General features: G+C 39.4%; 2 protein-coding genes across 8 annotated transcripts in view; one reads left to right on the plus strand and one right to left on the minus strand.

The window, feature by feature from the left end:
* The first annotated feature begins 2,724 nt into the window (after positions 1-2,724).
* SAMD3 (sterile alpha motif domain containing 3) lies at positions 2,725-55,640 on the plus strand. Of its 3 annotated transcripts, none has more exons than XM_078054745.1 (11): positions 2,725-2,868; positions 3,137-3,236; positions 3,917-4,106; positions 7,030-7,137; positions 25,085-25,270; positions 25,528-25,612; positions 31,556-31,723; positions 46,862-47,062; positions 54,094-54,265; positions 54,753-54,835; positions 55,073-55,640. In XM_078054745.1, exons 1-11 carry the CDS (start codon positions 2,794-2,796, stop codon positions 55,355-55,357), a joined length of 1,653 nt encoding a protein of 550 aa, XP_077910871.1. In that variant the 5' UTR covers positions 2,725-2,793; the 3' UTR covers positions 55,358-55,640. The 3 variants fall into 3 exon arrangements, with proteins under 3 accessions (XP_077910871.1, XP_035976739.2, XP_077910872.1); XM_036120846.2 differs by having other exon boundaries at positions 2,783-2,796; XM_078054746.1 differs by having other exon boundaries at positions 2,802-2,878.
* A 2,094-nt stretch (positions 55,641-57,734) lies between these two features.
* The window catches only part of L3MBTL3 (L3MBTL histone methyl-lysine binding protein 3), a 119,399-nt gene continuing 105,044 nt past the window's right edge, over positions 57,735-72,089 (minus strand). For all 5 annotated transcript variants that reach the window (XM_036120841.2, XM_036120843.2, XM_078054747.1 and 2 more), the window contains 3 exons: positions 64,976-65,145; positions 64,695-64,757; positions 57,735-59,564 (listed from right to left, as the gene is read on the minus strand). In XM_036120841.2, the coding sequence (XP_035976734.1) occupies positions 59,421-59,564; positions 64,695-64,757; positions 64,976-65,145 (377 nt within the window). In that variant the 3' untranslated portion in view covers positions 57,735-59,420. The remainder of the gene's footprint in view (positions 59,565-64,694; positions 64,758-64,975; positions 65,146-72,089) is intronic.

Below are 72,089 nucleotides of genomic sequence, written 5' to 3' on the forward strand. Positions count from 1 at the left end.
TTTTGATGACAAAGGTGGGCAAGGTATTCCAGTTGACTATTCCAGTTTTCATACTTTCTGGTCTGGTGATGGTTGGAATGAACGATGGCCCAAAGTGGATGAGATGATTCGCTTCATTGGAGTACAATGACATCATTGTTTCCTGCCGTAGCAAGGCTGCTCCAGACGGAATTGCCTGGACTTGGCTCCATGTGATCGCCATATACCTATTGTTTTGTACCTCCCCCTTCCTTCTTTTTCACCAACAGGATCTGTTTTTTTGCTAAATGGCATCTTCCTTCAAGTACAGCCACGGTAAGGAAGTAAGTAAGTAAGTAAGCCACGCATGAGGCGCTGATCCAGGAAAGGACTTAATGTCACCAGCAAGGTTTTTAAAAATCTTTCTGTTGCCTCAGCTTTGTGACCCTGGGAAAAGAAAAAGAAAAATGCAAACAGCAAGAAAAGTGAAAAAATGTTTTCATATTTTCTTTAAAAGTGTTTATTTGTGGTTGATGCTGTTATATGCCACATCACCCTTGAAGATTATAAACCACATTCATGGCAGCTGATACTATCTTCCTTTGGAGCTTTAACAAATTTATTAAATAAAACTTGCCATTAGGCTGCTTTAGCTGAAGTCTTATCTCTTCCTGGCTTTAATTAGATGTGATCCTTTAGTATTTACTACAAATTTATTAAAGTACAATCTAATCGAATAGTGAAAATGCTTTGGCTATGGTATTCACACCTAACGTTCTCTGGTTATTCTCCCTTTATTATCGTGCTTTAAAATATTTAGTGATCATACTTGGCCTCACATTTCAAAATTGCTTCAGATGTTTCTGAAACTGCTGGGTACGCAGTAAGGCTGCTGGATACATATTTTCTCATTTGACATATCTTCTGTTCCTTTATGAAGTATAAGGTCACAAATAATATATCCATTATTTATGTGAGAGGAAGATGCAAGGTTGTTACTTAAAGTTGTTACATTGTCTTGGAAGTGATATTATTTTATTTTCCTAAATATTCAGAAAAACAAATGGTCAAAAACTACACTTCTTTAATCTGATTATGTATGTATGAAGTTATAATTTGATAACTGTTTTGTTTTTTCCGGAAGTAGAATTAGGTAAATATCTGGGAATTTAAAAATATGAGGTTTCCAAGCACTTATTTTATTTTCAAATTTCCTTTTATCCATTGATGGCCACAGGGCAGTATCTTCTGCTCTGCATACCTTTTAATCTTGGAGTTTAGAGAACTGTGGATTTTTTTTTCTTTTCTTTTCTATTATTTTTTAAAAGCCTTACTCTTCACAAGGAAGCCAGAAGTGTGACAGGAAGGTGTGATTTTTAATTTACACCAGAGTCTCGCAAATAATGACTTTTCACACCGTGCTATTGCAGCTTAGCCTAAGGGAGGAGTTCTGTGGCTACTGTTGTCTTAGCAAATTAAATCTACTGCTGTAATTCAGTCAGATGTTCTTCTATATTTAACCCTTGTTTTCAGTTTGGCAGCTTGGTGTTTGTGAATGCATATGAGGATGTAGCTTATTACTTTGAAGTGGACTTGTTTTCTAGGAAATGAATTTTGAAGACCATTATCTTTTCAGATTGTTGCAGTATGAAAGGTAAACATGTTTTCCCTTCCTGCCCTGCTAACTGTGATGTTGGAAATTCTAACGGACTTAAGTCCACAAAAATGAAAAATACAATAATATTAATTTTGAGAACTTCTAGCAATAAAATTTAAATACACAATCTAATAAATATTTGTATCTTTCCTTATGGTTCCATTTCTCTGAGAGTAGCTTTGTGTGGTCTTTATAGAAGAGTCAGTGTCTTGATGTACAAGTAAATCTGCATCATTTAGATTAAAAGATGAAATAGAAAGTAATGCTAAAAGGTGAAAACGTTTTAAGTTTTTTCAGTTCCTCCCTGGTCCATTTAAAGTAATTTGGATTGAATTATAAAAAAATAGGGAATGAGCTGCTAAGAGAAATTTTAAAAATTACTAAAATTGATACACTTTTCTTTAAAGATTATATTTATTTATTTGTCAGAGAGAGAGAGAGAGAGAATGCACGAGTGCACAAGCAGGGGGGGTGGCAGGCAGAGGGTGAAGCAGGATCCGCTGAGCAAGGGGCCCCACGGGGGACTCGATGGGGGACCGATAGGGGACTCCATCCCAGGACCCTGGGATCATGACCTGAGCTGAAGGCAGATGCTTAACCAATTGAACCAGCAAGGGTCCCTGAAATTGACATAATTGTTAAAGTTTTCTAAGCAGTTGCAGAACAGCGGCGTGTAAAAATAACTGAATAGTTAAAGAACATATCTTGCAAACTTTATATACACATCCTTCACTTAACGATCATTAACATATTTAATTCTTTTCCTATTTTGAATTTGCCCAACTAAATTTTTTAAAGTTTTCAATCAACGTGCTTCTTTTTCCTTGTTATCTTACCAACCATAATGCTGTTTGATAAAGTTCTAGTACTGAATAGAATATATGAGTATTAATGGAAGAAAGGAAAGAAACATTCAGATTCTCCTGAGAAATCTGGCTCCTACTTCCTCCTCTTGTTAAACCGAAGTAATCAGAAGCGTGACAAGCTCTCTTTCCTAGCTGGGCGCTACAAGGGGTTAAACAGTCTTGGTTTACTAAGAATCTCTGTCAGGCTTTTATCTGATCCTTCCTCCCTTCCTCCCCTGCCCACCCCTTTTGTAAATGTCAACCACTTCCTGATGAGCCTAGTAGTGGTGAATTTCACACCTTTCTTTTCTTTGTGAAGAGACCTGGGTGTTAATGGTACAGGATTGGGTACCATTGTACAGCTTTGGCGGTCTGTTAGTAAAGCTGAGGGATGCCTATGGAAAAAAAGTAGGAGAAGGTGAAGAAATTCGAGAAATGAGAATAGGAAATAGGTTCAAACCGGTCTCATTTTTAAAAAGAGTATTTGTTTTATTAGCAACTTTTAGATGTGTATTCGGGAAAGAGTAATCTTAAAGAAGCTTTGTACTGAGAGTCTCCAAAGAGTCTGGCAAAGGGAGGAGCTGAGATTAGAGAGCTGACTGGGAAAAAATAAAAATAAAAGAACAACAATCAGAAAGAAAACTGAAGAATCCTTCTCTGACCTTTTATTCTACAGGTGTATTCACAGGACACAGCCATGGAAACCTGGTCAGTTGATCAGGTCTGCAGTTGGTTGGTGGAGAAAAACTTAGGAGAGCTAGTTCATAGGTTTCAAGGTGAGTTGTTTACACTTTGAAAAATATTAACAGAGCAGCCTAGATATTGAGTGTCCTCTGTTACTGATAATTAATTACTCTTGTTGCCTAATGCATGCGAATGTGGGTGTGGAATTGCTGCCTTGGGGAACTTCCCTTTCTTTATGGACTGTGGCAGAGTTTGCATTTGACCTAACATCCAGAGGGGGATGTGATATTCTAAAAAGAACTCAAATAAAGCAAAGTATTAAGAGCTAGTCCAAATACATCTTGGCTATTTGCATTTGAAACTGCTTTTGTCCTTAAAGAATGCAGCCTGTGTTCTGATCAGTGTTGGATTTACAAGTATTGGATATTGCCTGGGAGGTACTCTTAAGAATGATTTTCTGAGAAACCTTTTTTTCTTATAAAAACAATGCCTCTTACAGAGAATAATCAGAGTGGGGAGGCCCTCCGGGGAAGCAGAAAGTTTCATTGTGACTCCCTGTTCTGATACTTTCTTAGGAGCTGGTTGGGAATGATGCGGTGTCACAGTGTTCTTTCTTTGTCAAAAAGAGAGATAGTTTTATAACTTCAGAGGACAAGTTTAGATGATCCTTTTAACCCCAGAAATGACTTTGCCTGTTCAGAGTGCTGTGTGTGCGGTGCTTTACTGGGCAAACATGTAGAGACATCTTTTTTTTTTTTTTTCTTTTTCCCAGAGGAAGAAGTAAGTGGGGCCGCTCTTCTAGCACTTAATGATCGGATGGTTCAGCAACTGGTAAAGAAAATTGGGCACCAGGCTGTTCTGATGGATTTAATTAAAAAATATAAGCAGGAGAGTCAAAGACTGGAGTCCTTTGGAAGCCCTAGAGAAACAGCCCCTCTTGCTCAAGCAGGAGCAGACCCAGAGTAAGTCTGTTCCTGAATGGCCTTAGTTTTGATGCTGTGCTTTCTTGATGAGGACTATAGCATGACATGTGGGGGTTAAGACTCTTTGAAAACTGTGACCATTTTCAGCAAATTATATGCACAGTATTCCTAGTCTCTTCATTAAGGACACTTTTCCAAAGTTTTATGAACCAATCTACATCTTTTTTTTTTTTTTAAATGCACTGCTTTTTGAACATTGACTCCAATTGTTAGGGAAGTCCTATGAACTGGGAGTTCCTATATAGAAAGCTCTGTAGCGAGTGGTTTGAGTGTACATAGAACACGAGTGCAAATGGACTCCTGCAGCTTGGGTCTTTTTAAAATCAGGTTTTAGGAAGGGCATCTTTTACTGCTCCTTTGCTTTTTCCCCAAACTGTTTATTTATTTATGTATTTATTTATTTGCCAAGAATTTCTTATAGTAACTAATTTATATTCTCCTCTAGAGGCTTTTGCAGTATAATTTGCTAAAGAGTCTTGCCACAGTGAGTTTTCTAATTTCTCAGGGGTATTCTTACTGAATGCTATGATCACATCCCACAAAAATCATGTATAAAAATTTGTGGTGCCTTTGAGGTTTAGGGATGGTTTTGTTGTCGTTTTTTTTTTTTTTTTTAATCACTCACTTCTGCAATGGAAAGGAGTGATAGCAGGAATTACAAAATTAAAATGGTCACTTTACAAATCTATGCCCCAGGGATCATTTTAAGCATTCTGACTTGGTTTTTCCATATTTGAGACTTTTTGCCAAGTTTCTAGGGTTAAATAATTGCTGCACACCGATTATTCATTAATTTTTTAAAGTTAGATTATGATGTTTGATGAAATCCATTCTATGTCTTTAGTTTTTCAGATTAAACCTATGATAATATATATGGCTGTCTTGCTCTTTGATAAGCAATACAATGTTAGAGAGACTTGGCCTAAATAATTTAATTTCTAGAATATTTGGATATTTGGAACGTGGAGGGAGACAGGTGGTCTTGAAGGAGTGGTCCATGGTTGGCCTGAAGATTCTACCATCTGATTTATTTGAAGGATTTCTCCTAAACATTGTTTTGACATATCTATGTAAAATCACACTCTTCAATATGTGACTTTTGATGAAGTTCCCATTGCATGCTTTTACATCCTTTTCATCAAAGGGTGGGTGTGAACCTCAAATCGCGCTCGAAGTAATTTCCCAGCATTCTTGGATGAGTTGGACTTCTGAGTTGGAAGTTCCCTTCAGTTGACTGGAATCTTGATATTGCCTGAGGCACAGCTTGGAAGAAAACAGACAGCCTTGTTTCCACTGCAGATCAGTTTACAATGTTCTCCAGTAAATGAGAACTAGCTGGACTGCCAGGAAATCTGGGCTTCATTCCTGGTTCTACCACTGCCTTGGATTGATTATGTTAAATGTTGACATTCCTGTTGCTTCATCTGTAGTTTGTGAAAAGTAATACATTACCTAACTTCATGTTAATTCACACTGATGTTGGTTGTATCATAATCTTTGAGAAAATCTTTCCTCCTTCAAAGCAGTCTCGTTAAATATTAAACGTTGTCAACTTGGTTAAGAAAGCCATTTGCAAGTGTAGCCAAGACTTGGAACATTGGTAGTCCAGGGATTTATGAGTGGGGGCTTTTCACTCTACCCAGTAAGTAGCTTATTCATCTTAAGGATTGGTTGAATTAATCTGGTACAAAGCCACAGTTGCAGGTCGGGTTATTGGTTATACTTGGTTTAAGTGTTTATTGCCTATATTTGCTTATTGTCAAATATACTGTCATGTGACAAATATATTGTCACATGGGAGTCATGATAATGGAAAGAGGCATGAGAATATGTTACTTAATTAGACCCTTTCAGGAAGTGCTTACTAAAGATAGGAAACTGGGTGTAGTAGTAAGAACCCTGAAGCTAGGTATCAAAACACTTGATTTCAAACCTCTGTTCTGATGATAGCTACTCATCTAACCTTGGAGATTTGCTTGGCTTTTTTTAGTTTCAACTGCAAAATGAAGTAGGTAGACTAAATGATGCTTAAGACTCCTTCTAAAGCGTCGATAATGGCATTCCAGATCAGAGATTGCAGATGGGTTTCAACTTGAGTGCAGATTTCTTTTAAAGGCTAATGGTTGCCTAGTATGTTATTTTGAAAAGTATTTGTAGGCCACATCTGGACAGAATATTTGGCATCCTATTTGGACTTAAGCAAATCACAGAAATATGTAATAGGTAGGAGTATTTGCGGTTGCTTTTTGGTTGTTGTTCTTGTTGGAGCTGGTAGAGAAATCACAGGACAGAAAGTCAGAAGAGTGAGCTCAACTCCTGGCACTGCTACTGAAGAGCCTGAGGTTGTGAGCAACTTGCTTTTCCTTCTGGGCTTTGGTCGTACCACTCCTAAAGTGAGGGAGTTAGTGGACTCTGGTTCCAAGGGTATTAGATTCCAGAGATAATAAAAGTCCCCCCAAAATGGCAGGGAGTGGAGAAGGAATCTGATGTAGAGTTAATCACTTTGTTTTTTTGGCAGAATAGGGATATTAACCAATAGAATGCATTTTATTGGTTAATATCCCTATTGGTTAATATCCCTATCATCTAATAAAGATGCACCATCTCAAAGAGGAAAGGATTGCCGTAACACCATTTATAATATGACCGATCGGTGCAAACTGTATTGTGAACAGGCATCAGTCTACCTCCTGGCATATATGAACCACTGTGTGAGATTTGACTCCAGAATGTCCCTTTTTTTTCCAGTTCTCTTAGTCGTAACCTTAGCGTGGAGCTGGAAGGTAGACACAGATGATGGTGTCACTATGGGCTGTCTTCTACCCTCAGAGCTTACATGAGATTCAACAGTTGTGGCTTCTGTTGAAAAGCTCCTAACCCAGTTCTTCTTTCTTGGTGACAGGGATGAAGAGTCCCCTAGTCCTGCCAACCGTGGGAAGCAGACACCATCTTTCTATGCAGCCAAAAACCTTGATAATGGACTAATCGACCAAAGAGTACTGAAACAGAGGTGGGGTTGCTAACTTCTAAACGTTGTAAAGCCAAATGATAATATTTGTCTTTATTTTTTATGAGATTTCATGTGTTTGCATGCATTTCTAAAGTGGGAACCTTTTGTTTTGCTGGAAGGGAATCTTTTATCAAGTGATGAAGAGATTTGGTAAAAGATGAAGATGAAACTTGTGATCTTTATATTGGAAAAGTGAAATTTTGAGATGATATTGAGCATCTTTCAAGTCCATGTTAAGGAGAAAGGATTTCTCTGTTATAAACTGTCAGGGGTGATTGGCAGTATCCACAAAAATGGCATTTATTCAGTGAATAATGTCCCATAGAGTATGCCTTTTGTGGAGTCTTTGGTTTTGTTTTGAATTTTGTAGTTGTGGTCGTCTTAACTTGACTGTTCCTGATGGAGACACTGCTTTGGTAAACATTTCCTTGTATTCTACACTGGAATTTGCATGGTATGGTATTTCCATATATGGGCTACATTGGAACAAAGGGAAACTATAAACCTAGAGAACTAGACCCAGGAATATGAAAGTCAGACAAAGTCCTGAGGGCAATTGGTACAGACGTGGTACAGAGTCATGGCAGCCTTTCCCGGCCTGTGTGGTTCGTGCATCAGTCATGATGCTTATGGTTTTCAGTCACCCACCAAAAAATGTTTTTCGTTAAATGTACTGTCACTGAAAGGAGAGGCATCCACTCGCGCAGGAGAATAATCAAGCAATAGTGAAGCCGGGGGCGGGGTGCTTTATAGTTTTCATAAAACTTTCACATTATCATCTCATTTAGTCCACAGCAGTCCTGCAAGGTGGGCATTATTCTCTCTGTTTGGTAAATGAGTGAAACTGAGATTTAGAGAAGTCAAGAGGCTTCTCTCTAGTTTTCCCGAATGTGCCATTCTCACTGCAGGCAGGATCCACTGCCATCAGGGTAGGGTCTCAGGGGACCAAGGGCAGTAGCCTCAGGCCCCAGCAACCCCTCAAAGTCAGGAAAAACCTGCACCTTTGATCAGGAGTTCTTGCAAAGTAGGCTTCGGATCTGGGCTGTCCTCTCTGCCCTCTTTCCTTCTTCACCATCTTCCACCTTGCGCTCCCACCCCTGGGCACAAAGGCCCAGCTCCTGCAGATCTCTCGGTGTTAGAGCCCATCTTCCTCGATACCATTGCCTCCTGTTTAGAGAGGTGAACAAAAAGGTGGAAGGCAATGACCTAGGTGAGACTTAGTCCTGATGGTCTTCCTGGTCTGAACTATGGTTCAGGAGATGGAAATACATTTTGTTGGTGGCTTTATTCCCCTGCTTTCTGCACATGGGTGCTTGTTGATTTCAAGTGGTTTCCTTTGATAAGCCACGAGTTCTCAACTACTCCTTCCGTCAGCTTCAGCTTCCAAAAGCAACCAGTCCCTTATAATTGTTCAGGTGTGAATAGAGCGAAGAATAGTCCCCGTGGCCCGACTGTGAATCAGTATCCAAATCTGCACAGTGGGAATAATAACAATAATACTTTCTTCATGGTGCTTTTGTGGGGACCATTATCTAAAAATGGACAATGCCTGCCAAGTGCTGAGCACAGCGGAGGCCCGTAAAAGTGCTCAGCACACTGCTGTCACCGCTCCTGGAGTGCTATTCCAGGTAGTCGTCCCACTTTCCATAGGACTTTTCTCTCCCTGCTAGCTGTCAGTGGGAGATGAGGATGCTGCCTTCTATGGGTTCTGTAGGTCTTTTCTCTTTTCTAAGTCTTCTTCTTCTTCTTCTTCTTTTTTTTTTTAAGAGAGAGAGAGAGCCCTAGTGGGGGTGGGGGAGTGGGTAGGGGCAGAGGGAGAGAGAATCTTAAGCAGACCCTATGCTGAGTGCAAAGCCTGATGCGGGGCTCGATCTCACGATGCCGAGATCATGACCTGAGCCAAAATCAAGAGTCGGAAGCTTCACTGACTGAGCCACCCAGACATCCCTCTCTTTTCTAAGCCTTCTGATGACATTTCATCCTCATAACGGTTCTGTGATACCTGCAGGGAAGGATTATTATTGCCACTTTTTTTCATATGGCTGGTCAAAGGAACACCTCTGTGCCTTGTGGTATTTCTCATCCTTCATAGCGCTTGGCAAGGGGGGGGGAGAAAAAAACAGAACTGGCTTGGAAATGGAGAGAAATAGGAGGGTTTGGAAACCAGAGTCGATACTCCCATATCTTTCTCTGTAATCAGTAAGTCTCTCCTAATCTCTCTGACTGCCTGCTGCCCATCACTATCCACAAACACCTCAGAGTTAAATATGTCCAAAAAGTGACCTCATGTCCCTTGCCTTAGTATACACTTGAGTGTAAGAGACACAAATCCACTCAAACTAACGTAAGACAAGGGGAGTCTCTTGTAAGAATAACATTTCACAGCATGCCACAGCAAAGCCTGCAAGTTCCCTGGGCATGGAGGAAGCCGTCCCTCCCCTTATGGAGCCATGTGATGGCCATCTCCGTCTCTGTCCTGCTTTCCTTGTCAGCCTCCTTCTCTTGATTCTCCCTGTGAGATTGGATTTATCCTACTACTCGTGGTTGCCCTGCACTGTTCAGACTGGCTGACATATGACTACCTTGCCGTAGCACTGACTCCAAAGGAGATTCTCCCTGCAAACAGCTCAGGTCACCCCAGCCAACTGACTCAGTCTTCCAGTGTTGCTTTGTTGGGTATCTGAGGAGGAGAAACTGAGCGCTCCGGCATGGATCACATGTCCCCTCTTGGGCAACCAGCTGTGCTGTGGGCAGAGGCGGATTAAAGACAATGCACCTATTTTAAATATTTTCACTCTGGTCCTGCCCTTCATCCAGAGCCATGCCTGGGTGGGGACAGGGGGGCAGACAGAAGATTCCTTTCCCACATCCTGTCTCAGACAGCGGCTCTGTCATCCAGCTGTGTGATTTAAACTCACTGGAGCCACCCTGCATCCCTTCGTCCTTCCTGCTGCCCTTCTGTCTTGGGTGCTATTGCTTCAATAGGTGTCGATGCGGGGCCTGTTGCAAGGCTTTTGTGTCTGTGCTGTCCCCTTCCTTCCCTACCTGCTCATCCTTGAAGATTCGGCTCCAAATCTCTCTTTTACAAGCCCCTCCGTTTTATTATTCCAGGCTCGGCAAAGAGCCCTTCTTCTATGTGTAGTATCCTCTATGTATCTCTTGCCTTACTTTTAAAAGGAGGCAATGGAATTGATCACTTTAACCTCTTTATTCCCTCATTAGCTGGAAAACACCTGCGCAAAACCACGCCCTTTTTGTCATTGTAAACACGGCCCTGGCACAGTCCTCACAGTCCTTGGCACACAGAGTCTAAGGAGGAATTTTTAAATTGAACTGAGGATGCATCATCCAATAAAAGACTGAATATCTCCATGGGGTGGGATAAATATTTGAATAGCATCAATTTCTTTTTAGATCTCTGGATACAATTCGTGTTAAGTATGCTGACTTTGTAACAAGTTAAACTCCAGAGTTAATACGTCACTCACTCGGGACAGGCTAGAAAGCTTATGGTGTTTGGCTACAAGGCTTTCATGAAGTCATCTGCTCTCGAGAGAAGGGGAGAGATCGTGGAGCAAGTGTCCACTTCAGGCTCACACACCTGCTCTGGAATCTTGACTCCTCCATTTGCTTGCCAGGTGGTCTCTGCACAACACAGGATGGGAAGACCCTCCTGCATATGTAGTTCTTGACGCCCAAATGGGACGGCACATTCAAGTGCGTGGCACCCATTATCACACCATACAAGGTGGCTGTCGTTATTCTTGTGATATTTTTTCTATGGTCCCTAAAAAGACTATGTGCTTTCCACCTAGATTATTTGCAAACAAGAAGAAAAAGAAGGCTCTAGAGGCAAGCTGATCACCTGATCTTGGCCCTTGAAAAGTCTCTAGTGGAGATATGTGTGTCCCAGTGGATGAATTTTGTGAGCCAGGGAAACACTAGGGTACTGTGATACATTGCAGGTGTCTTTGGGGATAGGTGATACCATGCACTTGACTGAATTGCTTAAATGCCCTTCCTTGATTATGAGGACCCATCTTCAACATGCGCTGGTGACCCTTTGGAAAGAGATTTTTTTTTTTTTTGCAGTGTGGTCCCTTGTTTTTCATTTATACGATTTGCTTCCCTTTTAGCGCTTAATAAGGCATGAAATCAAAGACGTAGAGGTTTCCTAAATGTTACTTAGAAACACTTTGCTTAAACTTTTAAGTATATGTGTGCAGATGTTTTGCTTCTCCCTTTGGGCATAATTATAGATTAGTCATGGTTTCATGCATATTTAGAAATTATTTTAATGATTTATGTCATTGGTCTACATTTCCTTGGAGATGCAGAATGATCTCACTCTTCTGCCTGTGCTCAGTAAGGCAAACATCAGTGGGTCTCCACTTGATCGTCCGCATGATCACACACGCAGCCAGATGAGGGGCACCGCGGTCGTCTGCGCATCTTATCCAGCGCATAACAGGGGGAGGTTCAGTGAAATGCACCAAAGACAATACACGTGATAAATTGTCACAGGTCAGTAGAGTAAGAATCCCTCAGAGGGAAATGCAGGAGCCCACCATCTCCCCCCACAAGGTGTCTAGAATATCTATACCTAAAGGATCTGAGCTTTGGAAGTGTTACATTGTAACTCTAGTCCTTAATTGGAGATTTCCCAGTGTACACCAACACGGTAAATACTATGAGGAGTCCTACAGTGAGAAAACCCATTTGACTTTGTTCAAACCCAAATTCTTTCACTGTGTAAAATCTATTAACAGGGGCACCTGGGTGGCTCAGTCGTTAAGCTTCTGCCTTCGGCTCAGGTCATGATCCCAGGGTGCTGGGATCGAGCCCTACATCGGGCTCCCTGTTCGGCGGGAAGCCTGCTTCTCCCTCTCCCACTCCCCCTGCTTGTTTTCCCTCTCTCACTGTGTCTCTCTCTGTCAAAATAAATAAATAAAATCTTTTTAAAAAATTAAAATAAAATGAAGTCTATTAACATTACAAAACACACCCCAAGAAATACTGACTTAAAGATTTCTTACCCAAGCCAGGATGCATTCATTCCTTTCATACATAAATGTTTACTGAATGCTGATTCTGGGCCAGGCCCTGATGTCGACACTGAGGATATAGTAGCGAATGAAGCAGACCAAACCTCCTGCCCCGCCCCCTGTTCCAAAGGGGGAGAAAAATAGCAAATAAATGTGACACTCCATTATAACATATTTAAGTGTTATAACGATCATTAATGCAAAGGAAAAAGGAGGGGGGATAGAGAGTGAGTGGCACCCGTGTGTGTGTGTGTGTGTGTGTGTGTGCGTGTGAGCGTTCAGGAGGGTTCTATTTCAGATGGTATTTTCAGGGAAGTCTTTTGACTTTGACTAGGTGACGCTTGAGCACAGACCCAGACGAAATGAGGAATACTGGCTCACTAAGCTAGAACTGAAATTTCCTTCAGGGGAGGATATCTGTGGGCCCCGCCAAGCAGGAACTGCAGAATCAGGGGAAATTGGGCTGAGACACTTGATAAATGTTTCTCTAACTCTTACACATTCCCATTAAATCTAATATGCAGTCTTCAGAGATCTAAAGTAAGCTTGAGTTCTAAACTGTTCTCCCCCTTTTTGTTCAGTGCAAAAGTTCCTGAATACACACACCATGAGCTCTCGGTGTGATTCAGATTGTGGGGGAGGGGGGTGGGGGGCACTTTAGTCCTCGCCCAGGGGACCTCCGCGTCTCATAGACAAGACTGGCATGTCAGCTGACAACTGCCGTATGGGAAAGAGAGGTAGAAGCAGGAGGGCGCAGGGGAGGGAAAGAAGTAAGACTTTCAAAGAAGCCAGGATGGAGAAAGCCTCTGGGGGGATACTTCACAAAAACTGAGTGAGGATTTTCAAAGATGATTAGAAATTCAGCTAAAGGAAAACAGGGCAGGAAAGGAAAAGGACATCCACAGCAAGGCAAACAGCCCGTGCCGACGTACGAACACCTGAAACAGTATCGGGGATTCTGTGAAGTATTTTGGGAAAGTGACAGGTAGAGGTGGAGAAAATGGAATTATGGGAGGTGGTAAGAGGTAAGGAGGCTCTGTGCTATGGGCCTGAGCAGAGCAACTGCACCTCAGGTTCACCGGCAGGATTTAAACAAAAGACACAAGTGCCCTAGACCAGTGCTTCTCAAGCTCTTCTGTACTTGAAAATCACCTGGGAGTCTTGTTAAAATGCGGGTTCTGATTTCATAGGTCAGGGGTGGGGCCTGAGATTAAGCATGTCTAACAAGTTCCCAGGGAATGCCAAAGCTAGGGCTACCCTTGAGTAGCAAGGCACGAGGCCAGTAAGAGTTTCTGGTGATATACAATAGACTAAGTGTCTGTGTCCCTCCAAATTTCATATGTTGAAACTTTAATCCCAGTGTGATGGTATTTGGAAAGGTATTGGGAGGTAATTAGGTCATGAGGGTGGAGCCCTAATGGGATGGGATTGGTGCCATTGTAAGAAGAGGCCAGAGAACTTGCTGGTTCTCCCTCCACCATGTGAGGACATGACAGGAGAACAGGCTTCTGCAAACCAGGAAGAGGGCGCTTACCAAGACCCCAGCTGTGCAGGCACCCCGATCTCAGACTGCCAGCCCCCAGAGCTGTGAGAAATCAAAGTTTGTTGTTTCAGCTACCCAGTGTAATTTGTTATAGCAGTTCAAACTAAGACAGGGTGGGACCTGTGGGCCTGTGCATCAGTATTATTTATTTATTTATTTATTTGAGAGAGAGAGAGAGAGAGGAGCAGAGGGAGAGCATCTTCAGGCAGACTCCCCGCTGAGCCCGGAGCCCGACCCAGGGCTCAATCCCACGACCCAGAGATCATGACCTGAGCCAAAACCAAGAGTTGGATGCTCAACCTACTGAACCACTTAGGTGCCCCCTGTGCATCAGTATTTTTTAAAGTTCCACTCACAATTCTAGTACATAATGAGAATCGAGAACCATTGCTATAGATTACAGAGAGTTTTTGTCATTTATTGGGATAGCGACGCAGGGAATGGATTGAAGAAAAAAATGAGAGGAGGAAGATGCTAGACTAAAGTTTAAGCAATAGATGATGAAGGTATAAACTAAGACAGTGGTAATGGTGAAAATGATATTTAAAAATAAAATCAAGAGGACTTGATGATTAATTAATGCAGGACATTTACAGCAAGGCAAGGGAAGAGTCTCGCTAGGTGGTTAAGTTTTCTCTCGTATTTTAGGCTTGAGCAACTAGGTGATGGTGGTGCCCTCATCTTAAATAAGAAAACAAATACCAGAATAGCACTGTGAGAGACATGTCTAACAGTCTATTCAATAGAATTCAGTGGGATGAAAAAAAGAGGTTCTGATAAGCCCAGGACTGCTTCTCACTACTTTTTATCTTATTTTTCTTTTCTTTTCTTTTTTTCTTTTCTTTTCACTTTTTTAAAATTATTCTCCTCACTACTTTACATATTAACATTACATATAAGTAAACACCAGACAGGAGTCAGTTTGAACACCAGTTCACTAATACAACCTGTAAAGGAGAGGGACTACCATTTTTGTTCAGAAGTCTGTTTTTCTACATTCCGCAGTGAACCACTGAATGCCCTTACCTACTGTGATAGTCAGTGATAAATCAGGTTACCTGAATCCTTAAAAACGCAAAACTGTGATTTTTATGAAGCTATATAGAGGAGGATCTGGCAAACCCCAGCCCAGGTGAGCAGGGTTGGGGAGAGACCAAGTCACTAAAGGTCTTGCCCTGTAAGGCACATAAAACCAGCACTCTGGACCAGATTTGAGAAGTGAATTTTGTACCCCAATCTGCACCCCCCCAAAGATGCTCTGAGGACATATACTGTTCTCTGTGAGGTCAGGATCCAAAAGTCTAGTAGTATGAAGGTGGATTTTTTTTTTTTTTAAAGCTGCCTTAGATCCATTCAATCCTGAATGATCAGATTTTGATACTTCTAAAGTACAAATAGTAGTATTGAACCATTTTGCGACAACAGAGTAGGTAATGTCTCATTATTTTTGCTTATGTATGCATGAGGAACAAAAACAAAAAAGAGGGACTTGGGCATGATAGTTCTGTGAGACCTATCTATGAGTTCTTGTGACTGTCATGAAAGGCTAGAAGTTTCTGGATTTTTGTATGTGTGTCAGTACCAAGAGGAATTGAGCAATGGGAAGACATAAAATATTTATTTATTTTAGGCTTCTTTTTGTGATTAGTCAGAGCCCCAAAGGCTGCTGGGTCTCTGAATCTCACACTGGCAGCCAAAGACAGGGAGAATTTGAGAGGAGTCTGTCTGTCTGTGCCACAGTACATGCCTGATGCCATTCACATCTCTACCCCCTTTTTATGTCTGATTATGTGTTCACACATGCACTTCAGAAACTAAATTCCTCTGGAAGCCCGACAGTTTAAATGGCAGATGTGAAAGCCCGCAGCTATGAAACATAAATTAAAAGCAAACATCAAAATGCTGAGAATGTGGAGCAAACATTTTCTGAATTAGCGGTGGGGACCGTCAGTTCCAGCAAGAGAAGAGCATATTTCCTTCACGGTCCAGGCGCGTCTTGCAGTGACATTGTTCACTGTTTCCAGAGGAGGTACCTCACCTTGTTCATTCTCTTCACTGAGCTTTTCCATGTATCTCTTCACTCAGCTTTTCCAAACTTCTTGTTCACCTTGTTTTCTTAGCAGTCTTGCTGAGCTAAAGTCTTGCTGATCTAAAGTAAAGCAGGCGATCACCAGAGCACTGGTATGTGACACAGAGCAATGTTTCTGTGTCACTTGTAGTTAGGTAAAGTGTGATCACTCTTTTGAAGAGACATATTATAACATCCTTTCCTTTTTTAGGCTAAGATGACAGCGAGTTCTTTAAACAGATGTCTAAGGCTTCAATAGCTTCCTTCCTCTTCTTCTACGTTCCCAAAACCTCTCAGCCTTTAGATGATGCTGTGGTCACATGCTATTCAGCTTTGGAGTTGAACATGTAAAGCTGGGCATGCCAATCGATAACATTGTCAGTGTATAAAATCTGTGAGCTTGGGTGTGGAGAAGAATAAAATGAAAATAAGATCTCAAAAGAAAGTGGCTGGTGAGACACAACCTTTCAGTCCAGTCCCTGGAGAACATAGTATTTGTCATCACTTTCTTTCCAATGATGGGAAGACTACCCCTGGTGGTACTTCAGATATGAAGGCCAAGTCCTGTAGCCAGAATGGACATTCCTCACAGAGAAGTGCCCCATTTGTCCCTTGTTCTTCTTCCTGGAGAACCAGAAAGCCATACTATTTTATAAGATTAAAAAACATCAAGGTTCCTGAAGGTAGCAGGTGATCGCTAAGCAGGTGCCCTTGGAGAAAGGTGCCATTTGGCTCTGAAGTTTAAAAAAGCAGGGATGATTCATGAAATGACTGTGGCTCCAAAAGTCAACCAGGATTCAGGTGAAAGTGATGCAAACTCTGCCCCTGGTTCTGGAGAGAAGCCTCATGGGATACAGCTGAGGACGGGTGAGACACTGAGATAAACTCCTATGGGAGGCTTTTTTTGGGGGAGGAGGAGTGTGTTTGATCATTTGGTAATTCTCCACAGCTGCAGTGTAATTCTTATATACCTTTTGTGTCTACAGAGGACTCTGCTCCAATCCCAGATCTGCCTCTCTAGGATTGGGGTCCCACTGGTTTTCGTATCTCAAACATAAGGACTTACGTGGCCCTTCTTCTTGCTGGCACATTGGCTTGATGCCTTGCTGGCCAGTGGTTCCTTTGAGAGTGGGCGATTTTTAACGTAACGGAACTCTCCTTTTGGAAAGATACCAATTTTATGTGTGAAAACACAAGTGCATGGAACAGAAGACCGCCTTTATCTGTCATAGAATATTACATTGAATATTTTAGAACTCTCTCAAATGTTCCTAAATCTTTTACAACATTTTTGTTACAAACTGTTCCACTCCACAAATTCACAGGGAAATCAGAGCAGATAAGGAGGCAAGACTTAGTTGAAGCCCATGGGACCAACAGTGGCCTAGGCCATGTGGGGGTGCAGACAAGGAAGACCACCTGAAAGCCAGAAGAGTGGAGGAGAGTCCACCTGAAGAGAGAGCTTAAGATGAGCCCAGAAGAATGAAGGGAAACTTAAGGCTTTCTGGGTGAGAGAGAGAGAATGGCTGACACGTGTGTAGTGTGTTCTGGAGATACAGAAAGCAAGATTTTTGGCTGGATCTGAGCATTCACATTGGATAGTAGCTGATGATAAGATAGCACAAAATTGGACCATAGTATGAATGATCCTAATTATGATGATGATGAATTCAAATTTGGGATGTTCAGAAGTTATACACCATGAATTTTATTTTTGTTCACAGATTCTAAAAACCCTATCACCTGCTTTATTTGTGGAGATGTACAAAGGGAGAATGAGAAAATTTCCTTGAAGACCAGAGTCAACTAAACTGGAAGCAACAGTTTTGGACTCTTAATATGTTTTAATTCATAAAAAAACACTGAAGCTTTCTGGTCTGGAGGTTCAAGAGTTTATATTCTCCCTGAAGCAAGGGGAGAATCTGCTTTCAGGGGGATAAAATAACTGCCAACAATCAATAGCTCTAAATGGGGTTTTATTGCACGGAATAGTTCCAGGTGTTTCCTTCCAAACATACACTTTTACATTCAAATATATTAATAAATCATGGTTATTTTCCTCTTCTTGGAGAATTCCAGGAACCCAAAGGGCTAATAATTCAAGGATGGGCCTGGTTCAGACTTTCCCTTAGAAATAGGCAATAGTAACTCTATTCTCAGGGAGACCAGATACTGAAGATGCTATTGGTCAAAGAGATGAACATAGTACACTGGGTCCCCGATGGCCTGTCTACTGTGTTCAATGCTTAGTATCTGCTTGCTGGGGACAGAAGAATCCTGAATCACCCATGTCACTCAAAAGTATGGGTTACACTGTAAGGAAACAGGAAGAGTATCATGCCTATAACAATTGGGAAAAGGGTGAAGTTTGCATGGTGAATCACAAAAGGCAAAACATCCAGCATGGTCAGGTGTTGAAGACAAAGTTTCAGCTTTCCCATATACTTGGTCTTTAAACTATGAGACTTTTAGATTTGCAGCTAAATTTCCACATTGGCTTCTGTCTAATCCCAGCAATCTTTCAGTACCTGAGGTATTTTTAATTCTTTTACAGACAGGGAATAGTCCCCCAAAATGCTGGATTCTTGGGTATTTGGACTGCATGTGGCTCATACATGATGTCCAGTTATCAGATCACATAAGCCCAGAGACAGCTGACCTTCTCTATAGACTCCAGTCACTGTGACAGTTGTCAGTCACAGACAGATAACCTGTGAGTGGTCCTTCAGAATAAACTGCTTCAAAAGACAAGAGTTGAAGTGATAGTCCAAGTGTTTATCATATTAGGGCAAAATTTGTTATATGATTAGGACAAATGTAGGAGGCCAGCAATAGCCCACTCTCCATGTGATATGCTTCTTTTCCAGCTCTATTTTAGGTTTGAATATCTTGTTTGTCTTCTCTCTGGAGATAGTTTTCTTATGGATATTCCTCCTGGGCATCCATTTTCTTATCATGACAGGGCAACTGGGTGCTAGGAAGAGCTTCTCTGTAGGAACCTGGGAGCCTGGCAAGCTACAGAGAGATGTTACTTTTGAATAGCATCGTTGACAGCTTTTTTAACACGTCTAGACCTCAGATATCCAGGTCTGAGTTGGCATAGTTTGCTATGGTCATTCAATTAGACCAGGAGCCATGGGCCTAGAACCTGAGTTGCTTCTTTCTCTTAGGCATGGTTACTATGTCAAGCAAGACTGGTGTAGTATACTGGGTCCCCGGGCTATGTCTTGGGTCAAGGAGTAAACTGGAAGCCATTAACCAGTTCTAGCTGGCTGCTGTACTGACATGATGATATCAGTGTTTAAATAAAATGAGATAGAAGATCAAGAGGAGAAGATTTTATGACTGTCTATGGGGATAAAACATGACAACATGGAATTTAAAAAATGCACTATTACCATATTGTTTTTCAATCTCTTTTCTCCTTATTTTTTAGATTGGATTATTTCTATTGCTCTGCCTTCAAGCTCACTGACTCTTCTCTATATAATGTCAATTCTACTGTTAATCCTATCTAGTACATTGTTTAATTTCAAATTTTGTGATGTCCTATTATTTTCATCACTCTAGCATATTTTCCTTTAAGTCACTGAACATTGTTATACTAGTGGTCTTAAAGTCCTCATAGACATCTAGATCATCTCAGCATCACACTCTATTAATTGTTTTTACTCTTGAGAAAGGGTCACACTTTTCTGGGTCTTTTGTTTGTTTATATTACATAATTTTGGATTGTATCTTAGATATCGTGAATGTCACAATGTGGAGACTCTTGATTCTGTACTATTCACTAGAAGAGTGTTGATTGTTGGTTAGTTTGTTTTAGCAAAGCAACAAAATTGGTTGGACTCGACCTGAAAACTGTCTCGGGGATCAGCTCAAATTCAAGTTTAGTTCTCTTGTTCTTAGTTGGGCTATGAACATGTGTAGTTCTAGATCAGCCAAAGATTTGGACAGTTTATACACAGAATTCGTAGTTCCCTCTTATTAGCTATCTCCTTTTGAGGATTCTCTTCCTCTTTCTGGAGAGAAGGTTGCCGAAACCCTGTCCACTAATTCAGTAGTCCAGAAAGACTGCAGGTTTTTAGTAGAGTCTTGAGCAGCACTGCCCGAGGCCTGCCTTCAGACCAAAAGTCATAAAAAGGAAACTCCTTCCGTCTTCCTTTTCTTCCAAGTGTAGATTCTCTTCAGAATCTGCCTGCTTTTTTTCTACTTTCTGGTGTTTTCCGATAATTTTTGTTTGCTTATTTGTTTATTTTTGTATTTTGTCCAGTGCTAATAGTTATTATTCATAGGATAGTTTGTCCAGTGTGAGCTGATTAGGCCATATATAAGAGATAATATATAGAGGAATTTTCATGACACCCAGATGTGAAGAATTAAGACATTTAGGTATTAAGTCTGAGTTGCTAAAGAGATACAATGAAAGAGATACAATGAAAGACACATAGAAATTGGAATGGTGTCTTAGTCAGCTCAGCTGCCGTAATAAAATAGACTGGGTGTTTAAACAACAAATTTATTTCTTACATTCTGGAGGCTGGAAAGCCCAAGATCAAAGTGCCAGCCAATTTGGTTTCTGTTGAGAGCTTTCTTCCTGGCTTGCAAATGGCCAATATGATGGAGAAAGAGTGTGCTCTCTGATGCCTCTTCTTATAAGGACACAAATTCTATATATCAGGGGGCTCATTTTACCTTAATTATTTTTATAAAGGTCCTATCTTCTACTACAGCCCCATTGGGGATTAGGGCTCCAACATATGAATGTTGTTGGGGGAGACACAATTTAGTCTATAGCAAATGGAAAACTGGCTTTGAAATGAAAAGATTATACATTATTTTAGACGTGTTGAGTATGAAATGAATAATATACAAATTGCTGGAGATGGAGGCTGAGGCATAGAAAAGAGATGATTTTTTTTTTTTTTTTAATTTTATTTTATTTGAGAGAGAGAGAGAGTGAAAGAGAGAGCACAAGAAGGGGTAGAGTCAGAGGGAGAAGCAGACTCCCCACCGAGCAGGGAGCCTGATGCGGGACTCGATCCCGGGAGTCCAGGATCATGACCCGAGCCGAAGGCAGCCGCCCAACAAACTGAGCCACCCAGGCACCCCTAGAAAAGAGAAGATTATTGATGATTTATAAACCTTCAACATATAGCTTCAACATGTAGAGTTGAGGCCATGGGGGTTGGATGAGCTGTATGAGGAAGAAAGCGTAGATCAAAACTGAGGATTAAGAGGGAAAAGACCAAGCCATGTGCAAACTCTCATAGAAGATAAAGGATGAATAAGTCAGCAAATAAAACAAATTAGTTCTTGGAGAGATAGAAAGAAAGGAGGAAAGTAAAATAGTGTGTAGGAAATTGGGGGAAAGAGAGAAAGAGAAAGAATGAGAAAGAAAAGGGGGCTGTGCAAAAGTGGTCAATTGTGCTATATGTGGTCAGAAAGGTCTTGAAAAAGGCCAGTGTTAAAAGGCCCTGGATTTGTAAATTAGGAAACTGTTATTGACTTTTGAGGAGGCTGTCTTACAAAGTGATTGGAAAGATATTAATGTGCAAGAGATTAAGGAAAGGCAGGATGGGAGTGACATGAAGGACATATTTGGAGCCTAGATGGTGAGTTGGATAACTGGCTAGCAAATGCAGTGAGGAGCCACTGAATGTTGAGAACAAATTGAATTCAGCCATTCGCAGATAACCACTCCTTTCAGCTGACCATGTTCATCCTTTCATCAGTCATTGTGCATTAACTCTACTAAAGCAAAATTATCTATGCTGGAGATAAAAGAAATAGTCTCTGCTCCCGTGTAACACATAGGTGTCTTCTGCTCACTGCCAAGGCTCAACCTCTGCCTTCTGTGCATTGAAATCTTTCCTTAGAGAGCTAGAGCTCAACCTGACCTGTTCTTTTTTTTTTATATCTTTTTTTTATTTTATTATGTTATGTTAATCACCATACATTACATCATTAGTTTTTGATGTAGTGTTCCATGATTCATTGTTTGCGTAAAACACCCAGTGCTCCATTCAGTACGTGCCCTCTTTAATACCCATCACCAGGCTAACCCATCCCCCCACCCCCTCCCCTCTAGAACCCTCAGTTTGTTTCTCAGAGTCCGTAGTCTCTCCCCTTAATTTTTCCCTTCCTACTATCTTCTTCTTTTTTTAACATATAATGTATTATTTGTTTCAGAGGTACAGGTCTGTGATTCAACAGTCTTACACAATTCCTGTGAATTGAGTAAAACCTGACCTATTCTTAACAGAGCCATCTTCCTTACCCAAGGTGAGCTCCCTACTGTCTGCAAAATTCGATGATTTTTCACTCTAATTGAAGTAGTGAGCAATGGGTGTTGTACACAACTGATGAATCCCTAAATTCTACCTCTGAACTAATAATACAGTATATGTTAATTAAATTGAATTTAAATTAAAAACTTTAAAAATTAAAAAAATAAATATAAGGGGCGCCTGAGTGGCTCAGTCGGTTAAGCGTCTGCCTTCGGCTCAGGTCATGATCCCAGGGTCCTGAGATCGAGCCCCGCATCGGGCTCCCTGCTCAGCGGGAAGCCTGCTTCTCCCTCTCCCACTCTTCCTGCTTGTGTTCCCTCTCTCGCTGTGTCTCTCTCTGTCAAATAAATAAACAAAATCTTAAAATAAAATAAAATAAAATAAAATAAACATGTTTTAAAAAAATAATAAAAAAATAAAAAAATAAATATAAAAAATGTTATACAACGTTTCAGAATCAATGAGCTTTTTCATGAGAACCTCATGAAAAAATTTTAAATTAGTGCATATTGCAATAATAACTATGTCATTTATCAGATGTATCAACTTTATTATAAGTTTTTATATTACACATATAAACTCTACATATAAACTGAGTATTTAGTTCCGTAGACTTTGATTCAGTTAGACTGGGATCAGTCCTAGCCATTAATATTGTCTTAAAAGCTTTCCAGTTGATTTTATTGGATACCCAGGATTGAGAGCCATTGGATCAGCATTTTGTTGTTTTGTGGTATTTTGTTGAAGAGCATTGGCACTGAGGTGGGAACAGAAATATTAGTGTCCTCTCAGTTTGGGATTGCTTTTTGCTCCCTGCTCTTGCTATAGGGTGACTTCTATTGGTGTTCTGCTCAACTGTACCTCACTAAAGATAAGATGAATAATCTTAACCTCACAGTAAAGATTTTTTTTTTGATCCAAAGCCAATACCATTTTATGGATGGTAAATGATTGTGCGTGCAATTATCTGCTTCCAAATTAGAGTGTATTTTTAATTTCTGATGAGTCCCTTTACTTGTGTAATATTTGTTTGGACTTGTATTAGTTAGCATAACTTGTATTCTCCTCACTTCCAGAATACCTTGTTAAATTGCTTTAATGTAAAGAAAAAAGTCTGATGCCTCTGATTTTGCCTGATGATGCTGTTAAAGGGAAGATGGAATATCTAGCTTTGATAGAGCTTGGTATGTGTCTAGCTACATTTAGGGAGTTTGACAAAAAGTAATGCTGTAGAGTTCTACCCTTATTTTGAGGAGAAGTGACATATAGGAAAATCTATAGAACAAGAAGGTAAAAACTGTACGAAGCCCTATCTGATGGCATGGAAATACTGAAGTTACCCATTGATGCAGTACTAAATAAGAGATAGCAACCTCAAAATCTTAAAGGTGTCATGCAGCTAATTTAGCCACTAGAAACTTCTGGGGAAAAGGAGATAAAATGTTCTGAAACCAATTTAACACCTGCGCAGTTATAGCACCTTTTAAAAACATTGGCAAAGCACAAAATACAGCAAACAAAACCTGCCTTACTTTACACCCTTGGTCTGAGTGAGTAAAGGATAGATCACGGGTGAAAGAAACAAGTTAATGCAATAGGAAAGGAAATTGGGATTGTAGAAGACGAATTGGCATACGGTAGACTCCCAGTAACTATTGGCTGAAAGATTAAAGAAATGAGAGAAACATACTGGAAATAGTTTGGGCTGAAGCACAAATTTCATCTGGGAATTGCCTGTTGCTGCATTGGATCAAGCATTATATTATCTGTGTGCTTCTTCTAGCCAGGACATATTTTCCCCACTGATATAGGACTGCCAAAGGGGGAATAAAAGAGGGAGCTTATGAAAAGAGAGGAGAGTGCTTTCTCTTCTTTTCTTTAGTCTCTATGTTTCATTACGCCTCATGTACTCTTATAATATATGACCTCAAATTCCAAAGGAAGCCTGGCCTTTCAAAACTCATCAGAATTTTGTTTGGACCATGAAGGATTCCATGGGTGTGCCAGAAAATAGACCTACTTCGGCTAATTCAGGAAAACCTTCTGTTCTTTGTCTTCTACTTGGCTCACCTCTACTCCTTCGCTTCCATTCCAAGGCAAGCCGATTGCCTCTGGTAACTTGTTAGGAAATTTTACTAGAGATTCTTCTTTTTACACACTTCATGATCAGTTACTAACTTCAAGGTTTTCAAGTGGTTCTCATATTTAATTCTATAAATAGCTTTATTGCGGTATCATTTAGATAACATAAAATTCATCTATTTAAAACAGACAGCTCAGCTAATTTTAGCCAATTTATACAGGTGCACAGCCACCATCACAGTCCATTTTGGGATGCTTCCATCCCCCTGAATAACTCCCTTGCACCCCTTTGCAGTCAGTCCCCGTCCTGATCTCCAGCCCCAGGCAAACACTGATCAGCTTGATTTGCTTTCTGTGGCTATAGTTTTCTCTAGTCTTTTTTAGAAACTTCATCTGAATATAAGTATCTGATATGTACTTTTAATTAAGAAACTCAGTTTACCTTATTAAAATGGCCAGTTTATATTTCACTATAAACAGTAACAGAGTAAATCAGTTAGAAGAATTTTCTTAATCAGGTGCAGAGACTTTAATTGTATGCCTCATTTGCTTGGCTGAGTTGCAACTTACTCTCTTTTAGTTGGATATCTTGTTCAGTTTTGAGCTATGCATTACATATTACCTCTTCAAGATGTATGAATCAATCTTCTTTCCAACTTTAGGCTTTATTCCACAATTTTATTAAGACATGTTTTCCAGAACTACAAATATTTATGTGTGTGCAAAGTGAAAAAAAACAGAGATACCTAATCAGCCCTCAAACATTTGCGGATAGATGAATGGATGCAAGATGGATTGATGAATTCCATATTTAGCCCTCAGGAAAGTGGTTTATATTGTAAGTTCTCAGATGTAGAGAATTCACAAGTTGCTTCTATTTGAAATAGAATTTCACTATCTGTGTGTTTTTATTTAACAGAAGGAATATGAAACATGTTCTAGCAAGGAATAAAGCATTGCAATGGACTAAGTCCTATGTTTTACCAGAGTTTCCCTATGATGTCAAATGCATGTTAGCAGAACAGAAGTGTCCCGATCACAGCATGAGGATAAGGATCATTGAGTTTCTCCAGGCCGACATGACTAAGTATCTGGAAGGCTCACTGTGAGTAATAACAGGGCGGACTTGCTGCTTTGGGAGAGGGTCTGTTTTCAGAGTAGAGTAGAACTCATTTGGAACCAATGTGCTTCAGATTTTGGATGACGTATTGGTAATAAGCCCAACACTGCCCAATATTTGAATATCTACATTGGTATGTAGGAGGATCTGAAGAACAGTGAGTATAACTTGGACTCAACTTATAGGAAAGAATGTGGGCTGCTGCTTGAAGTGAAAACTGTCCTCCTTGTCGCACTCACCAGGTACCCCAGCACCCAGCAGTACAATGACGTGGTCACCGCCTTGCTGCAGGCCCACCCTTTCCTGGACGAGGATGGCTGTGGCTTTGTAAGTGACCACGTGGCGCCATACCATTCATCCCAACCCATCTTAAAATAATAGCATTGTATTGTCCACTAATCTTATGCCCCATTCCCCTTCTCTCAGTCTCTCTCTATCCATCTATGTCTGTTTCTCTTTCGCTGTCTTCTTGGACTCATTGTCTCTGTCTGGTCTCTCTGATTCTGTTCCGTTAGCTCTATCTCATTCTGTCAGTTCCTGTTTTTTTTCTTAACTTTGGTCTCTCTCTCTCCACTCCTCCTCCTTTTCCCTCTCTTTGCAAGATTGAGAGGAAGGTACAGAGATCTCTCATGTGCCCCCTGCCCCCACATGCATAGCCTCCCCCATTATGAATATCCCACACCAGAGTGGGACATTTGCTACAATGGGTGAACCTATATCGATACATCATTATTACCCAAAGTCCATAGTTTACATTAGGATTCATGCTTGTGGCTGTACGTTCTATGGGTTTGAACAAATGTATAATGACATGTATCCATCATTATTGTATCTTACAGAGTATTTTCACTGACCCAAAAATCCCCTGCGTCCCACCTATTCATCCCTTCCCCATCTCCTTCCTTTGTCTTCTTTGTCTGTCTGTCATCATCTTTCTGTCTCTCCCTCAAAGCAGTTTGGAAGCCTATGTGTACTGTTGAATCTCCAGGCAGGGTCTTTAGGGAGATGTAATACACAGAAGGAGAAGGACATGACCGCACCTATGTCAGTGCTATCATCACTGGAGTGTTGCTTGCCTTCCTTCCTTCTTTCCTTCTTTCTGTATTTTCTGTGTGGATAGAATCAGAATTTTCTTAGTGGGAGAGGGCCATATATATTCTTATTTACCACCCAGCCTCACGAAAGGAATTGTATTCTGTGTCTGGAACTAGTAACTATTGAAGCCCAGAATGGAATTTAGGTATTTTTGCTTATAGTCTGACATCATTCCTAAAATATGCTGCTGCATATAAAAAGCACACTGTAAAATAAACCACATTTTCTCTAAAAAAAAAAAACACACTATATAAAAAACCCTTAAAAACTACAAAAATAAACAAACCTAGAGTCCAAACATTGATAAACACACTGATATGCCTGACAAAATTGATTCTAAAAATGCCTTCTACACTCAAGATATACTATCTGCCAACTAATCATTGTTACTGTGTATAGAGACAGTTGCATTTTAAAAAAGAATTTAAATTTGCTCTTTGAATAAATTATATATTCACAAAGTTCAAAACTCTGAAGCTACAATAAGATATAAATGGAAAAGTCTCCCTCCCACCTCTGTCCCCCAGCTACCTAATCTTCCTCCCCAGAAGTAACTAATGTTATTAGAGATTCTTTCTAGAGAATCTTTGCATACATATAAGCAAATACATATTTATCCAATTACATTTTGACCTTTAGTTTCATGGTTATGAAAGTGAGACAAATAGAAAGTAATGAATAATGCTTACTTTGATCTTGTGTGCATTTTACCCACTTCTATCCCCAGAGGCATTAATGAAAGATGGCTAACTGAAAGAAACCTGAAAAATTGCTTAGCATGTTATGGCCCATGTTTGTACACATAGAATGGAAGGGGAAACTCTGGTGCATAGTAGAGAATGTTCATATGTGCATGCACGTGTGTGTGTGTGTATGTGAGAGAGAGAGAGAGAGAGCACGCACAAGTGATCAAGCTCTTTCTTCGTCATTTTTAGGGCTAATTTTATTCTCGACTTCTTATTTTGAAAATTTTCACGTCTACACAGAAGTTGAAAGAATGCTGCAGTGACCACCCATATATCCTTTACCTCAGTCAAGGTTTCTCCATGTTGGCAGTACTTAGAATTCAGGCTGGATGAGTCTTTGTGGTGGCGGCTGTACCCACACTGTAGGATAGTTAGCAGCATTCCTGTCACTCTCTAGGTGTGAGTAGCCCCCACCCACTCACCCAAAGCATGAGAACCACCGTGTCTCCAAACATTGGCACGCGCATTCTGGGAAGAGGGAAAAATCCTGATACTTAAGAATCACTGATCTAGATTCACTAGGTATTAATATTTTGTCACATTTGTTTTTCCTGGTTCATATTTATCTCTTTGTTTTGGCTGAGCATTTGGAAACAAAAAATAGGTTTCAGATGCCATTCCTAAATACCTCGGCAGATATCTTGTAAGGACAAGGATGATGTCCTCTATAAGCACAATACCATTTTTATACCTAAGAAAATGAGCAATAATTGCATAATTTCATATGCAGTAACTGCATAAAGACATATAGAACCCATATTCCCATTTCTCCAATTATTCCAAAAATGATTTTGTCTTTTCTATGTTCCTATCAGACAGTTAATAAGGAGAGCAGGGAGAGGCTGGGAAATGTCCTAATAGTTGATGGCTGTAATCTTTCCCACCAGATCAGCAGGTTTAGAAGGACTTCAGAGCTGTAGGAAACATGAGGGAAAAATGCATTTGCATTCATTCATATTTTAGAGCTAAGAAAAATGTAAGCCATCCATTCTTTGTGTGCTGTTGTAAAACAGCGGTGGCTGAGGGCAAACCCGCAAGGCTGTGGGAGGTGAGGGAGCGTCTCTGACTCATACATACTCATCATCAGAGTTGAAGCTGTCCGCCAGCCTCAGCCCACAGCAGTCCTCTGCAGGGCCGTGGAAGGTTTCATGAACAGCACTTTCATTTACAAATCACTTCTGTGAGTAGCAATCATGTCGGTCTCCCAAAACCCCAGGGCAGTTGACAGGACTGAGCTTGTTGTTCCATTTTATAGCTGAAGAAACTAAGACTGAAGAGTTACTTGCTGATTTCTTGGCTAAGACACACTAGGCCTAGACCCTGGGTCCTCCCAACATAGATCCTTCTTCTGAAGGGTAGGGAATAACTCTTCTAGAGACTTAAGCCAGGGAAGATGGAATGGCAGAATCTAACTGCCAGACATGGTACTCATGTGATCTCGGTGGCATTCCCATTTGCCCATGAGGAATTAGAGCTTAGAAGAGGTGCCCAAAGTCACCCCAGTCTTGGGCCTCTTCAAGCACATGGCATGACAAGGAAGTGGAGGGGCTGAGAAGCAGCCTTGAGGCTCAGGTTTTAAGAGGCATTGGGCACATGATGATGAACATTTTTTCAGACACATGAAGAAATGTTCATCATCATTAGCCATCAGAGAAATTCAAATCAAAACCACATTGAGATACCACCTTACACCAGTTAAAATGGCAAAAATGGATAGGGAAAGAAACAACAAATGTTGGCGAGGTTGTAGAGAAAGGGGAACCCTCTTACACTGTTGGTGGGAATGCAAATTGGTACAGCCTCTTTGGAAAACAGTGTGGAGGTTCCTCAAAAAATTAAAAATAGTTACCTATGACCCAGCAATTGCACTCCTGGGTATTTACCCCAAAGACACAGATGTAGTGAAAAGAAGGGCCATATGCACCCCAATGTTCATAGCAGCAATGTCCACAGTAGCCAAACTGTGGAAGGAGCCGAGATGCCCTTCAACAGACGAATGGATAAAGAAGATGTGGTCCATATATACAATGGAATATTACTCAGCCATCAGAAGGGATGAATACCCAACTTTTACATCAACATGGATGGGACTGGAGGAGATTATGCTAAGTGAAATAAGTCTAGCAGAGAAAGTCAATTATCATATGGTTTCACTTATTTGTGGAACATAAGGAATAGCATGGAGGACATTAGGAGAAGGAAGGGAAAAATGAAGGGGGGAAAATCGGAGGGAGAGATGAACCATGAGAGACTATGGACTCTGAGAAACAAACAGGGTTTTAGAGGGGAGGGGGGCGGGAGATGGGTTACCCGGTGATGGGTATTAAAGAGGGCACGTACTGCATGGAGCACTGGGTGTTACATGCAAACAATGAATCATGGAACACCACCATCAAAACCTAATGATGTACTGTATGGTGACTAACATAACATAATAAAATTAAATTAAATTTAAAAAAAAAGTGTTGGGCTACTCCTCACGAAGTGAGGTCCTTACCAAGCAAGGCCAAGACTCAGTCTTGCTTCTAGTCTGTTGCTTCGACACCTGGGTCCCTCTACCTCACAGAGGACTGATACAAGGCATCCAGTATTTATAGTTTCTCAGATGTATCAGGCACTGTGCTGGGCTTGGTGAAGAAAGCAGACATGAGCCTGTCTTCTTGTGCTTACAGCCTAGTGAAAGGAAAGGAAATAAAGAGGGAAGGGAGTGAAGTAAGGAAGCAAGTAAGCAAATGGGGGAGAATGAAGAGAGGAAGAATGAAAAGAACAGAATAGAAAAGCACAGAAGCAGAAAAACATCATACAGATGAAGGTAAACTCCCAGTGTGGTAAATACAGACAAGGAAAGCTGAGAGCTGCTATCAGGGGACATGAGCTGACTGAGATCTGGACGCAGAGCAAGAGGTAACTAGATATCAGCAGAGTGAAGGAGGAGAGGGATAGAGCTTTCCAGGCCCAAACCAAAGGCCCAGCAGAGAAAGACAGCACTGGTTTGTTGAGAAAGCCCAGTTGTCGCCCATGTCTTTGATCTCCCAAATACTCCACATGGCAGACAGATTCTTCCAGAGCCCAGATCTGACCATCTGCTCTCCTCTCTCAACATGGCCTCAGAGGACTTACAAGCTTGGCTCTGTAGCTGGATTATCTATAAAGCCTTGAAAAATACAGACATCTGGGCTCTGCTCAGACCAACCGAATCAGAATCCTGAGGGTCTGGGCCAGCAGCATCAGGGTCACCTGGGAACCTGTAAGAAATGCAGATTCTCAGCCCTATCCCCGACCTTCCCAACCAGAGACTCTGAAAGACAGGCCCAGCAACCTGTATTTTAACAGGTCCTCCAGGAATTGTGATTCAGGTTAAAGTTTGTGAACCACTGCTTTAGAGGAAGGACCAAGGATGAAAGTTCCCTATGAGATGCTGATGTAGCCTGTCCACAGACAAGGGTTTGAAAAGATCTGGTTCTGGATTGCAGAGAAGCTCCTTTATGGGGCAACCATGCCTTTCAGAATTGGGCTGGCTTCTCTCTCCTGCCTTAGTTTCTGGCCCATTCTCTTCTGGCCCATCTTAAACTCTGTGTTCCAGCCATGCACAGCTGTTGGCAGCTCTCCAAGGGGCACGGGCTATCCCTCTGCTCCGTGGCACAGGCTGCTTCATCTGGAACTTCTGTCCACCCCCACCCACCTGGCATTTCCCAGTGCCGTCTCCATTGGCCCCCCTCATGTAGTTTTCTAACCCTGACACCTAAACCTCAGCTTAGGTGTACCTCCTACAGGAAGGCTTCTGTGGTCTCCTAACACAATGTAAGATTATGCTGTCTCTTCCCCTGTTATAACACTTTTCTTTCTGAACTGAAATTACTCATCCTTCTGCTAGATGGGGTCTGCCTGTGCCCCTGCTCCCTCCCAGGGCAGGACCCTGGTCTTTGTGTCTGAAACAGTAGATGCTCTACAAATATTTAGGGAATGAATGCCAATAGTATTCACCAAAGTGAATTTCAAGGGATGACAGAAAAATTGTTTTTAAGAAAATGCATCAATCCATATATGCATAAGACAGTATCAGTTCTTCCCTAGAACCCAGTGGAAAAGTGGAATGTGTTGTGGAGACAGCAAAGTACGGTAGAAAACATCCAATTTGGGGAATTAGAAAATCCAGATCGAAGAGCCAGTATATTCACTCAATAACTAGGTGGCATTGGGGAACTATTTTTATTTTTCTGACTCTGTTTCCTTAGTTATGATTTCAGGATTATATTTTTTATAGCAGTATCATAAGACCATTGTGAAGGTAAGTGGAAGGATAGTTCTATTATTTCTATTACTGTGATGTGAAAATAACAAGCCCAAGAGTGATGAAGATTTTATTGTTTATATGGGATTATTCTAATCTCCTTGAAGATTAACTGTCCTGTTCTGTTAATTTATGCAGTTTTTATGGAAACGAGCTCTCAAAGATCGCTTTAAATATGTTCGGAGATCCATAGAAGATGATGAACAAGTGATGAGAAATAAGTGTAAATTTGGACACAGAAGAGGCCAGACGAAGAAATCTCTTACCGATAGAAGCTTTGATGAGGTTAAAATTGTCCAGATAAAAGTAAGATTGGATATTTAGATGTTCTGATAATTTGTTGATTGATTTATTAAAGGATAATAAGTAATAGCATCTAAAATCACTAAAACAGAATCAGATATTCTTTTTGAAAATTGGAGGTAGGGAAATCTGTTTTGCATGGCTAATAATATGAATGATAATATTTCCAAAAGAAGGCTTCCTAAAACAGCTTGAGCAGAGTGTCATGATAACAGTATGATAACAGTATCATCATCTCAGGTTTATTCTTTCATAACCTTTGAAAAACCTGGAAACACCCTTTTGTTCTGGGTCTTTGAAAAATTTCTCTTCCTCTCATCATAGAATACATCTTATGTTTTTGCTGTTCTTACTGCTGCAGATAGTTTTTAGAAAGCATATTGTAGGGTAGCCTCTATCCTCAAGGTTTCAGGGAAGCATGTAACCCACAGGCATGGATACAAACCACATCCTACCCTTTCATTGCCCAGAAGACATCCCGTACCAACCCAGAGGTGGTTGTAAGGACTTTCAGGCCTAAGGGCCAGACAGCGCCTAGAGATTCCCCCCTCAGCAGTGGGTTTGCTGTAAGTAAGTTGCATGCAGGTCCTAATTACTGAGATCCTATAAATATCCTTTAACTACCTCAGAGCCCCCAGATATGGTCAAAGCCAAAAATGTCCCCTGCTAATAAAGTAAATGAACTCCTTAGGAAGGATGTCCAAACTACCAAGTATAAAAGAAGTCCAATCCCATAACTGCCAATTCTGTTTCCACCCCAGTCCAACATGAACATGTAATCCTAACTCTTCACCACAAACACACTTATGTTAGTGAATGTACTTGGTGTGAATATTCCATTTTCTTTTTTAGCTGGTGTATTTATTTGATAGTAATAGAGCAACCTAGTTGGTCGTCTCAATTTTCTTAGTAATAAGCTCCAGGGGATAGGAAGATTTTTTAAACATATTTTGCAAATCATTCATCCCCACAACATAAAAAAAATTAGATGAAGGTGTATATTTTACATATCTTATTATAATTTTCAAAGAGATTTTCAAGTCATAGGCCAGTTAAGAGAATATAATTTTATGCCTGCTCTTTGACCAGAAGACAGAAGAAAGGTAACAATTTAGTGGTGTAACTTTTTAGAAACTTGGCAATATTCCAGTTATAAACTAAAATCATGATAAGATAGAAATAGATTTATTTTAATTATCTTTTATATTCTTAAAAAGTCACTTTGTAAGGGAACATAATTATGTCATACATAAACTGGTTTTCTCAAAAAATTTGATTTTCCTTATAATAAAAATGGAGTTCCTTTATAAATAGTTCTGCAAATTCAGTTTTCCTTCTTTTTCTTTGATGCATGACTCACCAAAATTCATTGGAATGAATGAATGGTAAAATCAGAAGATTAGCAATTGTCCCTAGCCCTAGAACTCTCAAAGGTATGTTCGTGGGGTCAGAGATCACACAGGCTAAAGGGCAGCTTCTCCTTTTTGTTGACACATCATCACTGAACCAATATTTTCACTTGTCTTCCAGTTCTTTCTCAACACCACCTCAGTTCTTCATGTAATGACACCCTTCATTGCTCTTCCCTTCTACTCTCCCCTCCCCCTCAGGCCCCCAGACAACCCTGAATACTCAGATGAATCCTGCTAGGATCCATGCAGGGACTTTTGCTACGAAAACACATCCCCCTTCTCCCCCCACCCCAAAAAACACAGAAAATTGAATGTACCAGAGTCTGAGATGAGTTAAGTTACAATAGAATTTAGTTTGACCTTCTTGCCAGCTGGGGCAAAAAGAGATTATAGAGTGACCATTGAAGAGACAGTGTTTTTTCCTGGCAAACAAATCTAATCAGTGAAGATTTACTTTTCCCCTCCTTACAAATGGAGCCACAGATTGCTGATTCTTTCAGAGACTGTAACATCTCTGTATGTGACCTAGTGTTCTCTAGAGCCAAAAGCTTTGAAGAATGGGGAAAAATTCACACTAGAATATTACAGAAACAATGTGTCTCTCTATTTTATACCCTGGATGGCGACAAGGCAAATGGTAAAACCCTAAGAAGAATGAAAAGACAAATCCATTGAATATACTACTTATCTCATGGAATTGGATACTTCAAATGAATTGCCTAAATTACTTCCCATCTCTGTTTTGAACTTTTGATAGCTCCTTTTCAGTATCTTTAAGATTTCTGAAAATTAAAGACATTTTGGATTAAGATACTTTGGTAACTTTCACATCTTTTAAACTTTCTTGACCGGGCACAATATTTCCATAATGCAGAAAAGTTATTTCATGTGCAGCAGAGATAGAAAATGCTGATGGAGGCTAGAAGTCAGGATTCAGGCTATTTCCTCAAAGGCAGGGAAGTGGGTTTGGATGAACTAGAGGAGGATTTTGGAAAGGAGTAAGAGAGGGGAAGTGATTTTCGTTTGTTTTGTTTCATTTCTGTTGTTTCTCTTTTGATGGTTGTGAGGAATTTACCAAAGAACTGAAGGTAGATGTCTCAGTGAAGGAAGGTGTTTTTCTTAGCTTTGTCACATGGGCTTCTGCAGATAACCGAGGCAGCAGTAGAATTTGTGTGGGTCTCAGTATAGGTCACGGACCTTTTGTCCCTAACTTTCCTCCTATCCCAATCTCTGCACCAGATTAGCGCTGCTTAACCTACACTGTGAAACCCAAAGCATCTGCAGCGTCAAAGCATCCACCTGTGAGTCTTAAATCTACCCAGGTTCCTCATATTCTGTCGCTAAAAAGACTTACCAACACGTTACATGGATGGCTATCGTTGTCAGAATCCCAGACTTTGTTTCTAGATCAAGCCTCCAAAATACTGGGCATTTTGCAATGTTTAAAAATCTTTTTCCAACCTTATGACCTCATTTCGCTGCTGTGTCATGAAGCCCAATGCAGCAGCTGTGCTATAGCTCGTATGCATCTGACTTCTAGTTTTAGGTCCAAGCAATTTGCAGCCCTGTGAATCGATAATCTATTTCCTTTGCTTTATAGTCTTTGACTATACTTTGTCTTATATTTAGAAACACAGGTATAATTAGGTTCTCAAAACAGTAGACTTAACTGAGTAGTGTCATAAGTTGCTGACATTATCCTGTTTAAATGAAGATACTGGTTTTAAAAGCTTATACGAATTGTATAGAACTGCATAGCAGTGTAATGGAATTTTACTTTGTAGCATTTCTTTCTTTCTTTCTTTCTTTTTTTTTTGTGAAAAATCTCAGGTGTTAAAGTTGAGTGAGTCCGACTCCATAATTCATGGCCTGTCATGGTCATTGTCCCATGTGACGCCTGTCATTGTTCTTCATGTTGTTTTGTTCTCATCCCTATCTGCTCGTCCCTCACCTCTGCCCTTGAGCCACCATTCCAATGTGTTCTATATGTATCTTTTAATCTGTAAGTGTTCTAAAATGTGTACTATCATTTTGGGTTTATATATCTATAACTTACTATAAATGGTATTCTATACTTCATTCCTGTGTTACTTTTTTCACTAACACTCTTTAAGACTCATTCATATTAGCATATTTCTAGTCCATGATTGCAATGAATTATAAAGTACTCCTTGCCCCAAGCCCTCTTCCTCCCCACTAGGAATTGCATCGTAGAGAACACCATCATCCATGTCTGCTTCTGGACCTACCTATGTGTTACTTCTTTGGGTTGTATACCCAGAAATGGAGCTGATGGGGCAGATGGTGTGCATTTACTTAAATTTGACCAGTTATTCTCCAGATGACTTTGTCTCGTTCCCACAGTCATGCATCTTCCTGTATTCCTGCCAACACTTGGCATTACCCAGCCTTCTACATTTTGCCAAGTCTATTAGGTAGCAAGTGTAATGTCATTCTTGTTGTGATTTGCATTTCCCTGGATAACTGAGTCTGAGCATCTCTTCACATTTGTTAGCCCCTTGAATTTCTTCTTTTAGAAAGCTACTTCTTTAGATCCATTGCCCATTTTTTAATGAGTTGGCATCTTTTTTTTTTTTTTTTTAAGATTTTATTTATTTATTGGACAGAGAGAGACACAGCGACAGAGGGAACACAGCAGGGGGAGTGGGAGAGGGAGAAGCAGGCTTCCCGCGGAGCAGGGAGCCCAATGCGGGGCTCGATCCCAGGACCCTGGGATCATGACCTGAGCTGAAGGCAGACGCTTAACGTCTGAGCCACCCAGGCGCCCCAACATCTTTTTTTTGTTAATTTGTAGGAAGCAGTCCTTCCCGTGCCCTAAGTCACAAATATATTCTCCTACTCTTTGTTCTATTAAATATATTGTTTTCACTTTCATGTTTAGATCTTTAAGTCATCTGGAGTCCATCTTTTATATGCTATTAAGTAGGGATCGCCACAGAGTGAGCCACTTTCTCAACATCAGTTCCTAAACAATCCATCCTTTTCTCATTGGTTTATCTTGACACTTAGTGTATATTAAGTTCCCAAATAGACGTGGGTGTGTTCTGGGCACTATCTCTTTATCCCACTAGTCTATCATTCTGTTTTTATGCCACTGCCACATGACATTTGATGACTTAGTGTTTATTGCTTAGTATCATATTAGTGCTTAGGGTACAGACATTTTTTGTTGCCTGTGGAAGATGTGCAGGGTCAGGAAAGTTCCTCAGTAAAGCAGTTTCTGGGGAGATTCATCCTCATTTTTCAGAATAAGGGGAAGGATGGGAGAGCCTTCTCTCAGGAATCAGCCCCTGGGACTCACAGGAGAACTGGAGCTTAGGCTAGGGATGCCACATTCAAGTGGGAGGGTCGGGCCAAAAGAAGGTTCTGGGCACCTGTCAACACAAGGAGCATCAGGATAAGCTATGTGTTACTCCTGTGGAAAGCCTGTGACATGATGGGGATACCCTGCTGAAGGAATCCTGCTTCCGTCTTCCTGGGATGGAGGTGGTGGTGGCATCTGGTCTACATGAGGCCCTGGGCCTGAATCCTTACACGATCACAGCCTGATGCTCATCCTTACTTGGAAATCTCTTCACCAGAGGATTCCTAGGTGTCCTCTTGAGCATCTGCCAAATGCCCCGTTTGAAACATCAGGATGTAAATATACTTTTGAAATGCTTAAACTCTTCTTTATCATTTTTTGATTAATGCATGCATTTTCTTTTCTTAAGTTATTGAGGTTTCTTTCAGCCAGCAGAGCCCTCAACCTATTATCATAAACTTTTTGCTCATGGGATATAAGCCACTTTGATAAGAAGCCAATGCTTCATTCAAAATTATCTGAAAAAAATTTGGCTTGACTTTTTCAGCTGTCCAGTTCTTTACATTTATGGCTGCTCTTTTCATTTACCTTGAAAAGATTCTCCTCTGTCTTTATGAGGTAGATTAACTCTAAATTGGATATTTGGTGAAAATTTATTCTTGAAGCAGTATAGAAAGGATTCTGAAGTTTCTACAGGAGCTTTTGCTTCTCTTTCTAATTTTTTTTTTTTAATTGCAATGACATTCTCTCAGTTGAGAGGCTTTTAATAGGATCTTTAAGTGCATAGATTATTTTATCTTTGTCAGTTAATTTGTCCTATGTTTAGTTTCTTTTTAAGAGTTTTCAGTAAATGACTTAATTCTTTTTTTTAAATAAACGACTTAATTCTATAAATCAGTTTCTTCACAACTGCCTTTAATATCATCTTCTCAGGGGTCTTCATTTTATGATGTATTTGTTATATCCAGTTCTGAGTCCCTACAATCCGTTTTGTCTTCTCCAGGAATAGCAGCTGTTCTAGTTTTCTAGTTCCTTAATTATCATCTGCTTAGTGGTTCTGTTCATTATTGAAAGTGGGGTATTCAAGTCTCCAACTATTATTATTATTGAATTGGCTCTTTCTCCCTTTAATTCTGACAGTTTTTGCCACATGAGTTTTGGGACTCTGTTGTTAGGTGTGTATAAGTTTATATTGTTATAGCTTCCTGATGGATTGACTTTTTCCCCATTATAAAATATTTTCCTTTGTCTCTAGGAATAATTTTTGTCTTAAAGTTTATTTAGTCTGATATTAGTATAGCCATTCTATCGCTCTTTTGGTTTCTGTTTGCATGTTGTATCTTTGCCCATCTTTTTTACCTTTAAACAATTTGGGTCTGAATCTAAAGTGTGTCTCCAGTAGACAGCATATTGTTGGATAATTTTTGCAATCTATTCTGCCAATTATTAAATATAATTACTTATAAGATAGAATTTATGTCTCCTATTTTGCTATTTGTTTTTTATTGATCATATGTTTTTTGTTAGTTTATTCTTTAATTACTGCCTTCTTTTGTGCTAAGTAGATATTGTCTGTGTACTAATTCAATTTCCCTTATTGTTTCTTTTAGTATATACACATTTTTAGTTATTTCCTTAGTGGTTGCCTTGAGAATTGGAACTAACATCTTAATTTTTAATAGTCTAGTTTGGATTAATATCAATTTAATTACAATAGCATACAAAATCTTTGTCCCTATATAACTCTATCCCTCTCCCCTTTCGTGCTCTTATTGTCACATAAATCACATTTTATATATTGTATGCCCATCAACACAGATTTATAATTATTGCTTCATGCAACTGTCTTTAAAATAAGATGGAAGAAAAGAGTTACAAACAGAAAATACATTTATACTGTCTTTTAGATTTACCTATGTAATGACGTTTACCAGGTTTCTATTTTTTCATGTGGATTTGAGTCACAGTCTAATGTCCTTCTATTTATCTGCTAGTGACCAATTCTCTCAGTTTTTATTTATTTGGGAATATCTTAAATTTCTCTTTCATATTTGAAAGGTGTTTTGCTGAATATAGAATTCATTTTGTTCAGGGGCGCCTGGGTGGCTCAGTCAGTTAGGCGTCTGCCTTCAGCTCAGGTCATGATCCCGGGGTCCTGGGATCGAGCCCTGCATCTGGCTCCCTGCTCAGCAGGAAGCCTGCTTCTCCCTCTGCTTGCCGCTCCCCCTGCTTGTGCCCTCTCTCTGTCAAATAAATAAATAAAATCTTTAAAAAAAAAAAAAGAATTCATTTTGTTCATTGTTCTCTGGTTTGAGAATTGGGTGTTCTGATATCTCAGTTAAATGGTTTTGGCTACAGCTAACAGACCTGTCTAAAACTGGTCTAAATTATAAGGAGAGCTTTGCTCTCACATTACAAGAAACTCAAGAGGTAGAGGACTGTGAACATTGTAGCTCCTCACCAATTTAACCATCTTGTCTCCTCCAGACAATCAGTAGGATTGTTAGTTCTCCACTACCTTGAAGTTAGAGGTGGCCATGGACTGACTTTAACCAAGAAATGTGAGCAGAAGTGACATGTGCATGGACGATCCAGTGGGCAATGCCCCAGCTTCCCACCCCCCCTTTCTTTATCCGTGTTGCCTAACAACTCCAGGTGGTAGAGCCAGGTCCCTGGTTGAGGAGGATGAGGACCTGGGCCCCAAGATGGACATGTCACATGAGCAACAAATAGACTTTTTTTGCTGTAAGGTTTGGGGGTTGTCAGGTACAGCAGCATAATTTTGCCTATCCTGAGTGATATCAGGGGCTCCCTGCACAGTCTGTCAGGCTTTGGATCCACATCTCAGTTATTCCCTTCGTGATGGCTTCATGAAGTGACAGAGGCATTTTTGAGGATCTAGCTGATCCTGCCATCCTTATCCCAGGGATTTCATAGTCTGCATCTCTGTTCTGTATCTGGATTGGGGAGATCTATGAAAAGTATTACCATATGTGACAATAAAAATGCTTACAGCGTAGGGAAACTTTATTTTGCTTTATGCAAAAAAACCTAGTTTTCATTTTTTCAGCTAATCCATTTGGAGATTCTTTCTAGTTCCTCAGTACGGAGCACATCATCTCCATTGTGACCTTAGTTAAGGACATTTCTCAGAGTCTGAAACATGGAGGAAACAAAACTAGTATCTTGCCCAATCTGATGTGAAATATCCTATCAAACATGTGGTGGCATTTTCTTCTAAGAGATTAACTTGTGCTTTTTAAAAAACAACAACAAACCCCACATTATGTCCAGGACAGTGATGCAGGGATTTAATAAATCTTGCAGGCTGTTCTTGTATCCCCAAATCCTCCAAACATTTGCTAAGTAAATAAATAAATCAACAAACTGCCAGGTGTTAAATTACTAACACTAGACTTATGATTCATTTCTATCTTAAAACATTTTCTTTTCCTCCTGAGTATTTCTGTTCTGTAACTTTAAAAGTCATGAAGTAGTTTTGTGTGTTAGCTTTCCTTCACTTAGAAGTGAAATGGAATCAAAAGTTATGCAAAAACTGCTGAGAGGGCCAAATGCTAAGAATATCTCGTAGGTTCCTTTGGATTTCTTTTATGGCATTTACTGTTTGCTTCTTACTGCACCTGACACATAATGATTTATTGAATAAATACTAATCATTTTTATAGGTTTTTGCACAGATGTTTCTCCCATGGTGCAAAACTGAGCAGAACAGCAAAAGTTGAAGAAAAATGTTGGCAGTTAATTGCATTCGGGATATAATGCAATTACTGCCATCAGCAGGTGGCAAATGCACTAACACTGTGAAGTTTTACAAGTCAGCTGTGCACTTGGAAGCATGGGGCAAAGTGGCTGCTGTTTCCCTGGTGATTGACTGAGCCACACAACTGTATGCTAAGCAGAGAGACTTTTCAAGTTACATTGAGAAACATCATTTCCACAGTCAATGTGATGACAATGGAATTGAAAACAGGGATGATTGGAATTTGATATGAAGAAAACCCTAGCACCTAACATAGCACTGCCCAGCAGAAATATAATACGGACCACACACGTAATTTAAAATTCTCTAGTAGCCACGTTAAAAAAAAAAAAGCAAAAAGAAGCAGGTGGAATTATTATATTAGTATATTTTATGTAATCCAGTATATCCACGAAATTATCATTTCGGCATGCAGTCATTAGGAAAAAATGTTAATGAGATGTTTTACCTTTTTTGGGGGCGGGTGTATCAAGTCTTTGAAATTCAGTGTTTCAAAGCCTACATCTCAGTTTGGACTAGCCACATTTCAAGTGCTCGGTCACCTCCTGTGGCCACCACACTGGATGACTCAGAGAAACACACCCTTATAGGCATTAGAAGGCGAGATGACACTCTCTCGGGAATACCATAGTTAACAGGGAGCATGACCAGTTATCCGCTGATAATGTTCAGAGCTAGAGTCCCCAAATCTTAGGTGCAGGACCTTTCCATTGTGCCTTTAAAGTAGGTTTTTAAGGATATACGTATAAGAATTATTAAATTTACACAAGGCACTTTCTTTGTCAACTTATTCAGATTGCAGGATGCAGAGCAAAGTTGTGTTTTAATAAGATCAAGGTGAGTTTTTATTCATCTCTGTGTGGAAAAAAGTTGTAACTACATTTTGAACCATGCTGTGTCTTACTACTTCAAGAGCAATCTCAATTTTCTGTCCAAATTTAACTTAGAAATAGTGTCCTCCTTATTTCTGTTCCAGCCGTTGGTTTAGATAACTGTGCTTTCCGCTATTCTACCCAACCCAGCCCCGCCCCCACGGCTGTAGGTCAAGGTCATGGTGGTGCTGGAGCTGAGGGCCCACTCTGTTACCAGCACTCGTGTGGTAAGGAGGTGTGGCAGAAGCTCATTATCCAGTCTGGATCCAACTCAGGTTAATGTTCTGGTTAATTTATTCTGATTCCTTTGAAGTCACAAATCCCACAGATGACTCCTACACTTCCCTTCAATGTGTCCACTCGTTGGGATTCCTTGGCTAGGTGTGATGGGCTCCCTGCTTCATGCCTTCTTCTTTCCATTACTTCTTGAGCACGCCCCCCTTTCCCCCCACCCACTGCCCATCCTGTGATTGAGTGTCTTCATCTAATAAACCAACTTACAGAGTTGTTCTGAGATTGGATGATACATGTAATGTGTCCAGAATAGAGACTAGAGTAGCACACAGTAAATGTGCAGACTAACCTACACGCCCCCCCGCCCCCCCCCCCGCCCCCACCATCCTGGCGCTGCTACTGCTGTTTTGTAAGACTCAGACTTCTCTCATCCCCTGGTTCCCTCTTGTCCATGTGCACCGCTAAGGAAACCAGCCTGTCGGAACAAGGCCACCCATCTTTTTGAGAAGTTGGGGGCTACACTAACACAGGAAGCCCTGCACCTGGCCATCTCCATGCTTGAGAAAGTCACTTCCCCTTTGACAGTCTCAGATTGCTCATCAGAAAGCGAGAAGCACAGGCCAGACAATGTCTAAGTTCCTTCTGGCTCTAACGATACATGAATCATTAAAAGGTGAGAATTCTAAATTGTGATGCAGCCCGCTATTCCCTTGAATACGGTACTTCAATCTAGGATACAACCTTCTGACATTATGTTAGTCCAATCAGGTAGAAGCTTTCCAGAAACTCTACTTTCTGGGACATTTCATGAATTGGGTGGGGGTGTCAGGGGAAGGCGTTCATTATGTGTATACTTGTCTACAAATTTCAATATTACCAATTATAGAACTCCCACTACAGTACATAAAATGAAAGCTGTTTATAATTATAAATTTTCCCTTTCCTTTTTAAAAATTAGAATTTTTCTTTTTTAAAAAAACTTCTCATTATATACATTTGAGACTTATGAAAGAATGTACATAGCATATGTATAATTTATGAGACAAAATAAACACTGTGAGCCCAACATTCAGCTTTAAAATCGGAACACTGTCCATACCTTCTTCGTGTCTGTCCGTCTTTCTCTCCTCTCCCATCACCTGCTTTTCTAACACCACTGCCCTGTACTCTGAATTTTATGTTTCTCATCCACCTGTTTTTGAAACATATGAATTTGCCACATGCGCAAGGTATCTTATTTAGTTTTGCTTGTTTTTGCAGCTTATGCAATGACACAGAGTATGTCATCGATGACTTCCTTTTTCTCACTTAATATATTGTCTCTGGGATTCATCCAGGCTCAGTTCAGTTGTGTCGTTCATTCATTTTTATATTGGCTTAAAAATCTACTGTGACAACAAAACAGTTTATTTGGATATTCTTTTATTGACAGACATTTGCCTGGTTTCCAGTTTTTGTTTCTATGAGCTATGCTGCTGTGATCGTTCTTCTTGTATATCTTGGTGTACATGTGCAAGCTCTTTCCAAGGAGATATGCGTAGGAGTGGAATTGCTGGTACCGTGGGTATGCAAATATTCACCTGTATAAGACAATGCCAGTTGTTCTCCTGGTGGTTATAGATATTTAAACTGACTGAACAGCTCCTGTTATCAGACTTCTTCCTGTCACACCCCCAAGTAAGATACCATTTAGATCAGATATCAAGATAACTCCCTCCCATCCCAAGTAAAATACCAATAGGTAGGGAGTAAAATGCTACTTGTTCCTATTTTCATTTTAATCATTTATGAGGTTTATCATCTTTCATACTTACGAAATACTCAAGTTTCCCTCTCTGTAAAATGCCCAGTCATGTCTTTTACCTATTTTTTCTGAGGTTGCCCTTGTTCTTATTTATTTATAAGAATTCTTTATATATTCTGTATTCTACTCCACCAGTTGTATCATTGTAAATATCTTCTCCTAGTTTGTGCCTTGCCTTTTGAATTTTTTTTATGAAATCTTTTGACCAAAAGTTTGTAATTTTAATGTAGTTAGATTTGTTAATCATTTCTCTTATGATCAGTACTTTTTAGGAACTCCTTTCCTACCTTGAAATGATAAGAATTATTTATATACATTTTTAAAATTTAAAGTTCTGCCTTAACATTTAAGTTCTTAAGCCACGTGTAACTTACTTTTGTATAAGGTGTGTGGTATAGATCTGTTTTCTTTTTTTTTTTTCCCATATGGATAGACAGTTTTCTGTACCTTTTATAAAACAGTCCTCTTTCCCAGGCATTTGTGATATCATCTCTGTTCTTTCCAGAGATCTGTGTCTAGAAGCTCTACCGTGTTGCCCTAGTAATGTTATCTATCCCTGCATGAATATCAACTTTCCTTCTTTACATAGTTGTAAAATGTCTTGATAGTTTCCAGGTTCCATCACTACCTAATTGTTATTTTTTAAAGTGCCTTGGTTATTCTTGGGCTTTTTAATCTTTAATGAGAATTTCAGAATCAGCTTGTTGAGTTCTTAAAACATTAATTTTTGGGTTTTGGTAGATTTTAGATTTTGATAAAAATATTATTGAATCTATATCTCTATTTGGAGAAAGGTGACTTCCTTATGATACTGAGTTTTTCTAACAGGGAACATGGTAGGTCTATCTATTAATTTGTCTCATTAGTATTTTCTAATAATTTTATAATTTTCTCCATAAAGGTCTTACACATCTTTTATTAGTTGTATTCCCAGGTGCTTTATACTTTTTGTTGAAACTGTAAAAAATTACATATTCTTTTTGTTAGCAAATTTGTATATTTATCTTACATTCAGTTGCTTTGTAAAACTCTCTCGCCAACTCTAATACATTATATGTACATCATTTTGAGTTTTCTCTTAAAAAATCAAATCACATCATCATCTATGAACAGTTTGTTTCTATCTTTCCAATTTTTATTCCTTTTGCTTCTCTTTCTTATCTTACTACTCTGGCTAGGATCTCTAGTAAAAGGCTGAATAAGTATAGCAGAGCATCATTTTCTTGTTTCTCATCTTAAGAAAAATTCTTTTAAAATTTCAACATTAAAAATGTTAGCTCTAGGTTTTTGGTAGATAACTTTATAAGTTTCAGAAATTCCTCCTTTTATTTTGATGAAAGTTTTTTTCTTTAGTTTTAAAGGGATGTTGAATTTTATACAGATTTTTTTCTGCATTATTTCAAATGTGGTCATTTAAAAGAACTTTAATTGGATAATGCAGTATATGATATTTACACATATTTAGATAATCCAGGTTAACTATAGAACTGTTAATATGTCAAAATTCTCAAAACCTATTTCTTTTTGGTCTAAATCTATCACAGTGGCCCTAAAATTCAGATTTCAGGGGTGCCTGCGTGGCTCGTCTGTTGAGCGTCCGACTCTTGATTTTGGCTCAGGTCATGATCTTGCGGTTGTGGGATCGAGCTCTGCATCGGGCTCCAGGTTCAGCAGGGAGTCTGTTTCTCTCACTTTCTCTCTCTGCCTCTCCCTCTGCCGTTCCCTCTGCTCATGCTCTCTCTCTAAAATTAAAAAAAAAAAAAAATAAAAAAAAAATAAATAAATAAATAAAAAAAAGTCAGATTTCAGTATGAAAAGTATTTCCTTGATGATGAGTGATGTTGATCATCTTTTCATGTGTCTGTTAGCCATCTGGATGTCTTCTTTGTAAAAGTGTCTATTCATATCTTCTGCCCATTTCTTAACTGGGTTATTTGTTTTTTGGGTGTTGAGTTTGGTAAGTTCTTTATAGATTTTGGATACTAGCCCCTTATCTGATATGTCATTTGAAAATATCTTCTCCCATTGTGTAAGCTGCCTTTTAGTTTTATTGATTGTTTCCTTCACTGTGCAGAAACTTTTTATCTTGATGAAGTCCCAATAGTTCATTTTTCCATGTTTCCCTTGACTCCTGCAATGTGTCTAGTAAGAAGTTGCTATGGCAGAGGTCAAAGAGGTTGCTGCCTATGTTGTCCTCTTGGATTTTGATAGTTTCCTCTCTCACATTTAGATCTTTCATCCATTTTGAATTTATTTTTGTGTATGGTGTAAGAAAGTGGTCCAGTTTCATTCTTCTGCATGTTGCTGTCCAGTTTTCCCAATACCATTTGTTGAAGGACCATCTTTTTTCCATTGGATATTCTTTCCCACATTGTTAAAGATTAGTTGACCATATAGTTGTGGGTCCATTTCTGGGTTTTCTATTCTGTTCCATTTATCTATTTATCTGTTTTTGTGCCAGTACCGTACTGTCTTGATGACTACAGCTTTGTAATATGGCTTGAAGTCCAGAATCATGATGCCTCCAGCTTTGCTTTTCTTTTTCAGGATTGCTTTAGCTATTCAGGGTCTTACAAATTTTAGGATTTTTGTTCTAGTTCTGTGAAAAATGCTGGTGGTATTTTGATAAGGATTGCATTAAATGTATAGATTGCTTTGGGTAGTACAGACATTTTAACAATGTTTGTTCTTCCAATCTATGATCGTGGACTGTTTTTCCATTTCTTTGTGTGCTCTTCAATTTCCTTCGAAGTGTTCTAAGGTTTCAGAGTACAGATCTTTTACCTTTGATTAGGTTTATTCCTAGGTATCTTATTGTTCTTGGTGCAATTGCAAATGGGATCGATTCCCTGATTTCTTTTTCTGCTGCTTCATTATTGGTATATAGAAATGCAACAGATTTCTGTATGTTGATTTTATATCCTGTGACTTTGCTGAACTCATATATTAGTTCTAGCAAATTTTTGGTGGAGTTTTTCAGATTTTCTGCATAGAGTATCATGTCATCTGCAATAGTGAAAATTTGACTTCTTCTTTGCCGATTTGGATGCCTTTTATTTCTTTTTGTTGTCTGACTGCCCCTCAACAAATTTTTCTAGAAACTCTTTTTTTTTTGGCTCCTCAAACTGATCGTCTTGGATTTTTAGTAAGGGTATGTGAGGTATTTCCTAGCCATCCAACCCCACCCAATGTACTCAAATTTATAGTAAATATAATTGACAGTTTGATGATTTAGTATCACAAAATACCCACTGTTATTATTTTGAATTTGGATTTTATGACATAGTAGTGCAGCTACACAAAGGCATTTAAAAAGGAAAAATACAAACAGTAGCAATGACAAAACCTTAATTTAAAACCTCTTTATCTCTTTTAATATTTAAATGAGTAGAAATAAAAAAACATTCCTGTTAAGTGTGAACCTTCTAGATAATCTAGGTTTCCACTAACAGGGTATGTAGAAAATGAAGTAACTCTTACATCTGTCAAGAGAACAGATTGCAAGTAATGATAGTAAGTAATGAACTCTCTGATTTGTTAAAGACTGTCCATTTGTTAACCACAGTCAAGGCCAAGTGTAATCACATGTGGTAACACTCATCTTAGGAGTGCATTAAGAGTCTGCAATAACGGCCTATGATTCAAGTTCTCACGAAGTGTTAAACTGCCACTTGAAAAATGAAACATATTGATATTTCAAAAATATTTTGCAGGAAGAAACTGTTTGTTTAGATTCTGAGGCAGATGAACATATTAACTGGTTCCAGCAAGAATATATGAAAACAGAAAAGGACTGGAAAGAAATTGATAAGAGGATGAGTCAGACTTTGGAAATAAGAAGAAAGTTGATTGGCAGCAGAACACCTCTGAAGGACATTCTTAAAATGTTTCCTTTCTTGAAGTGCCCTTATCAGGTATCTTTATTTGCTTATAATATTCTCTGATTTTAATGTCCAAATTGATTTTTTTTTCTTTTCCTTTGGAGTGTAACAGCACTAGGTAGCAAATGGTGGGTGTGAATCTCAGTAGGAGACGTGAGGTTCCACAGGCTACAACTAGGACCATTTGGTAAGAATTTCTGAAAGCATATTCTAGTAACATGCACTGCCTGCGTTCAGATTTAAAGATTTCCCTGTCATTGAACATACTGGGGAGGCTGGGAGGACCACTACTTAGGGGTATTTTGACAGTGTGAAACATTTTCCCTTTGCATGCATTTAGACAATCAAGATAGTTTACTAAGGAACTATTAGTATGCAGCATTACTCAAAATCTATTTCCTTTATGATCCCAAATAACTTCATAAAGTGGTCTTGGAATATATGAAGTTTCATAGGTAAATCAAATACCCTTCAATTTAGTTTACTTAAGGTGGCCATTAAAGGGGTCCTATTACAATTTTAGTGTAATGTTAGTTGTAGCACATAATGAAAGATTCATCAAAGTTTTTACCTGGGAACACATTTCATGGAAGAATTCTGTGGTTGCAATCAACTATTTTGAAAATAAAAAGTTTTACATGTTGGGGCGCCTGGGTGGCTCAGGTGGTTAAACATCTGCTTTCAGCTCAGGTCATGATCCCAGGGTCCTGGGATCAAGCCCCATGTTGGGCTCCTGGCTCAGCAGGGAGCCTGCTTCTCTCTCTCCCTCTGCATCTCCTCCTGCTCATGCTCTCTTTCTGTATCTCTCTGTCTCAAATGAATAAATAAAATCTTTAAAAAAAATTTTTAAAAATTTAAAAAAAGTTTTCCATGTTATTCTTCCTCCAAAAAATGAAAAAAGAACTTGCCTGCATATTTCATTTTCAAAATCATGTCTACAGTGAACATCTGCTTACTACGTAGGAAGCATATTTTCAGTGTTTCACGTGGATTATTTTATCTACTCATCTCTCAGCAACACTACCTTAGTTATTCGTTGCTTTCTCTTCATCTTTGGGTTGCTAGGAACAGCTATAGCCAGGAGGCTTTGGCTCTTAGAAGAGTATGCCAAATTGACACACCTACAATATATTGTTTTAAAGCAAAACCTTGTCAAACTGATAGCCTATAAACTCCGTAAGTGTAAGGAGCATATTTTAAACATGTTAGTAGTTCTCCAAGTGCCTTGCAGAATATTGTGCATGCAATACAAACGGAATGTTGATTGTTTTGAATGCTGAATGAGTTAGTGAATGGTTGGTGTCTTTGTCTGGACTGCTATAACAAAAATACCATAGACTGGGTGGCTTATAAACAACAAAAATTTATTCCTCAACAGTTCTGGGGGTGGGGAAGTCCAAGATCAAGACACTGGCAGTTTTGGTATGATAGTCTGCTTTCTGGTTCATGAATGGCGCTCTCTAGCTGTCACTTCACATGGCTGAAGGGGCAATGTAGCTGTTTGGGGTCTCTCTTGTAAAGGTGGTAATCCCATTCATGAAGGCTCCACACTCCTAACCAGTCCCCTCTCAAAGGTCTCACCTCTTAATACCATCACATGGAGCATTAGGTTTAACATATGAATTTTGGGGGGACATAAACATTCAGTCCATAGCAGTTGGTAAGGCTGTCTGGACACTGATGTTGCAGCCTTAGGGGTCTTCATGGGAGTGTGGCCTGCACAGGTTTAGTGATTAAAATAGATAAGCTATGGTTCAGCAGCCTTTCAAAGAACAGTAGATGAGAATAAGTCTGAGTGGGGGGTGGAGAGCAGATTTTAGACCTAAGAGTGTGTCTCTCATGCTTTGTCTTAAGTCTCTTTTTTTCCAATTCCCCAAGGCATTTCACCTTTTATATCCAAAATATGGATTGGGATATGGTTTTTGTAATGACTGTGCACTTACTGAATAAAGTAGTCTATCTATTGTTTTAAACAAAAGAATTGAATGTTTTAGCTTTCTTCAGGAAGTACCTCTGTAACTAAGCCTGGTACAGCCAGCTGGGACTTATAATTTATAAAACCCTTGTTGTGCTTCCCAAAATAAAAGCAAGCTCGACCTTACTTATAAACACCCAGCTAACAACCAATCCCTATAGCAGGACAGATGCCCCTGCTTGAAACTACTCCCACCACGTGTTGCTACTACCACTGTGAAGCCCTATGAGCCTAGGGAGCTTGTGGGCACAGGTGCGGAAGAAGAGAAGCAGCCAGTGTGGGACACTGTACCAAAGAGTTTACATGGATCCTTCATCACCACCTGCACTCATCACCCTCCTCCCCGCAAAACACATTCTTTAAACAGAAAATGAGAATGATATTTAGAGACTAAGATTTCAGCCCTAGGTATGCTCATTGCTACAGAGGTGTTATTGCTCTACAATTTTTCACAGAATAAAGCCAGGATATATACCTTTGTATAGGTGTGCGTGCACGTACACACACACACACACACACACACACACAATCTGTATCTGTTCATATATCCATGCATAAGTATTAAAAACCATGAGGTCACATTTATACCTTCAATTCCAACCCAAACCAGAGGGCTTATTCTAACTGACCCCATTTACATACATTCCAACTCTCCTTAACAGCAAGAAACCTGGCACCCATTATCCTCAATGTATTTACTTATTTGTGCCACCTTCCCCAAACCCCATACAGCCAAACTCCTAGCCATGAATGATCAGCCACAGAAAAGCTCCTCTCTCCACACTCCAGGTTTTGTCCCACAGGTTACTAATCTTAATCGTCTTTTTTTTTTGTTATTCAGATTAATTTCTATTGCTCTATCTTCAAGTTCATGAAATTTTTCTTTGTATTTCCCATATGCATTTCCCTATTCAGTGATGTTTTCATTTCAGTAAATGTTACTTTCAAATTGAATTTCAATTTGGTGTGTGTGTATATATATGTATATATATACATATATATATCCATCCCATTTCTCTGTTGAGATGCCCCACAGTGATGATACATGGAATTCACTGGACTTACCATGTTCCCCACCATCCTAGATTAGTGGTCCACTGAAGGTTGCCTAATAAGAGAGCTGCCATGACTTTATGAGAATGTGCATTCCAGTTTTCTGATAACTACTTTTGGACCTAATCTTTGGGCAACTGATGATCTACCAAAATGTTCAAGAAACGATGAGACCCAGTGGGTAGTATGTAACTGTTCTTTACAGAGTTTTAGGGAAAGTGATGATTACTTTGATTCCTACCAGTATGAGTTATGATAAATTGTCTTATAATGCCACTCTGTCAAAAAAAAGTGAGGAGAAAGGCAAGGGAAACAAAGGCAAAAATTAACTATTGGGACTTCCTTTTGCACAGCAAAGGAAATAGTCGACAAAACCAAAAGACAACTGACAGAATGGGAAAAGATCTTTCAAATGACATATCAGATAAAGGGCTAATATCCAAAATCTGTAAAGAGCTTATCTAACTCAACACCCAAAGAACAAATGATCCAATCAAGAAATGGGCAGAAGACATGAACAGACCTTTCTCCAAAGAAGACATCCAAATGGCCAATAGACACATGAAAAAATGTTCAACATCACTCGACATCAGGGAAATACAAATCAAAACCACAATGAAATACCACCTCACACTAGTCAGAATGGCTAAAATGAAGAAGTCAGGAAACGACAGATGTTGGCAAGGATGTGGAGAAAGGGGAACCCTCCTACACTGTTGGTGGGAATGCAAACTAGTGCAGCCACTCTGGAAAACAGTATGGAGGTTCCTCAAAAAGTTAAAAATAGAGTTACCCTATGATCCAGCAACTGTACTACTGGGTATTTACCCCAAAGATACAAATGTAGTGATCCAAAGGGGCACCTGCACCCTAATGTTTATAGCAGTAATGTCCACAATAGCCAAACTATGGAAAGAGCCCAGATGTCCATCGATGGATGAATGGATAAAGAAGATGTGGTATATACATACAATGGAATATTACGCAGCCATTAAAAAAATGAAATCTTGCCATTTGCAACAACATGGATGGAACTAGAGGGTATTACGCTAAGCAAAATAAGTCAATCAGTGAAAGACAATTATATGATCTCACTGATGTGGAATTTAAGAAACAAAACAGGATCATTGGGGAAGAGAGGAAAAAATAAAACAAGATGAAAACAGAGGGAGACAAACCATAAGAGACTCTTAATTATAGGAAACAAACTGAGGGTTGCTGGAGGGGAGGGAGGTGGGGGATGGGGTAACTGGGTGATGGACATTAAGGAGGGCATGTGATGTAATGAGCACTGGGTATAAGACTGAATCACAGACCTGTACCACTGAAACCAGTAATACATTATGTGTTAATTAATTGAATTTAAATTTTAAAAACGTTTAATTAAAAAAAAAAAGTGGGGAGGCTGCAGTGGTGGTGGAATTCACAGAGGGGGAGAATTTGGGCAGTGCCAGGAAAAGGTGGTTTTGAGTAAGGGGTTCCCATACATGTAAACTGGTTTTGCTTTTACTTTGTAGTCAGATCTCCTACATTTGTTTCTCACAACTTAGTTTTGTCTCTAAAGCTCTCCTCTTTCCCTTTAGAATGCTATGGTTAGGTATTTTTAAAGGTTTGCTTCCTAAAATCTGTTTTCTTATTTTGCTCCTTGTTGCACACCGCCTAAAGAAATACAAGGTCCTAGAATCTTAGCTGGTAACCAAATAGCCAAAATATGCATATATATATATTGGAACCCTCGTTTAGTTGAGTCTGTATGCAAAGTTTTATTTCTATGGGTATAGAAGTTTGCTATGTCCACTATTTATCTTATTTATCCTATTCATTTCAGGCTTTCATTCTTTTTTCCTCCTCTGTCTTTAAGTCTTTACTTCTCCACTAAAGCTACTCATATATATTTTAAACTAGCATTCATGATACTTTATGCGGAAAACCCAAAAGACTCCACCCCCAAATCACTAGAACTCATACAGCAATTCAGTAATGTGGCAGGATACAAAATCAGTGCACAGAAATCAGTTGCTTTCCTATACACTAACAATGTAACTGTAGAAAGAGGAATTAAGGAATCGATTCCATTTACAATTGCACCAAAAATCTAAGATATCTTGGAATAAACCTAACCAAAGAGGTAACAGATCTACACTCTAGAAACTACAGAACACTTATGAAAGAAATTGAAGAAGACACAAAAAGATGGAAAAACATTCCATGCTCATGGATCAGAAGAATAAACATTGTTAAAATGTCTATGCTGCCCAGAACAATCTATACTTTCAACGCCATCTCGATCAAAATACCAATGGCATTTTTCAAAGTGCTGGAACAAACAATCCTAAAATTTGTATGGAACCAGAAAAGACCCCGAATCACCAAGGAAACGTTGAAAAAGAAAAACAAAGCTGGGGGCATCACGTTGCTTGATTTCAAGCTATATTACAAAGCTGTGATCACCAAGACAGCATAGTACTGGCACAAAAACAGACAGATCAATGGAACAGAATAGAGAGCCCATACATGGACCCTCAACTCTATGGTCAACTAATCTTCAACAAAGCAGGAAAAAATATGCAATGGAAAAAAGACAGTCTTTTCAATAAATGGTGCTGGGAAAATTGGACAGCTATATACAGAAGAATGAAACTCAACCATTTTCTTACACCAACACAAAGATAAACTCTAAATGGATGAAAGACCTCAACGTTGAGACAGGAATCCATCAAAATCCTAGAGGAGAACATAGGCAGTAACCTCTTTGACATTGGCCACAGCAACTTCTTTCAAGACATGTCTCCAAAGGCAAGGTAAACAAAAGCGAAAATGAACTTTTGGGACTTCATCAAGATAAAAAGCTTTTGCACAGCAAAGGAAACAGTCAACAAAACGAAGAGGCAAGCCACAGAATGGGAGAAGATATTTGCAAATGACACTACAGATAAAGGGCTGGTATCCAAGATCTATAAAGAACTTCTCAAACTCAACACCCAAAAAACATATAATCAAGTCAAAAAATGGGCAGAAGACATGAACAGACACTTCTCCAAAGAAGATCTATGAATGGCTAACAGACACATGCAAAAATGTTCATCATCATTAGCCATCAGAGAAATTCAAATCAAAACCACATTGAGATACAACCTTACACCAGTTAGAATGGCAAAAATTGACAAGGCAAGAAACAACAAATGTTGGAGAGGATGTGGAGAAAGGGGAACCCTCTTACACTGTTGGTGGGAATGCAAGTTGGTACAGCCTCTTTGGAAAACAGTGTGGAGGTTCCTCAAAAAGTTAAAAATAGAGCTACCCTATGACCCAGCAATTGCACTCCTGGGTATTTACCCCAAAGATACAGACGTAGTGAAAAGAAGGGCCACATGAACCCCAATGTTCATAGTAGCAATGCCCACAATAGCCAAATTGTGGAAGGAGCCGAGATGCCCTTCAACAGATGAATGGATAAAGAAGATGTGGTCCATATATACAATGGAATATTACGCAGCCATCAGAAAGGATGAACACCCACCATTTGCATTGACATGGATGGAACTGGAGGGGATTATGCTAAGTGAAATAAGTCAAGCAGAGAAAGACAGTTATCATATGGTTTCACTTATATATGGAACATAAGGAATAGCATCGAGGACATTAGGAGAAGGAAGGGAAAAATGAAGGGGAGAAAATCAGAGGGGGAGATGAACCATGAGAGACTATGGACTATGGGAAACAAACAGGGTTTCAGAGGGGAGGGGGGTGGGAGGATGGGTTAGCCCGGTGATGGGTATTAAGGAGGGCACATATTGCATGGAGCACTGGGTGTTATACACAAACACAAACAATGAAATCATGGAACACTACATCAAAAACTAATGACTACTGTATGGTGACTAATATAAAAAAAAATAGATAAAAATAGGAAAAAAACCAGAATAAATAAACAAACAAACTAGCATTCAAAGCTTAATAGAAACCTAAAGAGTTATTTACTCCCTTACATTTTATACATTAGCTTTTCTTGCGGTCTTTTTCTTCTTTTTCCTAGATGTTCAGAGAATTCCAACTTCTTACAAGAACAGATATTTATAAGAAAACAAAGCACATTCTGGAATCCTATTCAGAAAATATACTGACTTCTTTTTCAGTGGTGGACAATCCAATCAATATCGCATTGCAAGAAAAAATGAAACAGCACACAGATGAAGACATGTTGAAACGTTAGTAAACCTGGGGGTGGGGCAATCTGGTCTTAGTTATCTGTATAAATCGGGATAATTAGAAAAGCTCTGTTTTGGAAATAAGTAATTCAGTGAAACAACATGCAGGATGAAAAAATGTTCTCAAATAGGACGAGTTGAGGTATAGAATTAAAAGTACACTTGATACTGTAAAATTATATTTAGGGAACTAGTTACCTATTAATGTCATAATACAAATCACAAGGTAAAGCATGCTAAAATCTTCCTGGCTGATGGACAGAGAGTACAGGACTCTTATCTTCTCCTGGCCATGACCTGGAGGGCAGAACATGAGATCTGGATGTTTGGTTAAACGGTTGTGAAACAGTGATGCAAGAAGACTGGTTTATTCTCTATAGATGCAAATGATTAAAAAAAAAAAACAACCCACATTTTAAGACTGGCTTTTGCTAATAGTTGGCAAAATCTTATTTTTCCTTGGACTTTAAGCATGTTGTTTTGGCAGATATGAAGATGACAGCCACATGTTTGCTCCTACCAGATGTTTTTGGGGATGATCCCAGCCTTTTTGTCATTGTGAATGAGAAGGTATGCAGTATGTCAGTGACCACTGGGTTTGACATTGAGTTTGACATTCACATATTCATAGAATTTATTTGAAAACAGGGCGGTGGTCTCTTTTGAAGAATGGTTTTGTCATATTTATAAATATGCTGCACTACACCAAGCTCATTTACTGTAGTACCACGGTTAAATTGAGGCAGCTTATATTATTTAGCTATTATCCACATCACAGAGTGGTGACTCTATTATCTATTGTTTCAGGTGCAAGTTTCCACACCCGTGTTAGAAGTCAAGAATCCTTTCAACGTCGATGTCTGCGAATTTTCTTTGTATTTAGAAAAAGAGAAGCTCACAAGGGTAGACGACTGTGTTACGGCCTTGGCTGCTCTCATAGCTGCCTTCCATGTATTTGGAGTTGAGTGTCCAAGAAGACTGTCCCAAACCCTCAACTTCCTAGAGACGCTGATTTTTGATATGCACAGTCCCTATTTTCCTTCTATGAAAGAAAAGTTAAAGGAAGTAGGATTTCAACACCCAGTTACTTAGTAGCATGCCAAATATTGCATCAGAACTGATGATCTCTGGGACAGCTAAAATTTTATTAAAAAAACTGTTTTGACTTAGCATTGTAGTAGAGGTAGGTATTAGAAAATCATCTTGTCTCAAAGATGCAAATGAATTTCAGTATCTTCTATCTTTATGCTTAGATACTGAAAATTCTTTGTGAAATTCTGTAATAAAATACTATGTTAAAGAGCTGTTTGAGTTCTAAGAAATTCAATGGTCCAAGCTACACTTTTTTTTTTTTTTTAAAGATTTATTTATTTTGAGAGAGAGAGAGAGGAGAGAGAGCATGTGCACAAGCGGGAGGGGCAGAGGGAGAAGGAAAGAGAATCTCAAGCAGACCCTGAGCTGAGCGTGGAGCCCAGTGCAGGACTTGATCTCATCATCCTGAGATCCCGACTTGAGCTGAAACCAAGAGTTGGGCACTTAACTGACTGTGTCACCCAGGCGCCCCCCAAGCTTCAATTTCAAGGGTGCTTTAGTTTTTGAAAGACCTTACACTTCAGATACACTCAAATCCTTTGATTAGGGTATCACACACCTTGCACTTGGCCCAATATGCCCACCCTCGTTAAGACTTAATGCCCAGGAGCTGTACATTTGTGGACTGTGGGCTGCCTCCTTGGTCTGAATATGGCTTGGAAACATTTTGGTCTTGAACATTTTAAGAAGATGCACATACTCCCCAGTTCTCTTTCCCCCAGCCGACCTGCCTGGTCCCAGGCATTCTGGTTTCCTTCAACCTCATTTGTTGAGAACAAAGTCTGCTTCATTCCTGAGGTCTCCTCACTGCTGGGTGATCTTGCTCGTACAGGTTCTGATCATCTGTGACCTGTGGAGTCTTTCACTGCCTCCCTCCCTTGGCATACAGTGATGGCCCCATTCTTGTCTCCTCACACTGTTTCTACTTTTCCCGGGCTTTGACATCAGGTGTTGGCATGTGCCCTAGCTGCTGCTCAGGTTTGTTCGGTCTGTAATATGGACCTGGCTTTTTCCTCCCAGAGCCTTTTGGGCACCAGTTTCTAGTTTTTGGCTTGGCCCTTCCTAGACTTGTTCTCCTGCCTATCTCCGAAGTCCAGGTTCTGGTTCCTCATCCACCCAGCTCAGAGTCCCATGTTGTAATTCCATTTGTTCTGTTCCTAAAGATGGTACATAAGGATTTCTTAGATCTGACAAGACTCAGAGCACTCTTTTCAAGTATTTAATAAGGATACATGACAACATTAGTTTTGAGGTACTCCTTGATAATCATCATCACAGTTTCAACAGAACCTATCAGTTTTGACAAAACAGACTGGTTTAGAGATTGAAGAGACTTAAGTGTGCTAATACTTCCATCACAATGCCATGAGCATTTTGGAGGTAACTTCATCACATTAATTTTTTTAAAGTTTAAGAAGAAAGGGGTTCCTATGAATTATTGAAAAATATTTGTATGACATACATCTCTGGAAATACTAATTCTAATGCCTTTTTCTCTATAAGTACTATTCTTTAAAATGCTTAAGTTAGTGAGCTAGAAAATGAAATTTCGATCAGCTGCCCACCTCTACAATGACTATTCAATACTAACTGCTTTGGTGAGAATGGACAGCAGAGTACCAATTCGGTACATGCCAATTTCACCTAAACTAGTCCCTAATTCCATGGTTTCTGTTTCTTCCCTTTCACTAGAATGTGCCTTTAGTTCCTTACAAATTTTCCTTTATTTCCCCGACCCCCCCCAATTTTTTTTAGTTCCACAATCTGTCTTATTCTTCCTGTCCCAAATGAATTTACCAAATTCCTTACAGATTCCTTTCCTTAGGAAGTCCACAGCCTCTGTGGCTAAAGGTCAATGAAAGCCTCTCTTTGTTCCCATAGGCTGGGGAAGAGATTGGGGTGGAGCTGCAGGAACCTTGCAGTGAGGTTTGGCTCTAAACACGGCAGACGTGACCGTGAGGGCAAATTCACTTAAGCTTTATTATCTCTTTCCACAGTGCATCTGTCCCCAGTGCCCAGCATGGCCCTGCCACTTGGTAAATACTCCTACTGTTGACTAACATAACTCTATTTACTTTGGAGTCTGCGTCTACTGAATCTAGAAGTTGCAAAATGGCAGCCTATGGTTATATTCCAACCTGCAGACAGGTCCCATTTGGCTTACACAATGTTTGTAATTTTTTAAAAATGTCTCTACTTATTTACTTACTTATTTATTGTTGTTCTTCACATCACCTGGGACACAGCTGGACAATTTTGAATCCTGCAGATTCATTACATAGCGAGGTAATGCCCAAACCTTTGACATTGTTCCTGCTCTCATTTGCCTGTATGACAAGCTTTCTAAAAAAAAAAAATCATACATATGTAAAAAAAGTATCTGCAATTAAGATTTTATTTCATTCATGTCAGATATAACAAGTGCAACTTGAATGTACAAATTCTGAACAGAACATAAAAGAAAAAAAAAAAACCCCAACAACGAAAAACTTATTTAAGCAGATTCATGCAAGAAATGAAAGGGACATTGCAGATGCCACGGCCCTTTTGAATTATGACAAATGCAAAGGACTGCTAATAGACTCCCAACGGGGGACATCAAAGGAAGTCCTACATCAGAAAAAATAAGGGCAACTAAGGAGAGAGGTGGAACTTGCCCCAGAATTCAGACAGCATGCTACAAACTTACTTCCTACCCTTATAATAGCCCTCGAACAAACGGCCCATCCTAGAAGTAGACATTACATCCAAAGGCTGATAAAATAATTTACCTTTTGTGTTGGAAAGGCATTCTCGGAAAAGAAACACTAGTGCTAGCAGTTTCTAGGTAATCAAGGGCTTTCATTTAAAGTGCATCTGTACATTTATAAAACTTAGGTGAACTGTTCTACAGAGAAAGGAATCTTTCCAAAATGGAGGTTCTTGAATAATTGCTTTGGGAAGCTGCCCCCTGGATCTGTGAGCATTTAGAATCTTTGTGTTGACTGCTATTGCCCCCTCACACCCTACCTTTTCAGTAAAATCCATATACTCTCTCTTCAGCCGACCCGAAGAAAATCTTTGGGTCTGGAGGAAGAAGATCTGGGACAGAGCTCTTTATGGATTAGTGTTTCCATCGACAGAACGACCCCTTCAGCTCTGAAAAGCATCACAGTGACTTCATTGGCAATTAGAGAGAAGCTCAAGATCATCTCATAAATAGTTCAAGATCCTTACAAACATCCCCCCCCCCAACAGAACTGCATATTCCTTTGATACCACTGGACTCCTGTAAATACATAGGGCACCACAATGTATAAGATTGATGCCATTCAAATACATCACCTAATTTATTTATATATTTTATTTTCAATTCCATTATTTATATACATGTTTTTGGTAATTATAGTAAAGATGCTGGTGAAAAGTAATTTGTTTAACATTTCATAATGCGTGCAAAAGTAAAAACACTGATTGAAAGAAAAGTAATTTTTACCACCGTTCAGCCCCAACAAATTATGACAAGCAGTTAGGCAATATCATGACTTGCAAAGTTATACTTAGCATAATGTTGCAATTCAAAATATGGCACAGAATGAACAATACAGGTAACAGTCCCACTGGCAAATCTCAGCCAGGTTTTGACTAATTTGGTTTCAGTTGAAGTTGGATTATATAAAAAGGTTTCTGAAAGTACTGAAAAAGAAATAGTGTACATGAAAGAGAATTCAACAATGTTTACAAAATGCCAAAAATTCTTACTCCGATCCCCCCCTTTTACCATAAATAATTAATGAAGTCCCCTTCCCCCCCACCCCCCCAGCCTCAAAAAGATGTACAAAGATAAATTTTAGCTCAGTGAACAGAACCAAAGGATGACCGCTGTTAGACAGTACTTGGTTAAAAGCCGAAGGACTTTCATAAGGATTCGTATATATTGTCTCTTGAGGAATATAAATAATCTGATAGCATCGCTCTTTTGAGTTTTGGAGACTTCTTGTGTAGGAGTTATAACTGTCCTTGTGCTTTGAATAAAACATGAGCTTTAAAGCAGAAAGCTGATGGTATTCAAAATTCACCATCTTCAAAGTTCATTGTGAGAGTTCTTCTCTGCAGCTTTGAACATCAGGATAGAATTGAAAATTTTGAGAGCAGGGCCCAACTTAATGCTCATAATTTTAACAATGTCTGTTTGGGTCATAAGCAGAAAGGCTTCTCCATCAATTTGCTAAAATGGGAAGAAAAGACAAAGAAGATTATGAATCAACTGGATGTGGTGGTGTGGCAAATAGCCGAAGCTGAGTTATCAGCTGTCTTCTGCACACCACCACGAGAATGGCACAGATGGAGCTCATGTGTGTGAACATTCCCGACTAATGAACCTTTCTTACCGACAATAACCAAATGTGGACTGGAAGCAAAGTAAAAACTCAGTCATCTGAAAAATTGGCCTACAGGAAAATGGAAGACGCCCATATCTCCCCGTGATGACTCTGACTTAGGCAATGAGTCAAGAAGAATTTGGAAAACTCGGGGGTGCCTTAGATCCAGTTCCCATTATGGCAGGTTTTCGAATGAGAGAGGAGAATAAGCACACAGCTGTTTGTGGATATAAACAAAGGAATTCAGGCAAACGTGTCAGCTGCACTCTAACATTTTTTTTAATTAGCTTTCCACAATGAAAAAAATAAATAACATTCACTTTATAAATAGCATTCATTTTTAGAATGGCCACAATTACTCTTCATATACAGAAAAAGAGTAGTAACTAACAAGGGCAATCAACAGTGTAGATGGAAACACATCAGATGAAGGTGGCAAACATGGTGTGAAGAATGGCAGACTAGGCTGGTTCTACTACTACTAGGCGGGTAACTGTGAGCAACATCCTTCCTCTCTCTGGGTCTCTTCTGAGATTACAATTCTGTGCTTCCACAAAATAGAAAACTTTGAGGTTTAAAGATACAGCTCTGAAGAAGATGATGTCTGATTTAGTGGACAGAACAAAGGAATAGTCTTTTTGTAAAATTTTCAGGTTTGGGGGTATCCCACCACCTCAAAAAAATTAATTCGTTTCTCTTTCAGTTTTTCCATTTTACACAAAAAGTAAAAACAAAAAACCAGTAAAACACACGTTTGCTCTCTGCCTCAGAGTACATCAGAAACTTTGACAGCAATGTACTGTTTTGAGTTGATTGTGTCTGTCCCAAATTCATACACTGAAGTCCTAACCTCCAATAACCTCAGCATGTGACTTATTTGGAAACAGGGTTACTGCAGTAATTGGTTAGGATGAGATCATACTGGAGTAGGGTGATCCAAGATGACTGATGTCCTGATAACAAAAGGAAATGTGGACACAGAGACAGATACATATAGAGGGAAGATGATGTGAAGACAAAGACAGAACACCATCTATAAGCCAGGGGGGCGGGTCTGGAACAGATCCTTTTCCTCCGCCCTCAGAAGGAAGCTACCCTGCCAACACCTTGACTTCTTGCCTTCTTTAGACTTCCAGACTCCAGAACTAGGAGGACAATACATTTCTGCTGTTTAAGCTACTGGTTTATGGTTCTTTGTCATGGCAGCCCTAGCAAACCAATACCACTCCAAATTCTATAAACAGTTTACCAAATAAAGGCTGATATAGTTTAACAGCTGTTTAAGATTTTCCTCTTTTCTCTAAAAATACAACAAGCCTGAAAACCCTTTCAATCTGTAAGAACCAGGGCCATCTTATGCAACTTTGAGTAATAATTATTTGCAAAAGTTTCCTAAGTTTCAGTAAGGAAACATCCCACTGTCATAAACTAGGAAGGAAAGACACTCCAATGTAAATTTCCAAGTGAAGACAAGTTCAGTGGCAGGTAGGAGAAATGTTCCATTGTTTTTTGGGGAACATCTGCTCTGGTCTCACTTGTTTGTGCTATGACAGTCCTCTGATCAAGCAAGGCCAAGCAGAGAGGCAGATCTATTAACACTTGACTCAACCAAGGCAGACCTTGGTAGAATAAATGGTCCGACAGAAGTCTTCTAAGTCATTAATGAAAATATCAACTAACATACTGGTTCCCGAGGAGCTCATTACAAAGATGGAATTGTTTATTATGACCTTGGGCCCTACTGAGGCTCCTTCTGAGATTACATAAGAATTTAACATGACAGATGACTGATGAGAAGAAAGAGTCTGAGAACGGCAAGGCTGGAATCTGAAAGCTGGGAGTGGGGTGAGAAGGTGAAGTTCTGGTAGAGTGTTTTGAAGGTTCCCCAGGAAAGAAAAAGTCATCCCGAGGCCAGTGCCAGCCAGTATATTTCACAAAGGCTATCTCAAAGCGCGACTATATCTACACGCCTCGATTGGAAGGAAGTAAACTTAATTTGAGAAAATACTTTCTAAGAACAGTGATCACTGCAATGTAATACTGGGCTTGTTTTCTGTTTGTTTTTGTAATGTATATAAACTGGTCTAAATCCAGAGATGAAGTATCTTGCTAAAGGCCCAAAACTCCGAAGGAGGATTTGGAGCTCGGGGTTCTGGCCTTCCATTTCATTACTATTACTTTGCACCCCTGGTTCTCTACCCAATGTTTTAACTCTGCAAATCACAGTGACATGCTGTTTGGCTGTCTTCCTCAGAGGGTAAAGGTATGAGCATGTTCACTCAACAAAAACTTTTTAAACATCTATTATATTCCAGACACTCTTCTTGGGGCTGGGCATCCAGCAGAGAATAAAACAGATATAGGCAAAAACAAGTAAGGAAAGAAACCAAAACTCCTTGTTAAGTTTACATTCTAGTAGTCGAAGATAGACTGTGAGCAAAAAATGTAAGAGATAAGCAAATTAATTAGTAATGAAGTGACAGTAACGCATTCTAAAAGATGATTCATGCTATGAAGAAGACAGCTGGGTGGGGAGATGACTGGGCAGCAGGGGCGGCGATGGATGACTGAGAAGGTAGCAACGGAGCAGAGGGAGTGCGCCGCGTGAACGTCTGGAGGAAGAACACTCCACGTAGGGAAGAGCCAGGATGTGCCTGGATGATTCAGAGAATGGCAAGGAGGCCAGCATGTGGAACAGTGTAAGCTAGGGATGGAGGAGACAGAGGTCAGGAGGTTCTCACCTCTCTCGAGGTCTTGGGTATCAGATTGCAGGCCCTTGTGAGGATTTTTGCTTTTATTCTGATTTACTACTGGAAGTCTAGGAATGGAAGAGTGACATGATCGCACTTATTTTTAGCAGAATCCCCCTGGCTAGGCTGGGAACAGATTGTAGAGGAGCAAAAGCAGAAGGAGGGAGACTGCTTAGGAGGTGACGGCATTAATCCAGGTGGGAGATGATGGTGGCTCAGACCAGAGTGGAGGTGGTGAAGGTAGAGAAACAGCCAGAATCCCTACATGTTTTTTAAAATACACCTAGTAGGATTTTCAACAGATTAGATGTGGAGTGTGTAAGAGAAAGTGAAATCAAGGATGGTTCAAATAACGGCCCATCCTAACACCTGTACTGTGCCTCCTAGAGATCACTTACTAGATTTTAGTCAGATTTATGGTTTACTTCTAGGCCTTAAAACCAACACCTGCTAACCTTGTGAGACATGAATTTTGCAAGAAATTACAGGATGAATGACTAAAGGAATGAATGAATATGGGAATGATACATGTGGACAGTGAACATTCACTGTCTCACTCCTCACAAGAAGGACACTGAGGATACTGGTGCCTGAGGAACATCTCCAGAGATAATATGCCATGAAGAGAAAATGTATTCAAAGAAATATCATATTTGAACTTGAACTTGAATCTTCAAGTAACCAAGCAAATCCACATAGATTGTCTGGATATCAACAGAACCAAAAACAGGATTTACAAAATGGATGTACTATAAATTTATTTTAAAAAATGTTTTATCATTTTCACAGGTAATAACTACCTGTTTTTTCAAAGAAAGAACAACAGCTCCCTGCAGGTGTCTAAATCTGTTCAGGAACTGAGAAGTAATGGACAGTGGTCCACGAACGACACTTAGAATTTAGGCATTAAGGAAAGAAACTCAAAATCTGAATAACTGTCAATTAAAGATCAACTAAAAACCACTAAATCAAAAAAAAAAAAAAAAGATCAACTAAAAAAAAGAAAAAAGCATTCAATCAGAAAAAAAAGGATGTTGAAAATCAGATCCCTGTATGTCTTAATGGGCATCCATCTAAAGCATAATGATATCTCTTAGTGTCACTACACTGATGCCCAGTGCTTGGGTTCTTAGCTGTCCTGATACTCTTGCAAGGCTCTTAATTGAAAGTGTGCTATTCTTAGCTGCTGAGGCTAAACACAGAGGCAAACAAGGCATATATACTTATAACTGTAGACAGCAGATGGGGAGAAAGCCTTCTGAGATTACTTGGTCTTCTTTCTACCTTCCAGTAGCCAAGATGAGACTGATAATTGACTGCTCTACTTGGAGGAGCTGACTGGTAAGGGGCTTATTTTGAAAGGTCTCTAGTGAGAAAAGTCTCCTGCTGTACTCAAATAGCATTACTTCTATGTAGTTAAAGCCAACTTCTTTTTTGTTCTAATGCTCAATATGGGTCATAACATTATTAATCATCTCTTATATTGAAGTTTTGGGCAGGCAGATGAAAACAACTAATGTAATAATCTCCCAACTGCAGACTGTAATGAATATCAGTTATTACAAACATTACTGAGATAGGTATAAGATCTAAGGGATTATTTTAGCAATAACAGTAATATTTATTATAACATTAAATGAATTTCAGTCTTGTTAAAATGACGTTTGAAAATAAAATAAAGGGAACTCATTTCATATTATTAAAAATAAAATGTTGCTTATTTCTCTCTGTGCTATAAATTATGTAAATGCATGCTATTAAGTTTCCTGTGTGTGTGTATGTGTGTGTGGTATATGTGGTGTATGTGTTGTGTGTGTGTGTGGTTAAGTAAGCCCCATGGTGGGTCTGAACCCACGACCCCAGATCAAGACCTGAGCTGAAATCAAGACCTGAGCTGAGATCAAGAGTTGAATACTCAACCGACTCAACCGTGAGACACGCAGGCACCCCCCACCTCGCTTTTTTTTTTTTTTAAATAATTAACCTAGTGCTATCGCTGTGGAGCATCATAAAATGGTACAAACATTCCCGCTGCATCTAATCTTATACAAAGACATTTTCATACAAATGACTAATACTGCTTTTTAGACAACTCCATACCAATTTGTCCATTTCGACACAATCCATTTCTTCCCTCTTCTGCCAATTCAAACTATTTCACCATTCATTGCATTTCAGTGCTTTGACCCCATTAAGTAACATACTGCCATTTAGTGGAATACTTACTTCATCTTTAAATACCTTTCCATGTTCTTCACACCCAGGTAAGCTCTGTATGAATTCTGACACCTGTCAAAAATAAGATGAAAATTCCCGTTTAAAAAAGAAGTCAGAATCTAAGTGCTACAGGTTCAAAGTATTTCTCCTATATGTTTTAGTTGCTCTTCTCAGAACAATTTCTTCTCTTTCAGAAAAAAAGATTCAACCCCTCTTGCATTCATTGTATCCAGCCCTGAAGGACCTACTGCTATATCCCGTCCCTGGCAGACAAAGAAAATAAAATATACCTCATCTGTGCTCCATTTGGAAACTTTACTGGCAGGGATCCCAGCTACGGTGGGAAGAAGTTTGCTCTGCTGCTCCCAGCGTAAGGGCAGACATGGAATCGGGGACTTAAAGGACAGAAAGACAGCCGATCGACGCTGCGCCTGCTGTATGCTCGCTTCTTCCCGGGCACCTGCTCGATGGACACAAATGGGAAATCACACTCTGAAAAAGCAGCAAAAAAAAAAAAAGCCCCCAATGCCATGTGTCCCCCCCAAATAATGAGTTGGGGGGGCGCTTAGGTAAAGCATTGCTTCCTTTCAACATTCTATTCACTGAATAATTACACCTTCCTTTTCATTACTGAAGGTCACCGTAAGAACAACCTGTACATTGTTTGCTGCATCACCCATTATGGAAGACGTGTCACGTTAGCAAAGCTGCCTCTTTAATGTTTCATGGAAGGTACCTGCCTCTCACCTCAGGAAATAGTTTGGCTTCCCTTTCAGCTGTGGACGTCCTAAAGGTAACGGCCAAGTTGTGTGCTCAAGTCCAGCCACTGTGGTTACCCTGTGTTACTACACCTCTTTCCCTTTTATCTCAGTCCCACATTCTTCTTTCAGTTTCTGTTTACTAATCATGTTGACTTTTTAAATAGCCAACTTACGGTGCCTGGGTGGCTCAGTCGGTTCAGTGTCTGCCTTCGGCTCAGGTCATGATCCCGGGGTCCTGGGATCGAGTCCCGCATCGGGCTCCCTGCTCAGTGGGGAGCCTGCTTCTCCCTCTCCCTCTGCCTGCCATTCTGCCTACTTGTGATCTCTCTCTCTCTCTCTCTGTGTCAAATAAATAAATAAAATCTTTTAAAAAATAAAAAATAAATAGCCAACTTATTTTTTTTGACAGGGATATGAAATTATTGCAATAAAAATAAAACCATAGAAAGGCAAATGCTTTTGTCATTCTTATATTGGTGGAGATCAAAATTAAAGGTACAGAATATTCCATTTATCTGCCAGATCTTCTGAATCCAAGCCTATTTACTGCTGCTCTCCTAAAATCGCCATTTTTTAGCAAATGATTTTATTGTCACTGGGACTCCTAAAGTTTGTCAGTAATTATCTCCTTAAGATCCTTTAGAACATAAATCTTCTCTGAAAACTACTTACTCAAAGCCCATCAGAAGAAAGGCACCTCCCCTAACATTTACTCTCCTCCACGCCTACACCAGCTCACAGTTACAATGATACTTCAATTCTACCACCTATCTTTGCCAAATGGTTACCTAGTTTAGGCTTTTGAATCTCTGAGAACATTTTAAGCTATTTTGTATCTCTAAGAATATTTTAAGGTTTTTTTCTTTGAAGAGTAAGATTTACAGAAAAGTAGACAAATTGTAAGGGTACAGCTCAAAGAATTTTCACAAAGTGAACACACCCATGTACCCAACACCAGGTCCAAGAAACAACATGGCAGCACACCAAGAGCCTCCTTGTGTCCCCTTCTAATCACACCCCAGCCGGCAAGGGTAACCCCTTTCCTGACTTCCAACACCATAGGTTCTTTACCCTGCTTCTGAATTACATTTAGATGAAAACCTTGGTGTCTGGCTTCTTTCTTTCAAGAGCATGTTTGTGAGACTCATCCACATTGCTTGCTGTATGTGGTTGTAGCTCACCTGCTCTTGGCTGTATGGTTTTTCATTGTTATGAATATTCCACAGTTAATTTGGAATTAATGGACAGTTGAGTTGTTTTTAATTTTTGGCTATTACCAACAGTGCTGCTATGAGCATTCTTGTACATGTCTTTTCCTGAACATATGTATATGTCTCTGTTGTATATACATACTGAGGAGTGAAATTCTGAACTTACAGTGTTTGTGTACATTCAACTTTAGCAAATTCTGCCAGTTTTCCAAAATAGTTGCACGATATGCATCCACTAATAGTGTAAGAGTGTTACAAATCCTGTGTATCCTCAGTAACATATGGTATTGTCTACCTTTTTCATTTTAACCATTTTCGTTAAATGAATTTGCTATGAATTTGAATTTGCTATGGTATCACATTGTGGTTATAATTGCATCTGTCTGATGACTCATGAAAACTTGACAATCTTTTCCCAAGTTTATTGGCCAAATGGGGAAACTCCTTTGTGAAATACTTATGTTTTATGCCCATTTTTTTCCATTGGGTCATCTTGCGTTTTTCTTACTGATTTGTAGAAGTTATCTATATATACTCTGGATAGGAATCCTTTGTTGGAAATACATCTTATTAACATCTCCCACTCTTGTCTTCCTTTGTACTCCGTTAATACAGTCTTGTATATACGTCTACTGAAGAAATCCTTGCTTACTTCAAGGTCCTAAAGTTAGTCTCCTCTGTTTTCCGCTAAGTACTTCATGTTTTACCCTCACAATCTAGCTGAACTTTATTTTTGTACAGGGTGAGGTAAGGCTCGACATTCCTCATGTTTTTTTCCACGTGGATTTCTAATTCCCCAAACATGATTGATTGAAAAGACATCCTTTCCCCACTGTACTGCACGCAGGGTCGGCTTTACCATAAATATAAATGTGTGTCTCCAGATTCTCTACTCGGTTCCACTGGTCTCTTTACACCAACCTATAGGTCTTAATTACCACCACTTTATAAGTGTCCTGATGTCTGTGATCTAGTTCTTCTTCAAGACTGCCTTGGCTATCCTTATCTCTTTGCATTTCCATATAAAATTTAGAATCAGCTTGTAAAAAAATGCTAGGATTTAGAGATGGCGATTACTGCTGGATATAGACCAATTTGGTTCTGAGAAATGACATCTTCACAATATCCAGTCCCCTGATCCAAAAACAAGGTATATCGCTCCATTTCTTTGGGACTTCTTTACTATTCCTCTTTGATCTTTTGTCATTTTCATGCATAGGTCTTGCATATATTTTGTTAAATTTATTCCTCTGTATCTGAAGTTTTCTGTTGCTATTACAAGTGGCACAGCTTCTTAAAAATTTATTTCCTATTGTTCTACTGTGGTTCTTCAATAACTTTTCTTTTAAACTAGCCTAATCTGAATTTTGAAACGCTCTGAATATTAGAAAGTAACTTAGAAGTAACTATTAGGGGGAAAAAAAAAATCTGTCTTATTGGAGCTAACACACCCTGGTCCTGGTTCCACCTGAGTGAGCTCATACAGAAAAATCTGTCTGTTCCACATGAAACATTTCAATTCTTCAAATAATATTTAAAAATCCATCATGGTACCTCTTGCCCCATTTAATTCAATGAATCTCATATAACTGGTTATAAGGTTTCAGGACCTCCTCCTGCTTTACCCGAGTATCTGTTATGAGCCAAATATATAGCCTGTACCAGTTTGTTTTTATTCTTTTTAAATTTCCCAGAGTTCAGGATGTTTTTGGTTAGCATAAATATTGGGTAACTTAAAAACATTTCTTAATTTCAGACACTACCAAGAGTTTAGCAATTATTTGAAATATGGTATTTGTACAATCTTCCATGAGGCAGGCTAGTATGAAATGGTGAGATTTCCAGTTCCACAGGAGACTGAAACCATAGAGCCTACTTTTCGGCTTGTCCTCTGATTGCTTGCCACTGAAGTGTCAGTCTTTTCCAAAGTGGTACATTTATGATACAACTGTTCCTATTCTATTAACACTTGCCAACGTTCCCTCTTTCACCATAGTTCTATTCTATTTCCTGCTAAAGCTGTCTTATTCAGCTCATTTCTAATGTTGCTACATCATTATTCTTTAGAAAAACAACTGAGCCATTCTAAAGAAATGACTAAAACCCCTAAAGCTCCCATATTTCTGGTGGCTTCTGCATGTCTTTGAAGCTGATGCTATAAACAGGCCTACACGCGTACATCATTCTGAAACTAATAAGAACTTTGCATCTTTCACTTCAGACTTTCCTTGCTTTTATTGATTCTTTCATGCTGACTGATGTCCTGAGGCCCAATGGTGTTTTCTGATGAATGGAGCAAAAGTAGAGTTTCCCAGCCACAGAACATCCCATCTCTTCAGAAAATAATAGTGTTAGCTATGATCCCCATCCAAAAAAACAGAGAAAACAACTTCAGTTGGGTGAATGTGTACCTGAGTCCTTAAATTGCATAGAAATGTGACTCCAGGTTTTTATTTTTAACATGTGATCAGACTAAAATAAATGCAAAAGACTTTGGCTCAAGTAGCTGGCTCAGGGCCATGAGTAAGGAAGAGTAGGTCTGAATGTGTACAATCTGCTTCATAAAACAAAGCCTTTGTTCTGGAAGACATTTCTGCCACTATCATTTTACTAGAGTCATATTTCTTACCGCCCTCCTATCAAACTATTTATCTGCCTGAAAAATAACACTTTTACAGGAGTTTTCTGTATGTTTTGAAGTTCCCTGAAATGAAAATTTACCAAAGTCCTTGTCCGCTCCCCTTTGGCTTCTGGTTTTGTGCTTCCACAGTTCTTCACTGCTACTCAGTTCTGTACCATTGGGCACAGAACAGCCCGGGGAAGATTTCCAAGCCTAGTTCTTACTCATCCTTGCAAAAGTGAGATATGATTAGGAACCTTTTTACTTTGTCTAGAAACTAACTGGCTTTTACTGTTTTGTGACTATCAGGGATGTGTATTTCTGGGCTTCCTTAATATTGGAAGCAAGAAAATGTTAGGTGTCAGTAGTAAGAGAAATAACTTGGTGGAAATATGTATGGTTTTATTGCGATTGCATCTGCTAGACAATTATCAAACGAGGAATATTTTTCTTAGGCTGATACCTGGGGAATGGGTAGTAGAGGCCTGCCTCCTATTTATGATTATGATTTACCATATGGAATTCACTCACTCAGCATGGACACTGTGTCAGAAACTGTGAAAGGTTTGTTAATACAGCATATTCTTGCAGATTTTCTTGAAATGAAGTGCAATAAATAATAATGTAGTTATCCAAGGCAGAAACCTGCCACTACAAATTTCCCCACCATGTCTGTCAATTCTGGTTGAGAACACAGGTATTAAAATTCCTGATTTGGCTTAAGGTAGGAAAAAGTGAAGTGGAAGATTAACCCTTGTAAGAAGTCATTTCTGATAAAGGTGATCCTGAAAGAAATATCCTCCGACGTTTCACACAGAATCAAGACAATAAATGTTCAGTATAGGGAACATCATCTAAACCAACCACGAAGTCTCCTAGTAGAAAGAGACGTCCTCACCTCCATGGAGTGTGAGAACCTGCTTCCTACAGGACCATTCCGTTAAGACCCAGTGGAACCACTGTATGGTAGGCTGACCGAGCAGGGCAAGTCCTAGACAAAAGGAGAAGTACTCCCTCTCTGCTGCTTTCAGACTCAGATCCCACTCTGAGTGGGGTTCCTACTTCCAAGTCTGGAAATGCTAAATCGACAAGCCAACAGCATAAGTTACCACTGACCTCCTGCCTGACGCTTTCCTAGCCCTTCAAGCCAGAGACAGAAGTGAGACCAAAACCTCCAACTGCCTTGCTTCATTTTAGTTTCAAAACAGTGCTAGGAGGTAACTATCCTTAAGGTGAGGAAACAGAAGCTTGACATGCCCAAAGCCACTCTATGAGAGAAGGGCAGCATCAGACAGTGACCCTGGATCTTTTGCCTCCTAATACAGAGGAGAGGGTCATGGTCAAGAGGGTGAGTTTAAAAGTCTGATAAACATGGATTCAAATTCCTGCTCTGCCACTGACTAGCTCTATAATCTTGGTGAAATCAAGTTAACAAGATTGTTGTAAGGATCACATGATATTTTTAAAATGCTTATCGCAGTGTCTGACATATAGTAAAGACTCAGCAAATGAGAGAAATTATTTCTATTTTGAAAGAAAGGCATATCACTGAGAGTGTATTGGATATAAAAAGCAAAAATGAAAAGGAGTCAATACCCTTTCAGGCTAATATTCCATGAGTCTATAAAATACGTTCCTAATGTGAAAAGAACAAGGCCAGAAGAAAAGGAATACATCTGTCAACCAAAAAAAAAAAATTTCTTTTAATGGAGTTAACTGGTGACTAAATATAAAAAGATGAACAATAAGAGTGATTGGGTAAGATAAATGGATCACAGCATCAAGGAATGGAGATAAAATTAGCTCCATGATACTAAACTCAAGCTAAAAGATACTTGAGGATCATTTCAAGGTTAACAACCAAAAAAAAAAACCACCAATTGCTATGGAGGCAAAAAGCAAGCCTGACTTTTCAAGTGAGAATCTAGCACATTACAAAATAGAATTCAATTCTTTCTGCATTTCAGCCACCCATGAGAAAGAAGGCTTGCAGCAAAGAAAACAAAACTATACCTTTCCCAGGAGTACAAGAGTTTAAACTTGAAGGCCAGTTTATAGAATACTTTATTAATGTGCTTTCCTACAATAATAGGAATGAGTTATTTTTTTTAAGGTAAAAAGTTTAAAAAAAAAAAAAAGGAAGAAGAAGAAGAAAGGAGAAAAAGTGATAAATTATACCCAGTTAAACTCCCCAAAGGTCAAATTCAGTTGCACGGTGAGAATCATAAAAAAACGGGGGCTCATAATTACACATATTGCATGGAATTAACCAGAATTAACTAAAGAAATGGGGGAGGGGGAGAGGCTTTTTTCAGGAGGAAGTTTTTTTTTTTTTTAATATCAATTTGCTCTATGACTCCAAACAAAATAGTTCTCATGGGCCTGCTGAGTCTTAAATCCTACTGGTATTTTAAACAAACTTAGGGTGGCTTCTTTTCAGTCTCCTCTATCCTAAATAATACACAAACTGCAAAGGGCTTTCTCTCCTACCCTTTTGCACCACCCCTCCCAGACAGCTAGATTTAGGAAGGGTTCCTTCCACCACTGGAGGGATAGAATTGGGAATGATCCCTGGTGATTTACTAGGCTCAAGAATGTGGACCCGGAGTGGAGTATAGCTATCTGACCTCCAGGCTCAGGTTTGCAAGGGGAATTCTTCCAGCACCCAAATGGGAGCGTTGAGGGGTAAGTGTTCTTCACAAAAGACCTGGGAAAAATTCTCTGGACTCAAAAATGTTAAAATAGAAAACAATCACCATGGGGCCTCTGACAAAAAGTTCTACAAAACATCAGAAGAGGAGCATTGATTTAT

This window comes from Halichoerus grypus, chromosome 9, assembly GCF_964656455.1.
Source record: "Halichoerus grypus chromosome 9, mHalGry1.hap1.1, whole genome shotgun sequence".
Taxonomy (NCBI): Eukaryota; Metazoa; Chordata; class Mammalia; order Carnivora; family Phocidae; genus Halichoerus; species Halichoerus grypus.

What these genes read in the sequence shown, in the direction of transcription:
- SAMD3 (XM_078054745.1), top strand. Translation starts at nt 2,794, where the DNA reads ATGGTACAGGATTGGGTACCATTGTACAGCTTTGGCGGTCTGTTAGTA. An exon ending in CAAAGAGTACTGAAACAGAG is followed by an intron (nt 7,138 to 25,084) that starts GTGGGGTTGCTA and finishes TTTATTTAACAG; the next exon opens with AAGGAATATGAAACATGTTC. An exon ending in TTAAAATTGTCCAGATAAAA is followed by an intron (nt 31,724 to 46,861) that starts GTAAGATTGGAT and finishes AATATTTTGCAG; the next exon opens with GAAGAAACTGTTTGTTTAGA.